Source organism: Lutjanus erythropterus, chromosome 3, assembly GCF_056507025.1.
Source record: "Lutjanus erythropterus isolate fLutEry1 chromosome 3, fLutEry1.hap2, whole genome shotgun sequence".
Lineage (NCBI taxonomy): Eukaryota > Metazoa > Chordata > Actinopteri > Lutjaniformes > Lutjanidae > Lutjanus > Lutjanus erythropterus.
In genome coordinates this window covers 35,825,518-35,887,193 of record NC_139319.1, presented here as the reverse complement: position 1 = coordinate 35,887,193, position 61,676 = coordinate 35,825,518, and the positions used below count along the sequence as shown (strand labels likewise).

The following is a 61,676-nucleotide window of genomic DNA, read 5'->3' as shown; positions in this document are numbered from 1 at the left end:
ATTATAATCCATGTTTATTAATTATTGTGTTAATTCAGATCAAAATCTAAAAATATTCTTCACAAATGTTGGCTGCTATTAAAGAGAGATATTTATATTGATTTCGTTTTATCCTAGAAACACTGTAGTCATATATGTTTATTTCTTTCACAGTTTCAAGAACACATTTTTTATTAGTTTGACATTTTGGGAAATACACTAATTTGCCTTTTTGCTGAGAGTTAGACAAGAAGATCAATACCACTTTCACATCTGTACTGTAATTATGAGTCTGGAGCAGGTTGATGGTTAGCTTAGCCTAGCACAACAACTGGAAATGGGGAAACGACTAGCTGGCTAGTTTAGCTCTGTCCACAGGTTTAAGTTTAGGCTTAGATTAGCTTAGCATAAAAATGAATAAATGGGTAAGGACACTGAAAAACAGCTAGCTAGCTTGACTCTGTCCTCAGGTTAAAAAATATGCCTGTGCCTAAGATGTATTTTTTTTTAAACAGTGGACAGAGTGAAAGCTGGAAACAGTTTTAACTGTTAAAACGGTTTTAACAGTGAAAACAGACGTTTGACATGACATGATGTTTAAAAAAAACAACTTGGCTCTGTCCACAGGTTTAATAAAATCTGCCTGTGCAACGGCTTTATGTTTTTTTAATCTTTGGACAGAGTTAAAGCTGGAAGCAAACAAGCTGGAAACAAGGGGGAGACAGCCAGCTAGCTTGGCTCTGCCTACCCTGTACTTTTTTAGTCTTTATGCTAAGATAAGCTAAGCTAAGCTAATGTCCCCGAGCTCCTGCTCCATATTTAGCGTGCATATGTGTGTGGTATCAATCTTCTCTTGGCAAGAAAGCTAATAAGTGTAAATGTTGAACTATTCTTTGAAGTCTTTTTTGTTTCTGTTTTTTTTTTTTTGCTTTAATATCTTCTTGCCCTTGTTGTTTTACCTCATAAAGACAGGAATGAGTTTTAAGATACTGTACATGTGCTTGAAATTTTTCCTACATAAGTCTTAGTGTAGAATTATTTTGTTTCATATCTATAGGGGCGTAGATTTTAACTTTTTAACTCTGAAATTACTTTGATTTCACCTTCAGGCCTGTTCATTAACATTATATGTACTGTATTCTGGCAATGTTCTTGTCACCTTACAGGCAACATCAGTGTCCTGAAGCTGAATGCCTTTCTTTTAATATTCAGATGCTGTTTGTAACCACTGGTGGTCGCTGTTTCTACATGTAACAGCCTCTGAAAACAGCACACATGGACAAACAGCCCCTTCCATCTGTTCAGCCACGAGGGGCGTCTCGGTTGTATAACCAGACACAGAGTGCGTCTGCATTGTTTGCAGCTGTGTTCGCTGTTGTTTATTGTTTACTTGAACGTGCTCCTATGCAGCAGGCCCCGCTCTGCTCTGCAGGGACAATCACTCCAGAGATAAAGTAATGAATGATGATCAGATTGTAAGATTGTGCTTGTGACATTCATTCTCTACTTTGCTTTACAAGCCGGTGGATCTCAGTGCCTGACAGGAGAGCAAGAAGCTAAAGTCCTGGGTTATTTCAATTTTCTGTTATACACCACTTACACACACACACACTTACACACTCACACACTCACACACACACACACCTTTTTCTCTCACACACTCCATCCTCTGCTGAACACAGATTATCATCCTTCCATTATGTGAATACTTTGCAGGCCTGTGTTTCACTGGTCTTCTGTCCATCCCAATGCTGCTACTGTACCCATATGCTGTCCATAATGCTTCTTCTACCTGAAGACAACATTCCCATTGCCTCCACCAGCTGGTGGTTTAATAAAAAAGTGAATGATTAACAGACAGTCGGTGGCTCAATGTACTCAATCTGCTGCTTCTGTGTGTTTTCTTATGAGGTTTGTTGGTCTGCTGTAGCAATAAAAACAATATGAGTTTCTTCTGAATAATATACGATGACCCTTTTTACTGACACTCACACCAGAGTAGTTTAAATATAGCAATTAAATTTAGAATTAAATTTATTTGTAACTTCTGAATCAAGAAATGATTAATTCAAAATTGACTTCATAAGCAGTAAAGTTCATCCTTACTCATTTCAAAACATTCAGGAGTTTTGTCGTTTTATAGTTTAATAATTTTTTTTATTCATTTTCATTTTTAATTTTTGTTTTCAGTTTCAGTTCGTTTCCAGGGTGGGTTTGTTTGTTTCAGTTTAGTTTTAGTTGTTGTTTTATTGATAATATGGGGGTATTTGTCATTGGCGAGATTTAAGCTCAGAGTAGGTATTACAATACAAACAACACAATTTTCATGGACGTTTAGTGAGGCCTTAAAATGTAGAGGGGGACTATATTTTGGGGGGAACATTAACAGAGTAGACATCTATCAGTATCACTTGTGATGGATGTTTCCTGAGAGTAATGAGAGTATCAGAGGATTCACTCCAAACCCTGACTTTTTAATCTCACACCAGCGCTGCTGACTTTAACTGACGGCTCTTTGTAGCAGGTAAATAAAACTGCACGTGTGCCATGTGAACAATACAAATTAATAAACATATTTCGACATGCTACTGAGTAGAATCAGCTCAGGAAACAGTGTATATATGACCATCCTTCATGACTGACCTGAGATCAGTCTAATGAGCATCACCACCCATCTTGAAGCTCTGGATCGGCTCCCAGGTGGACTTTTCTCAATTATATGAGATGTCATAATAACCTTCTTGTTCTCAATTGTCATTGAGGGGAAAGATATTACTCATTTTGAATGTATGTAACAAATTCTGCACTGTTGTTAAACTTTTTACTCTGTTATCATATTCATTAAAACTGACTTGAGACAGATGCCATCAGTAAACGGAGCAGAGTCACTGACAGCTGATTGAACAGATCACTGAACACTTGTGCACTGAAACACAGCAGCCCTGCTGAAGTTGTTCAGTCTCGTTCTCCAGTCAGGTTGATTTCCTGAGATCTGGAGACGAGGGTTTAAATATGGAACACAGTATCCAGAGAGCCGTCCCTGGGAGCCGGTGACCCAGGAGGGGAGGACCGAGGCGGCTTTGGGGCACAGCCCAGAGACTCAGGGTCCTGGGGGGAACCCAAAGATGACCTGATCAAATTTTCCTGTCACTGCAGCCACCTGAGGAGGCGTCTTCGGGCTGCGGAGCCATGGCAGCTACCTGTTGTTGTTGTTGTTGTTGTTGTGTATAATGCATGACATGATAAAAGTCTGGGTGTAGTGATCAGTTTGGATTAACTGATAGATTATGTGTGGATAAAGGATGTGTGAGCATGTTAAACATTCATCACTGTTTGTATGACAGCGGTGAATGTTTAGTTCTCCTGAGCAGGTCAGTGTTTGGAGCAGAGAGCACAACATGTGGCAGAGACTGGCTGACAGAAAGTGTTTTATGATATAATTAGAGTAGTAAATTATATCATAATATTAGAATATCTTTTTTAGTAATAGACCTTTTTAGGTTTTAACCCTCTATGGTACAAATTCTAATGCTGCTGGGTAAACATTAGGGTGTCTTACCTTAAGGCAACACTATATTAAGCAGTGAAAAAGAGAGTTATTGTTTAAAATTTATGTGAATCTATGAAAAGATGTTTGGATCAGTTTGAGTAGTCATCATTCATTACTTCCATCCCCGCTGACCATTTTATAAGATAACCAGGCTGCACTGATTGCCGGCTAAATATTTCATCATGGTTTGTAGAAGGTCGCCCGCTGTGTTTTTTAAGGTGCAGCTGGAGTTCATCCAATTTACAATTACAATTTACTGTTTGAGGATTTTAAAGGTCAGTCCCCTGCATGAATACTTGAATACACTCTGCTATGAGCCCACTTTTCATAAATGTGAAGCACCAGACCAGCAGCACGCAAAAAATTAGAGCAATAATAAGGGCCTTCATTTTCAGGCAAGTCCAGATGATCCAGATCAAAGTTAAAACAAAACAAAACAAAACAAAAAAATCCATGAAAACTGAAGAATCCAACAAAAAACAGCACTTTTCAGCATTTCAGTCATAAACATTTGAAACTCAGTTTAGTATCTCAGTTAGTGTCAGTTCATAAGTTAGCACTAAAACTCAATCTATCTGTGTTCTGTCACAAAACTATTTAGAAGTGAAAAAAAGACTGTCAAAATATTCCAAAGGACACATAAAGACATTCCCAGTATCCCCATTGTCCGTCTCATAAGGGGTCCTTCACTAAGAAAAAATGAGAACCTCTGTTCTAAGTTAACTGTCACACATTCTCATTCTGCCAATTCATTCCTGTAAATTCCTGGACTTTTAAATAGCTTTAAGGTTGGAAATATGATCTTACTCCACTTTGTGGATTTGGCTGCAGAGCATGAATTTGTCATTTCAGTCCTTGAAGTTATTGACCATCAGTCATTACACAAGGCTTAGGACAATGAAAACATTCACCTCTGCAAGTGTCCCCAACCACAAGTTTTTCATTTGGTCAAGTGTACCATGTTAGATAATGCAGGAGTTGCCTCCTTACTTGAGTTTATATTGTTTTAATGTTTATATCGTGTGTGTGTGTGTGTGTGTGTGTGTGTGTAAGTACCCCAGAAAGACAGCTGATTACTGAGTCTCATTCCTTTGACATCAAACAAACAAAGTTTTGGGCTGATAAAGCATCCTGAGATACAACCACCATCACACACTTCTAGTTTCTGAATCTGAACATTGTTTTACTATTTTGGAAAGTATCACAGGAGGTGAAATCCCATGAAACAGCCCAGAGTGACAGTGAATTGTACATTAGTCAGTTAAAAAGAAGCAGGAGATTTTTAGTTAACTCATTTTATCTTTGCCATTATTTTTTGTGATTATTACCATTGTGATTAACACTTTTGTTCACAGAGGCCTCCGAAATTAACAAAATATTAAAGTTCCTTGTTGTAGCTTTAAAAAATCAATAATTTATATACAAAATATCCACTTAAGAATGATTTTATTGCTCTTCCATAGCTTATGATCACAAACTGTGTCCATAGAAACCATGGATATAAGTACATTATACAAAGATGGTACCTTTTCTCTTTTCTGTCCAATCAAAGTTGCTCGCCTGGCACATACACCGAAAAAGTTTTCTAGCTTCTGTGGTTTTACTACCTGGATATATGACCCACTGACTATGTGCAATAGTGTTTCCCCCCTTTGCCCCCACCCACAAGTTCCTTCTCATCCCACAGACTTTACATTGTGATGACACTTTTATATCACTTTTCCTGGCTGCTGTTGTGTCAACACTTTTACAGATGTTTCTTTTATAATTGTGACTTATGGGGAAAATGATTTTTGGGTCTCTCAGCTGTGCTGCCAATTTGTGACAATGCCCTGACTAGAGTTCTGCAATATAAAGATATTATATCAGTATCATGATGTGACACTAGATATCATCTTAGATTTTGGATCATTATATTGTAATATGACATAAATGTTGTCTTTTGTTGTAATTTTCTGATCTGATCAGACTGTGGACACAGATTTGATCTTATCCATTTCTCCCATTTTCCAGAAAAAGTGTATATAGAGATATAAATTGTACATCGTGGCCAAAATTATAAAGATATTATTGATAAGCCATATCCCAGCCCTAGCACTATCTAGGTTATAATACATATATAACACTTCTGTGATAGAAACCATTTGTTATTCAGAAATAAGAGACCTCAGAATGCAGTCATTAACCAATCAGAATCAAGTTTTTAACAAAGCTGTATAATAAACAGTAATAAGATATAAACAACAAAACAACGTGAAAATTATGAAAAACTATCTTTATTCTACATTTTTTTTGTAATTTACCTCAATGTACAGTCTGTAGGGTAATTTCTGGAAACAAACAAACAAAACACTGTTTGGGAGAACATGAACTGTATGCATAAAAACAAAAGATTACTATAGTTTAGAAAAGGAAAGGTGACTGTTTTGGCACCTGTTGTTAATGTAGATGCACCGTGGGCATCACAACAATGAATGACAATTTTCTAAAGCACTGTCACCTGCTCTCCAGGCTTTAGTTAGTTCAAAGTCTGAGAGACAGACTTCTGTGGTACTGTATAAAAGTTAACACAAGAAGTTTTGAAAAAAAAAAAAAGATAAGAAAAGGAAATGTAAATGTCTATTTACAGTTCTGTAAACCAGGACCATTTAAAAACACTAGCTTAGAAAAATAAAAATAACCCCATGGTGTTGATTACATGGAACATCTTTGTTACCGTACTTAACATGCTGCTCACATTTCCCTTCGTTGCAAGTTTTTCTTTTTTTTTTTACAAGTTTGCGGTTGTTTTTTTTTTTTGTCCCTGTGTAAACTTCAATGACAAATGTCAAAAAAAGCTTTTTCTAAAATGATGCAGTCCAAATAGAAGTAAAACCAATGCTACCAGAACCACCTTGGCAGAACAGATATGCTTATTTTCACATGCATATGCAAATTATGCAAAGAAAAGACAGTCGACTATTTCCTATTAGCAATGCAGCTGCCTCATGTAGCATATCCAGTTATTCTAGTTCAAGAAACAAAATCAAAACTGAGAATACAAATATTGCATTTGTAAAAAAAAAAAAAAAAAAGAGCAAAGAATGAAAGATAACAAACAGCTGTAATATGTTTCTTAATGTCCCACAAGGTTTCATCCAATGAATCATCTCAGAGTTGCAGTTAAACACATTCACCTTTCTCCACACCACATCAAGCCAAACCAAAAGTTATGGAAAAAGTAGACGGCATGTTCCTTCCCTTTTGTGGCCTAAATCAACAGGCCGATCCAACACTTACAGGACTGATCCGACATGTCAAAAAGACTAAATATAAAAGGTGAGGAAAGTTAACATACGGATACACTAAATGTTAAAAAAGGAAAGAAAAAAAAAAGGTCAAGTCACCATGTTTGAAATTCAGGCAGCTCTGTTGGTGCTGTCACTCTGTCAGCACTGATAGATTTGGACACACGTGTTAAACATCACGTGCGTTAAAGATCCACTTCTCCACATCCACGTCTCACCGTGGGCGGCGGGGTCTTACAACAACACACTGTTCTGACAACATTTGAACAGTTTTTGTTCTTTCACACAAGAGACATCTGAGCTTCTCTGTGCTCTTCTCATTAGTCTGAAGTGGGCGGGGCTACCTTTTATCAGGATAAAGAATCATTTGAATCAAAATCAATCAAGACAGTCGGTGCACTGTTTGGTCACTAGTCAAGTTTCCAGCCAAATTTTGCAAAAATTTTAAACTAATTTCCAAACAATTGTCAAATACAAATGAATGCATGTTTCCATCCGCTACTGTTTGAAGAATATTAGGAATTGGTTCATTGCGATTTACAGCTTTTGGTGCTAACTCTCCAGTGCCATTCAACAACTGCTGAATAAGACAGTGAAACAAAGTAATATCATTAAAAAAAGCACCATTCAAATCTCAAATGGGGAAACATGATGCCAATATTTGCCATTTATGTTTGTTTCATGTATTAGTTTGAGGAGGATTACAGTGTCTTCATCACTCCACACAGATCTGATGGTTTTGTCTTCCCTTCAGTGGATATTTAAATCACATGCTACATTTACATCATGACTAATCTGCAGTGTCCGTTTCCACATTTCAACATTTTTTCAAAGTGCTGGCATTCTTACTTTTTTTTTTTAAAGCAAATTGGAAATTCACATAAAAACAGGTGTATGGAAACGCACTTACTGTCAATCAAATCAAACCAGAAACACACAGTCGTGATGAAGCAGATTAAAGGCTCACTAATGCTAAACATTAGATATGAAGCTCTGCGTTCATTTCGTCCATACTTCTGAAAGCTTACAAGTACGGACAAAACAGAGCAGTACCACCGGGAGTCATGGGGGCAGCGCATCAGTGAAGCCAACAGTTAACAAACACGACCACAAGTTTGTGTTCGTTTGACTCCTCTTCTTTGGGGTAACTTTTGTCTCGGAGTGGCGCCCTCTAGTGAACGTACTGCTTGACATCAATGCCAACATAATGGATACACTGAAGTATGCAGTGATGGTTATATCTGAATTTGAAACAGACGAATCTATTTTTGTACAAAAAGAACATAAAGGAGTCTTGACTTAACAGGTTTCCTCTCAACTGTCATGTAATGTTAATGTTCTAAAGAAATACTTTGATTTAAAGTCAAGTTTTCAGGGGCTTCAAGTTCAACAAGCTTGTTTTTTGTTGACTTGTAACTGTTCAAAGCAAATGCAAAGTCGAGCGCTAAAACTCAGAGGTCTTCATCCAGTTCTGAACTAGTGATCACAGCTAGAACCAACACTATGACACGGTCATTTCACAGTGTTCAATGGCCAGACAGAAGAATACTGTACACACTCAACCACACGCTCTCTGTCAACACGGCTCCCCCAGGGGATGACGCCAACAATTCAGGGTCAGAGTATTAAAAAAAAAGAAAACGCCCAACAAAGCCCCAAAACCAAGGAGATAAACAAAACTAAGCAGACCTACTGAACTGAGATGAACACTACATCCTAAAAAAAGCCTTATTTCCTTGCGTTCTGAGGGCACTTTCAAGCTTCTATTACACGCTTGACAAAGATCACTTCACACATCTCTAAGTAGCTTGAACTGATCATCTGATTGTATTGTACAACCTCCCTACCAAAATAAAAGCCTCTGAAATAGCTGACTGAAACAGTCATCTTCCTAAACAACCAAGCGGAGAAAATACTGCATGTTAGCTGCTCGTGGCGTTAAACCATTCACCTGACTGCTATTTACAGAAACAGGTTGTCATAGAGTCTATTGGCATAAAATATGTATACAGTGCTCTGTCCTCATTGTTGCTTGGTAACAAAATGTCGGTTCAAGATCCACTCGTGTACTGCAACACGTTCTCTCAGCCAAACCTCAAACAAAAAACAATGCATCTGGTTATTGATTGGTTTAACGCCAGCTTGTGCTTCAGTGCTCCTGTGCTTCAGTTTAGTACAACAGACTCTCACTTAGCTTACCGTCACTCAGGATGCTGCCGTCTGAGTGAGGCTACTTTAGCAGATACACACGCAGAAACACACACACACGCACTCACTCACATACAAGTTAGACCGGAGTACTCTTCCATTAACAACAAGAAAACGGACAAAATGAAACTAAACAGGTGAAAAACTGAATGTTGTTCCCATGTTAATACAGTATGTGCATCCTCTTTCGAAAAGTGTTTTTCATTTGATTATAATTTGCATACTGTGTCAGCGAGGCTAACCTGTCAGGGTTAAAACTGCAGTTCACTTGTTGACCAAATCTGACGGATTTTAGTGTAAATGCCACTACATCTATTTCATCCACCAGCAGGTCTTAAAAGTCAGCTTATAAAACACACACAATCTGTTTGTCTGACGGGAAAAATAATGAAGAAATCAAATTAAATCAATTAAAAACCATTAAGTATTTTTTTTAATAATGAAGCTAGGAAACATTGGGTTTCAGAGGACCAAGCATGCATACAGTCTTCTGACAGTCATATGATCTGTCTTGCTACTGGTCCTTTTTACTTTCCTCAGAAGTCTCCAGTGTGTGTGTGTGTGTGTGTGTGTGTGTTTGTGTGCATACAGTATTGATACAGACACACACACACACACTGGAGATGCTTTTCCTCCCTGCCTCACTCTGAGAGAGATAACTACCTGACTCTACTGGGAAACATGAGAAGGCAGGAACAGAAAAACAGGAACGTGGCTTTTCTCTTTATGTCAAACTTATTACTCCTCCTCCTCCTCCTCCTCCTCCTCTTCCTCCTCCTCCTCTTCCTCCTCCTCCTCCTCCTCCTCTTCCTCCTCCTCTTCATCATCATCCTCATCATGGCAGTGAGTGATCTCCTGGGGTGTCTGGGGGAACAGGTTAGGAGGTTTGATCTCGCTGAAGGAGCGTGTCAGTTGGTTGCGCTTGCACTCCAGGTCCTTGCAGTCGCTGCAGTGGGTGCGGTTGCGCGTGGCCAGCGGCGACTCCGTGTCGATGTCCACATGGGTGTGTTCAACCGTTGACTCATGGGGCATCTGCAGAGGAGGAAGCATAAAATGTGAGAAAGCTAACTGGAAGAGTCTGCTCTTTATTTAACCAGCTGATTTCTGCACACGGCTTTTGTAAGGGTGTTTTACAGAATCTGAAAATACATCTGTGTAAACTTCAGAGATAATAAAGAGAAAGCCTCATTGTTTCATGGAAGTTAACATCACTCTGCTGCAGTAACAGGTTGAACTTCATCAAAACCAATAACATAAATATCCAACATTGACTTCTAAGCCTCCAAAAAATCTAATTTTCCTGTTACATTTGAAGGGTTCATTTGCAAAAACAGAAATTTCTGTTTTTATTTATTTTCCTAAATCATGTTTTTGGTTGACTCCACAGAATATTAATCAAACAGGTGTTGGGATGTTTTAATAAGAGATGTCAGATTTTTTTAAATTTTCATAAATCTGTTTTTTTTTAAATTCTGCACTCAGGGGAATATCAATCAAACTGGTGTTGGTTTATTTCATTTAACAATTGTGTTAATCTGCAGCTGAACCAGAGATATTCTACACCTCCTCCTTCCTTGTCAAAACCAGCTACCTACATTACCCACAAAGCACCACAACAATGAACAGTACTGTGTATTTCAGTACCCATACTACCATAACATTTAACACGCCAGAAAAAGATTTAGTGTGTCCCAATTATGTGTTTTGGCTCTCTTCCCTCTCAAGATAACTAATAATACAATACTCCCCGACTCCCTTAAAAAAGCACAAAATCTGAGTGTTGAACAATTTATTACAGTCTATAACAAGTTCTTAAATATTCTGGCTTCTTGCAAATTCTGCAGATGTTATATATATTAAGTTATTTCTTTCTTTGTGTAACATTCATTTCCATTTGAACCAGCGTGTTGGCTACTACTGTTGGGCAGTCTGTTAAAAACAACAACGCATTAGGTCTTTACAAACTAAAAGTGAAATTGTTATTCTTAATCATCATCATCAGGTGGTCTTATAAATTCTGCATTCAATTCAATACAGTAAGTTCATTGGTTCTCTGTAATAAATGATCAGAATTTAGGTGTTTGAACACATTATATCAATTGAAGTCTGAACTCAACTGAAATCTCCAACTTTACACAGAAACATTAACATTTGGAGAGAGTCCCCAGACTTACTTAAAAAATGGCCAAATTTTGTGGGTTAATTTAAGCATCAATTTAGGAGAAACATTATTAACTTTGTGAAGCACCGTGACAAATCCTTCATATTTAGGCCTTTTTTGTAAACTTGGCATATTTTCCATGTTAAATTATCGCTTACAACAACATATTTGGTCTTTGAGAATGGCAATTATGTAGCTACATGTTTATGCGCATATAGAGCAGGGAGGAGATCCAATCACAAGTGGTCACTCGAGATGCGTTGTAATGCTGGGTGTGAACATACGTACTTAGAGATGTCCACTTGATGTCCACGTGTGATCGGATCACCCAAGAGAAACAGGCTCAAACTGAAGTTTCTGTATGTACTGTCTTAAGACTTTCAGAAGTTTTAGGGTGTATGTACAGTTCACATTCAGATACTCACCAGTACGTGCGACGCCCTGAAGAGGTAGCTGAAGGGGTAGTACAGGAGGTTGATGAAAGAGGCTGCATACAAGTCGGCGTAACGCATCACTTGAGAGGCAAACAAGGTCTGTCTGGAGCCACTACGGAAAAGGCTACCCATCATGCCGTAGCACATGTCCATGTCGTGTGTCACTTTCTAAAAGGCAAATATGAGAAGAGAGGACACTTCAAAAACATGTCAAAAAAAGATGATTTACCCACTTCTAAAAGGATTTATTACCCAAGAAAGTATAGTATTGTTATCAGGGACCTTGGAGTGGTTGTTAATGTACACAACTGACAATTACCTCATCAGGAACTGAGAGGACAACGAGTTAGTGGATTACTGTTAATGATTACACTGTAGTAGATACATACTATAAACACGTGCGTGGATAACTGTCATCCCTGGCAGCCAGTATTACAAACATGAGGACTTGTCTCTTGCTGTCATAGAAAAGGAGGTGATTGAGGCCATACCTTGACTCTTCTCTGAATAGTGCTGATGTCTGGCCTCTCATTGCTGCTGCTGTCCAGATGTCTGAGGAGGGACAGGGAAGACAGATGATGAGGACAAGAGTGAGTGTGGGGGAGGGGAGGACACTGATGTCAGTCTGCTAAAAGGTAATGTGTCATAGAGGTGGTTGCAACATTGAGAGCGTGCCAGGCTATAAATAACATCAGTGATATCAGGTGGCGTGCAAGAGCTGACCCTTTAGACTTTACCCTGCTGACCCTGTTTGTTCTTTCTCAAAGATACGCTCACATGCATGCAAACAGACACCATTACTGCAGAGAGCAAAGAGCAGCAGGACTGCTGGGAGAGATGACGATGAGCAGGGAGGTGGGATGTGCTAAAGGGAGGGGAAAAAGAAGCCAAAGGTCATAACTTACTTGTAGAGTTCTGCCAAGAAAATGTCCAGGCCCTGCAGCTCCTCGAATAACACTGGAAAACATGAGAAGAGGGTGAATCTCTGGCTCATCGCTGCTCGTGTGCACATTGTTACAAGATTTATGGTGTATTTACAGTGTAGCGTTAGTTAGAGTGAGAGTGTGACTGTGCAGTCAGTGTTTTCACTTTGCATCTACTGGTTACATTATGTTTACTTCGCTTATGTACCACTCGTGTCTTTTACTAAAACGTCCAGGTGTGATGCTGCAGCTGCTCTTCTAGGTCAGGTCTCTGTGGAGACTGTTTTCTAATGTGAACAGGACTGCAGCACTTGAAAAATGCAACTATATTCATAAAAGTGCACATACAATCAAAGTAGGGGCAGCCTGGCAACAAAAAGCAGCTGTTAAGATACACCAAATACAAACTAACAAAGAAATGCAATCTGTGAATTTATAATATGCCAGGACTGAGGAAAAAAGACCCACCCCTTGGGAAAGCTGGTCAGTCTGCATCTGAGTCAAACTCTTGTTTCTACATGTCTCTGTGTGTAGGTCTGTGTTTCTGTGTTTGTCTACAGACTCACAGCTCTTGTCCGTCCACACATGCAGCTCCTGGGCCAGCTCGGGTATGACCAAGAACGTCCTCCAGCCTTGACGTTTCTTGGACTTGAGGATATCTCCAAAGATATGGTCCCCAATGTAGACAATGTCCTTCCCCTTGGCCCCCAGCAGGTCACACACAATATCAGAGGAACCTAAAAGGAGAATGATGCAACATTAAAATATCTCTATCTATCTCTATCTAACTCTACACAACTAAACACTGATCAAAGAATGAATGCCTGAAGGAAACTAGAGTCTCACCTCCAGAGTAGACTATACCATGCTGCAGAGGTCCTGTGTAGGTTCCTATTTTTAGACGTCCTGTCGTCTGAAATGAAGAAAACATAACATCAGATTGGTAATAGGAACCATGGCACAAGGCATTCTCATGGAAATGAATGAAGCTATATGCTGGAACACATTTTTACATGCAGAGAAAATGCGCATTCTATCTGAAAACAGCTATAACTCCAATTATTTACAAGTTCATGCCATATGCAGTTACTTTTCAACATGTACTCTTGTCCTTAAAAATACAATCCACCTCAAAATATCTTCCGTCAGGCATACATTTTTTGAGGCAAAACATCTTTTTGACATTTCACAAGAAAAGCTGAATCAGAGTGGTCCTCAAAATCTATTTGTCCTATTTATGTCTAACTATACAGCTGTTATTAACAGTGTTCCCACTACAGAAACCTGCCAAGGGTCTAGGAACCTTTGGTGGATCAAAGTCTGTATATATATATATTTTCAGGGACATTACTTTAACCCCAGAAAGGTCCCTGTTCAGTGGGTAGTACTTTCCAAAAGTAGGGCTTACAGCACTTCTGATTGGCTGAGCATTCTCAGCATTTGATTTCAGCCACCATCTCACAATGGGCTAAAGGAACCTTTTAGTTCCTTTAAAATTAGTTCCTGGGACTGAAAATCTGGGTACTTTAGGTGAAAGCTAATGTGTCTTTGACTGACTCCCTTAAAAAAGCACAAATCTGAGTGTGAGCAACGTATTACGGTTAATAACAAATTCTTAAATAATCTGGCTTCTGTCAAGACAAACAAATGTGAAATCCATTCTTGAATCTGGGCTTTTCAAGAAGAAGTGTCAGGTGTGTGTAACTAACATAAATAGCCCCACATCATTAGAAAAAATGCCTGTGCAAAATGTAAAAAAAAGAATCAGTATATCATAAAAGGTATCAAAATGTGAAATAATGTGACAAATGTGAATGTTTCAGCCCTTTACACATGTAATAATTAGATCCTTTTATATGTACGTAGATATCTGACAGCAGCCCAAGCAACAGCTCACATGCCACTGGGCTGCAACATGTCTGGATATGTCAGCGTTCATATGAAGTGCAGTTATTAGAAAGATGTCTCTGTCGCAGCTGTGTGTTCTGCGTCTGCTCACCGTGTCGACTTGTCTGAGCACTGTACCCTCTCCGAAGAACAGCGGCTTCCTGGCGTCCACCAGGATCAGATCAAAGTAGGACTGCCAGGGCCGGTGGGAGGTACCAGCCTGCGGTGGATAAAAACAGATACAAACACACACACACACACGCACACACAAGCAATAAAGTCACATGTGCACATATGAACATAAACTGTGTCTTTCACCTTCATTTGCATATTCAAAGCATTTCAAAGTGTGATCAAATGGAAGGCAAAGAAAATGTAGAATTCACCTTCGGGCCATGGGGGAAGTCGAACAGGTAGGTCATGATTTTCTGTGAGAACACACGGACTGACAGTCAATCCAAATGCAGCAGTGTTTAGAGTTCAAACAGACTAGTAGAAATTCTAAGCAATAGATCTCAAGACTAATTCCTCATCATCTGTCTCATTACTGTAATTTTTTATGCCCCATCACAGGGTGTCCACATGTATCAGCAAGTTCAATGTAAGACTTTTTAACACCACTGTTTACAAGGTTCCTACACATTCCAGACTCAAATTTCCAGACTTCTCTGTAGATTTTTCATGCTTGCTTGTTATTTGGGATTGTCAAGCCAGCCTGTGGAAAACTTGCATTTATCTACTGTGGCCATCGTGTCCTGCACATAAAGTTGGATAACATTCTACAAACAGCTCTGCCCGAGGAGGAAATTAACTACCTGGTGCAACCTATACTTATATTATTCTCTCTAAATTAACTGAATACATATTTTTTTTGCCTCTTTTACAATTTAGAATGCAAAACGATAGGATAATAGTTATTTTCACAGTCTCTGTGCAAGTTTTTTTTTATTCAGTGTGAATGAAAACAACAATGAATGCAGCCATAAAGATATGGTTTCCTTACAGAGAAAAGATAATATGTTTACTTGTCTTTTTTAACTACATCACAGAAAAGCTGATAAACAGGGCTTGCCACAGAAAATGTGGCAAATTCTAATTCCACTATTCCTCACATGTTAATTTGCGCATTTTAATGAGTTTACCTCCTGTAAAGGAGAATTGGGCCTCTTGTGTGTTTTAGCCCACACCGTCTGTAAATAGCTATTAATATTTAAAATCACATCTGACTGGTCAGAACTTTTGTGATGACATAAATTTGCATAATTGGTCAATTGCAAAAAATACAAAAGCATGGATATTTTAAACTACCAAGTTACAGTATGAGGCTGAGGCATAGCCTACATCTTCCTCATAGGACAGGCCAGTTATTTTGGTGCTCACCAGGGGACAAATACAAATAGCAAAAACCTGAAGGACTGTAACAGAGGGATTTATATTCTACTCTTTATGTTTATTTCACCAAAAATTAAATGAAAAGGCATTTTGCACTTGGAGTAAATTTTACACCACACTTACAGCATTTATTAAATAAATACGTAAGACTTTTCCAAATAGAATTTAAGAGTATTTAATCCTTTGAAAAGCCTTTTATTTGTAAATGTGAATATAAGACCTTTTTATGGACCCGCTGTTTTCCCCTAAGAAGTAAATCCCCTACCACAACTACATGTTTTCACTCACATCAGTGTATTTGTAGTCACTGTTGGTAGCCAAGAAAACCTTGGCAACTTCATTCATTCGGCTGAGAAGAAGAGGCAGCTTCCCCTGGTGGGAACAGAGAAGAAGCAAAGAGAGAAAAAGACTGAAACTCTAAACATCTTTACAAACCAGTGTCTAAAACAAAAATGTGTGACATTGTGTGTGTGTTCCCGAACACAGTACACTTGCAGGGCTCTTGATGAATACAAACTACTTACATCTTTCACTACATACTTCTCCAGGTTCTCCACTGTCTTTTCCTTCAGAGTACCCTGCAATGTGAGAGGCGGGAGTCAGACTAAACATTGAGAAAACGTACACGATGCACAGATATCGCCTCCTTAAATTAGCAGCATGAATACCAGTCATTTCACTCAGTAGCAGCTTTGTAACAGTCATCAGTGACAACCCACACATAACACGTGAGGACTCATGGCCTTTAGCTGTGGGTTATACAGGATGTGTAAGTGGGAAGATCAGGACAACAGCAGTGACACCAAAGCAAGATTTTTTATTACTAACAAAACTCTATGAACATAACTTTCCACACATTGCAAAAAAAATGTCCATTTCCAGTTCACGTTCATGTAGTCACCAGGACATCCCGAACCCTGTATTCCTTGATTCTACAGGCCTGACAACAACTTACAGTATGTCACCACAGATGTTTTAAATGGCTATGCTTGTTGCAATGCTGTTTTGAGTAACAAGGATATTAATATCCCCAGAGGGCCGACTATTTATGGTTTTGATGACTCCCTGGCATTTGGTCTGTTGCCACCATCCGGTTAGATTTCCCCACTACAATTTGTCTTAATATTGGCTGAATTTCTACCAAATGTGATGTGGCAATTAAAGGTCACATCCTAGCATGTTTTTACACCTGACCTATTTGGTTTGGTTTAACTGAATTCTGTTGTGTTTTCCCAAAAAACTGAGTTTGTTTATACTTGTTGTATGCCAGTTTATTCTGACACAGCGCACATTCAACCTTATTTTTATTTTATAGATCAAAATACTGCAAAACGCACTGGTTTTACAAGCTGTCATCTGCCCCACTTTGCTGATTACAACATTCGAGCCATACGGGTTTTAGTGAGGGGAGAGGGGGCTGCAGCCTCAGCCAGTTGTGGGCAGCTGCATAACATCTTCAAGGCAACAGCTAACCGGTACTGCACACTAATAGATTATTAATACATAGTGAACTGACTAGCATTTCAGGCACTGACTAGTGTGGGTGGCAACGTCTTTAGTCAGCTACTTGGGCACATCCCAACATAACACAAACAAAGGTAAAGGTAAAGGTCAACTGTATTGTGGCATATTGTGACAGCCACTGTGCAGCACCGGGGACCAACTACAGTTCTAAACCAGCACCTTGGTAATTAAAGGCCAACTGACCTAACATACATGTTTTTGATGGTGGGTGAAATTGGAGCAGCCAGAGGAAACCCACGCAGCCACGTGATTGAGACAGCAGTAGTCGACAGCAGCAGATGAATAGCATAGCAGGGTATTAATAAATCCTGACAGTGTGATTTTTATATACTTTCAAAAATACTATTAAACTAATGCAGAGGTGCTGCCATGAGGAGATTTACTGTAGTGTGCAGCACGTGCCACCAGAGGTCAGTCTCTCTACCGGTGAACAAGACAGAACAGCTAAACGGAACATGATAGCATCTGGGAGATACAAGTTACAGGACTAAGAAGCAAGAAGAAAAATGCCTCTGCTTCCTCTGGGTTTCCTACGGTAATAATGGTGAGTCACGAAACACTTCAAGCTCCTGATTGGTCAGCAGCATATAGTAGTGACTGTGTAATTTCAGTTGTGGGAGTGCGAGAGAGTGAGTGGCAGAGAGTGACGCTGGATGCGCAATGAGTGGCCTGGCAGTAAATGTACAGTTTAGGTTTCAGTTTGTCAGTGAATAAAAGCTGCAGCTTCTCAAGACCAAAGCAAAGCTCTTGAGTGTGTCGTTTCCCAACTGCAAGAATAGCACCACTATGAAAATCAGCTCTTACTACGCTGAGGCAGTAATATCTGCAGTGAAGCAGAATTGAGTTGAGCCGTTTTACACATGTTTTACACAAATATCGTCATATTATTGTATACCAAGATAAAATTTCAGGAAGGTACGAAGGTGTGAAAAAATAGATACCACCTAAGGCTATTAGCTTCCTACACTAGTGCTCCTGGGGCGTGCCAACTGACATATACTGTGGGCAATACTTTAATATGGACAAGTACCTCATATGATGTAAAACCCCACTTCAAAAACCTGAACTATCCCTTTAATGTTGGCAGCTTGTACAAAAATATCAAAATCTGAAGGCCAGATTTCCATCAGCACTGAGCAAGTTCATATCCAAACAGAAATATTACAGACTGTGCTGATACTGAGTAGAACCCAGCCATGAAAGTGAAATACACCTGATGTTATTATAATAACTGACATACTGAGATTAAAATTACAACCATGAAATGTGTCTTACCTTGAAGTGGACCCAGTCGACGGCGTCACGGACATCCTGGAACATGCTCTTATAGGACATGAAGAGGTCACCATTTTTGAAGCCAGTTTCACAGCTGTGGGAGGGGAGCAGAGACACACACGTACACAGCCGTCGGACAGGCCACATCTTTACAGAAGGTTTTCAAAAACATGACATTTGTTTTTTTTTTGTTTGCTTTTAAATGGGATAGCCTTCCCTTGTTGGAGGGGTCCCCAGCCAAACAGGAAAGCATTCTCCCCCTAAAAGACCAACAACCAGGTTTCAGAGGACAAAGGACATGCAGCCATTCCAGATTACATTCTCAACAAATTTACAGGCCATTGTATCTCCTTACAGTAACATTTTAAAGATTATCTTAAAGTTATATCAAGATTTCATTCTCTGTAAATAGTTAGTTTTCATTCCTATCTCATTCTGATAAGAATCCATGCTTTTCTACAATTAGTAGAGGAGATTAATTAATCATTGTTATCGGGGTAAAAAGGGTTTTTTGAATGAACTCCCCTTTGATTTAAATTTTAAAACCGTTATCTTAAATTAGCAGTTGACACCTGAACCCTCCCATGCTGCAGGGCTTGCTCTTAACCCAGTTTGGCTTGCAACTGTCTTTGCGTCACCATGCGGTGCCCAGAAACTTGTTGCATGACAAATAGTGTTAATAACAGCCTCTCACCTTGTGTATCTGTCACAGTTGGAAAAAAAATCCACAAGGCAGGCAAAGAGGTAGGTCTCTGTGAAGGAAAACAGAAAGACAGGTTGGTGATGAGACAACTTGATCAGACTTGCCTGCATGGAAAGGTTTCTGCATTAATGTCACATAAAATAACATGAAACATTTAATCAGGATAAAGCTCTTCATTTAAAGCTACTACAAGGATTTTTACCTGCTTATGAAACAGTCTTAATTTATTAGTGATGCCTCTATATGACCTACATAAGCATTTTTGGTGTATATTTTGTGGTTATTATGGTGAAAAAAAAACTACTGCTTTTGTCCACAGGGGGCTCTAAAATCAACAAAATATGAATCTTCTTGTTGTAGCTTTAATGTTACACAGTCCCATGGTATCCTCCTCCATATTCTTACCTGGCAGGTTGAAGAGTGTGTTAAGGATATAAAAGCGCTCTGTATCATCCCTCTGGATGAACTTGTTTGGGTACCGTTCACGAATTTCTGGGCTGGTAAAAAAGAAAAAAAAAAAACAACAACAAACCCCCCCCCCCCAACAATAATAAGTCTTTTTTTTTCTTTGCCCGCAGCTGTCCAAAGTGCTAATTTGAAAAACAATATCATGTAATGTCCATGCATGATAGGGGGGAGAAAGTTGGAAACACTCACCCTCGGAGGAAGTTGAATCCATGGACACAGACAAGGATATTTCCATAGGCGTCAACTTTCAATAGGTTTCCATACATGGTGTCAAACACAAGGCCCCTGAAAGTAGGATGAAATAAATGCTCATATAAGTCTATAGCACAGAATTAAACTAACATCTGGCATTTTAAGTGTGCTCATTTGTGTTATTACAGTTATTATCAGGACAGATTGAGAGGGACTACAATGATGAGATGAGCCAATAGAAGCAGCAGCTGGTCATTACCCTGACGGCCATCATCACCATCATCATGTCTATCTGTGACTGTTCTGACCTGGTTGGAAAGGAAGGGTCATAGACAAAGCTGAGCAGCTCCTGGGGGTAACCGATGGACACCAGCCGCTCCACTGTGAGCTCAAAACCGAGTGACTCGTACTCTGGTGACTTGTACACTAGAAATTAAACACACACGTACACACAGTTTATATTAAATTTTGCCACAACAGAGTACAATACACATGGCACCACAATGAAGTCCGTTTAATCTCCCACAACTGTGCAATCCTGGGTTAATAAGTCTGGTATGTTAATGTTTGTTCATTATCTAACTTTTATTAACTATGAACAATTAGTTGACTGACAGAAAAAAATTAAATGACAATAATTCTTTTAATTTTTTTGTCATTTGTACACTTGTTATGTGGGTGTATGTAAAAATAAAAAATCATAAAAAAAAGAAGTTGAGAAAATACACAGTTTGAAGATCTCTGATGGTTGAAAGATTTTTGTGGAAGATAACTCCACCTGCCTCAGCAGTTATGAACCTGGCATGTGGCTGACAGGAGGGCTTGTTGAGCATGTGGCATACATGAAACATTTCTATAAAACAAGGAGGTATGTATACAGTGGAGGAACCTGACCTGTGGGTGAAGCTGTTTGTTTACACAGCAAACAACATCTCATTAGAGGTGACATACAGTCATTCATTACACAACAAGTAAATGTGACTTTTCTTACGCTATCTCGTCCATTCGAGAGTCTGTGGTGTTGTCTTAGTATTTTGATAACAACATGTTCTCACTCTACTGTAAACCCCCACCCTCACATACACTTGGTGCCCTTATCTCTTGCTATCAACAAGAGCCTCAATGTTCTGCACGCAAATCCACAAAGAAACAGGATCAGGCGTGAGAGTGAAAAATCACTCAACTTTCAGCAGCAGCTCTAATGAGCCCTGCCGGGACCAGCGAGCCTCCACCCTGTCACCGCCAGAGCCACATATTTATCCCTAAACCCGGGCAGGAGAGGGCTCCGAAAATAAAAACACAGATTGATGCTGGGCTAAGAAAAGGCTGGCAGAGGATTACAATGCTATCTGACACTGAGAGAAGAATATGTCAGATGTTATAAATACGAAATGGAGAATGCGCTTGTGTTATTGCCTACACTCCCAGTGGGGCAGTGCGAGGCCCCTGGAGGGGAAGAAATATTGGCTGATGATGCTTGGATAGAGGACAGTTAGTGGGGGAACAGCACTGCAGGACAAACAGGAAAACATCTGTGTCCTACACTACAAAATGTGTGTCTAATGCTGGGTTATACGCACAGAAGCATAATGAGTGTGTACTGAGTTACAGGAAAATCTGGGGTTCAGTGAAGCTTTTGTCCTTTTGTTGACAACCCTACTCTGTGAGCTTGAGCCTGTTTCTGCATTATAATCACGTAACGTCTTGTAGTTCACCCCCCACTGCGGTCTCCCAGCAAACTGAGGGTTTGGGCCCTCTGCCCAGAACAGTAGCGTACACCAACTAAAATGCCTTTCCTCCTCCTTCTTCTTCTCCTCCTCCCTCGCTTGACACCCTCTGTCACCTTTGCTATCATCACTCTCTCTGTCTTTAGTTCACTGGGGGGTGTTTTCACGTGTTGACCTTGGGACACTGTCATGTTACTCTCACAGCTTAGGATAAATAAAATCACATCATATCTAGATGTGAGTCAGGCTAATCACTTGGAAAGAGGAACTTGTTTTGTTACTTAATGATTAGACAAGACTACTGTCAGGCTTAATTGAGTTTAGACACTAACTACTGTACTACAACCACTCAGCTGAATAGTACTGAATATAATTTAGGCGAAAAACAATTATAGCACCTGAAAGCTTGGTTTCAAGTCTTAAGTATTTTTCTATGACATTAAATGTTGGCAAATATTTCTAAATGTGCAGCAGTCAAAATTAAATGTGTAAAAAAAAATTGCTATATATTGCTTAGGGAGGAGTTATTTTCTTCTGTTTCACAACCTGCCAATATTCTGACAACTCAGGCAGAAATCAGGCTCACGGTTGTGTTTATAGTCTCGTTCAACAACTTTCTTGTCTGACGTAACTTTTGTTTTCCCAAAAGTTATAGCAACTACCTAGCAATGGATAGCAGGAAACGCACTATTACCTTGAATAAATTATGGATTTCTCTGCATTTAATTCATGACATTTTAATGTGAAAATGTTATATATCATAGCTTTAAACAGACAAAAAACAAACTACAAACATCAGAGAAAAAGTATGTTATAGAAAGAGTATTTTTTAGAACATTGAATGGTAATGACAAGATAAGCCAAAAAAAAAAAAAAAATTTGAGAGCAAAAACCTCTTTAGCTACTGGTATAAAGAGTTTAAAGGTATAATAACATTTCTCCATTCAAATATCTGAAAACAACTAAACCTATGTTATATAATTTGTTGAGTTGTGTACTTACAATATCAACTGATCTTATGATCTCTCTTAAGCAAACACCAAAGGTCAGGTTTGAGGAAAAAAAATCTTTAGTTGTCATCAGATTTTGATTCAAATGTTGCTAAATCTGATTGGTGCAGAGGAAAACGTGACATATAGAATTACACATAATTATACAAAATATAGGACTTACAGGGACACTTAATTACAGGGGTTACACAAACAGACACACACAAACATGGACTGACACTCTGCACACCACAGACTGGATGTCTTGTAACTTAAGAAGAGGTTACTTATTTAAAGCTCATATTGCTGCAGGAACAAAGCTCTTGCTAAAATGAGCCTTTCTGCACGTGGGTAGTGTGTACCTGCTTCAAGGAGGACGGTGGTTAAGAACTGGCAGTGACATCACCTTTTTCCATCTGACCCTTCAACCAGTGAGAAGAACACAGACAAAAACACAAGTACAGAAAACCTCTCACGTAACATAAACAAAGCTGTTCTAATTTCAACATGCCGAATTCAACTCTGACCATAATCAAAACATTTTGTTAGCTGTTTTTTGTTTTTTTGTTTTTTTTTTTCTTCAGAAGTGATTTTAATGGCATTATAACTAGTTTACTTCTGAACAACATGAACAACAAGCCCGCCATAAAAAATTCCTCATCAACATATGACACCCATGGCCTACATTGCTATATATCTTTTTCAAGAGTAATTCTAGATGCCTCTCACTGTTTCACATGTTTGAAGGCTTGAGCAGCAGCCTGTGAAGTGATTTGTAGATCTGCTGACAGCCACACTGGAAGCTACAGTTGTGGAAAGCTGCATATTTGAGTAAATGGGACATCAGAGAAAATGTTATCAACAGATGTTGTTGAGAACCGGAAGTTGTGTTATTGTTACTTGCAGAGTCCTTGACTCTTTTGCATTTTTGCTTTATGGGGGTCCCTGCTCCCCTGCTGTAAGCCCCTTCTCACATTTCTCACGCTGTCAGTATGCACATGTTCTCTCTGTCTCTCACACACACATACACACACAGATTAGAGCTGGGGCGAGAGGTGGCTTTAGCTTCAGGGATCTGTTACTTTGCATCTCCGATGAGACTGTTGGCAGTTAATTATATTCCTGCTGCTCCAATTGCTGAGGTGTGTGGTGTCTCTCCACAGTTTACAGACCAGGTCACCTCAGGCCTAAATGTAATCTACACCCTAAAACACAAGGTAAACAACCTGCTCCAGATCATACAAAGTGTCCCACACAGATCTGAACCATGTCACAGCAATATTAAAAGCCAACACCATAACTGTCTTAATTTATCTGTGGCCACTAATATTCAAATGTAGGCCTTTGTCACAGATTTGTGACACTATGAAGCATACTGTGGAAAAATGAAAAAACTTACGCAGAGCCTCGGGGGTCTACATTCCAGCCAAAAGTCTGCTGGAAAACTAGGACAAAACTGTGTGTATCTCCCATTGCAATCTGGGCCTGAATGTGTGTTTGAGCAACATTTTCTGCAGGCTACTATGTGCTCCAAAAGGGAGCACAAAGAACAGATGAGGCAATGTTGTCTCATACAATGTTGATTTAGTTTACAAAGCCTTACAGAATACTACAAATCTGTGATGTGTATGCACACACTATTATAGCACTTGAGATTGAAAACCCTAACCTTTGGTCTTTATATTTTTGGATGATGAATTAGGATCAATAATTTTATTAGAAGTGTATCACAACACCATGAAACAGAGGGCCATGTTATATCTGCCTTCCAATACAGATATCAAGCTTCACCTCTTGCACTTGATAAATTGACAAATTGCTCAAACTGTCAATATTGTTTGACACACAACCACTGACTTATGGTTTTGTTAAACTGCTTGACCTGTGTATCACGACTGAACAACGTGATCTGAACTAGGCGGAGCACAGTTGTAAAAAGGTGATGTTGAGTTTATTTCAGAGTTTATTTTTTACAACTTCTGGGTAGAATACCAGTGTGTCCTGTAGGCCTACACACAATTTAATGGCAGCGACATGTTGCATGTTCTTTTATAATATTATTTAATCTAAAATACATGTTTTATGCTTTCACTAATTTGGAGACATTTACCTGTTAGGCCACACACTAAAGAAAATGACCACTTGAATTTACCCAAAACTAGGAGTCCAAGCATGATGAGATGTCACTGCTGGACACAGCAAAAAGGTCAGAAAGGTCAGACCACCACGTTTAACTGCATTTCATTACACATTACAGATACAGCTGAAAATGACAACAGGAAGAAATAAAATGCAGAGAAGAAGAATAGATAGATCTGCTGATTGTATGGAACTCGGCAATTCAAATCAACATCACGTAATTTCTCCACCCAGTTAGCATGACATCACTTTTCTCTGACTTTAATGTTATTGTTGCTTATTCAGTCATGAATATTTATGGTTAGAGAAGAATACATAAAGATTGAAACCAAGTTGTCAGGGCCATTAAAGGTTTATAAATTTTTTTGGCTAGTTTAGTTTTTGACTGTCCAACTCCAATTATGAGTGTAAACTAAATTTAAGGGGTTGTGGACACAACAAGACAATTGAGGACATCATCTTGGAGTTTGGGGAACACTAATCAACATTTTTCAGCATTTTCTGACATTTTATAGATGAAACAAGTATTGATTCATCAAGAAAATAATCAACCAAACAATCAACTATCAAAGTAATCTTTAGCTGCCTCCCACAAAGGGATAGATACCACAGTATAGGGAAAAATCTAGTTTTGATCTTAATGTTTTTTTTTAAATACTGCTGAAAAATACGAGATGATGCTCTCGCACTGCGCTTCATCATGCCTCTTTCATGACCACTTACCAAATAAAACAAAAAAAAACCCTAATATGGTGTGTATTTTTGGTTAGTTAGTTAGTTAAACTATTACATGCTGAGTATGAGCACCAGCAGAGTGTAAAGCATCAGTATTGAACCAACAATCCAATATGGGCTTCCATTAGTATTGATTGACAGCGGTTATTGAACTGTTGACAGGAGCTACATTTGAGGTATTAATTCATCTGTTTTGTTTGGGCACATTGCCATACTTTGTAGAATCTCTGTCAACATTTAATAATGGCACTATTATTCAGAAGGAATACCTGTTTTTAAAGCACATATAACAGTTTATGCACTTGTGACCTGCATTCAACACCCCCTGAAAACCAAATACTGCAGTCTGCCAGGGTGCTGTGGTTAAGCAGTAGGCATTCTGTGACACCACCAACTCCCTGGAGTTGATGAAGTACGTCTGTATTCAAAACCCGAACACCTTCCAAAGATACATGATAGCCACGCTTCTAGCAAACATTAACACTTGGTTATGAGCTCCCATAAAGAGAGTCATGTCAACAGCTGAGCGTCCATAAAATGTCCAGCACTCTGAACAGGGATCGGGGTACAGAGCCAGACGGGGACTACGAGTGATCCCCCTTCTCAAGAGAGCCATCACTGTTGAACTCGACAAACAAACGTGACCCGCTTTTCAAAGTCAGGGAGGATTTATTTATAGAGCCGGAGAGACCAAAAAGTGGAGCTGAGTCACAGAACAAAGTGGCATGAAAAATCAGGATATTTTTGGCCCAGTTACTGGTCAGTAGGAAAAAGAACTTCTCAATACAATCAACTTTGTTGGGAGCTATGCTTAATGTTTTGTTATCCAAGTGTGCTCAATGTGACCTAAATAATTTTTAGTGGACAAGAAGCTGCGATTAGGGTGAATGTAAGATAATACAGATTTGAAAAGAGGGAATACTGCAGACTTTAACATCTACACACTAGGCCAAATGAGACAAGCAGGAATTTTGTTTTTCAGATTCAAAAGGAGACAAAGCAGAAAATACATTCAGTACTCCCTCAAAATCAAGATATACCCTGGGATTAACAAAATATTCTTTCTTCTTTTTTTGATCAATATATCTAGTTTGATTGACTTCCATGGATACGTTACTGTAATTTAATACATTTACTGTATTTGTGAACTTTTTTGACAGTCTGGATTTGTCAAGTGTCACTTGCTCATTTGGGCCAATCTAAACTATTAATATGACAACACAAAGGACAATCCTTGTAAACTGAAGATCTGCTATGCAACCATTTAGCCAACTTCGACTGCATACAGAACATTTTAAAGTACCAATAGTAGCGCTAACAATTATTTTAATTACCAATCAATCAATCAATCAATTGTCTTTTCCTTTTAAAAAAACATCTGTTTGGGCTACTAAATGTTAGAAATAATGTCAAATATCTGTCAAAATGTTTGCCAGAGCCCAAAGTGTAAAACTGAAGGTCAGAAAAACCAAAGACATTTGATTAACAAAAACTAAGTGATAAAAGCATTTCAATCTAGACATGTTAAGACTGTAAACAGAAAATAATTGTTCAATTAAACAATTTAATAAACTGTTTTGTTTCAGCACAAGTGGGGATCAGTTAAGTGATTGTGTATTCAACTTACCTGCTAAAGTGTAATCCATATCAAAGCCAAAACACTTAATCTTCTCCATTGCCAAGCTTCTGTTGACAAACACTCTAAAGAAGACAAAATTAAGTATGTTTTAGTTGCAATGCAATATTCACCAATGAGATTAGTGTTTCTTTAACTGACTTAAGGGAAGACACTATTCTATGGAAAAACTATTCATTTGCTCTGTTTCACTAACTGAATAGACCCTCTATAACCCAGACTGTGGACGATAGAGTGTCTATTCAGTAACCAGAAAACTGTACAAAACCACTACTACAACTCAGAATGAAGTCAATTACACTTAAGTAACTGAATTAAGCAACTTGATGATCCAATATTGTTACTGTATGGAATTTTCTCTCTGTGTGTGGACATACTGTGAACACACTGTGGACATTGGGATATGTTAAAAGTGGAATTTGAATTTGTAATTATTACTGTTAACATTTAGTGCTTTTATCAAAAATACAAAGTCTAGTCTAGTCTTTCTGCTACTGACAAAAACAGTGGCATTCAGTGCCTGGCTTGACTGCACTGTGTCACAACCAGCTGAACCCCTGCAGCAGGCTATATTGCGATTGTGATAAAATTTAGAAGAATTGTTCAGCCCCAGTTAGCTTAAAGGAAACACCCACCATATTTACTGAAAATCAACTGCACTATTATGACTCTTAGTTGACTTGTTAACTTGCTTAATAGGTCAGTCTCTCCATGGAATTACTTATTTGTGTACTTGTTGACTACTTATTTGTGTAGTAGTCACACCAGCTGTAAGGCCTAGCCCTAGACAATATATGACAATACTGAATACTGAATATAACAAGACACAACTGTACTTCAACATTTTGAGAGACAAAATATTTTTTTGCATTTTACATTTTAACATACTGTGGTGGCCATCTTCTAAATAAACTGTTTCAATGAATCATGTATCAGAAACCACAAACTCTAACTAAATTACGCAATTGTCAAAAATGGGGGCGGGTTAAAAGGAAGTTAACAAAACTGTAAATCAGACGAAACCCTACAGTTCTTAGCATGACAGTCTTCCAGGAGACAGCTCTACTGTGCTGACTCACAAATCAGTCCGTAGACTGGGGTTCCACGACAGCCACAGTGATAGACAGTGTTTACATAGCCTGGCTGACACCACTTCAACAGAAAAAGCAGTCACACACACTGCTAGCTTAACTCTGACTGCTGGCACACAGTTACACAGCTTATCTCCAACATCTGTGACTGAACTCAGTGTGTAGCCATGTTCCTGGATATTTCGACACCAAGTCAATATTTAGTCACTCTAGAAATAAGATGTAATTCAGCCAAAGGGAAACCAGAAATGTCACACTGAAATAAAAAGTAGGTTACATCTTTCTTAGCTAGCACATTAATCTGATACACCAGCTCAAAACTGACTCTGCAAGGCATTTTATCTTGATATTAAACTGTGACAATGACTGTTTAGTCTTCAGTAATCTCTGAGTTGTGAAATACCTGGCGGCAGATCCATAGTGAACAAGTTCCCATTTAGATCTTAGTCCAGCAGACGACTGGCGATGCATTCTGCGTGAAATTAAACCTCAGTTTGACTCCCCGGTGGTCTGACCTGCTCCGGCAACACAGGGCAGCTCTGGCCCACAAACAATGCCCCCCCCCCCACCCCTCCTCTCTCTCTCTGCTTTCTTGCCATTCAGAAATTTTCTGACTTGTTGCAAAAATGATTGTGGCTATTCCGCGTCATTCTCTGTTGTTGTGTGTGTGCTGTCAGTTAGGGTTGTTGTTGTGCAGCATGATGTTTGTGGGCCCTCAAAGACATCCAGAACAATCACAAGTCAGGTAGAATCAAGCAAGCTCCCGGCCCCCGAGCGACAGCTGCTTACCATACTGAGAACGGGTTCAATGTAAACACAGGATGAGTTGACTTCTTTTTTTAGAAGTATCTTGCAGGGGAATCTGAATTGTATTATACATGGATGCAAACAGGCAGCTGAAAACCTGACTGTAATTTTTCACAAATTATAGTTAATTTAAATAAAAATGTAACTGTTCTCTATTTGAAAAATATGTTCGAGTTTCTCAAATTCAACTGACCCTGACAAGTCAAAAACCTCAAAAAAAAAAATGCTCAAATTGATTACATTAATTGCTCAAATTGATAATGTTATTTCTGGCTCAGACTTGATCAGCAATCAAGCCTGAACCACAACAATGTTATGTTCTGCGAGTTGTAAGATCCATGAAAAACAAGTTCAGATGAACGACTTTAAACCCTAAACACCCGAGTTGCTCTCTGAATTCATGAACTCGGGGGGGAGGATGCAAATAGCAAAATTTAAATATTAAAATATTTTAATGCTATCATTTCAGAGGTATCTAAATTTCAACATAAAGTATTCAGTAATGATCATCAGTGTTTTTTTGCAATTCTAGTACTCAGTTATTTAGTTACATTTAAAAATTAGAAGTCTGTTACTGTTATAATTTTACCATAATTCCACCACTGCAAGAACTACCCCTGGATCAAAACCTAATACTCCAACACATCAAATGTGCCATTAAAGAGGATTTTTAGCCTTGGAAGTCTCATCAGTGGAGGTGACTATCTGACACACGAGTTAAAAAATTTGTCCTGCATTATAAAAGATTAACTACAGAGAACTTTGTTTGGGTGAGTTGAAATGATTTGAAAAGCCTGAGCACTTTTAGCGTTTGTATGTAGGCATGTGTTTTGCGAAGCTAATTAGCTGCATGTTGAAACGTGATGTTGACACATGATGTACTGTAGGCTATAAGAGCCCATGTTTTATTGTTTTCATAGAGGCAGCTGTGTAATATGCCTCTGCCCAGTTTACTGTCAGATGGTGAGGACAATAAAAATGGCCCAGGAAATCACAAAACAGTTTATTGTTTTTGGTAATGCAAAATTACTCTAACGAGTTACTTTTCTCAGTAAGTAATGTAATGAGTTTCTATTTTAATGTCAGTAATCTTGTGATGTAACAAGTTACTTTTAAAAGTAATGCTACCCATCGCTGCTGATTATAAAAATTCAACTCACAGTGGAAACCTCTTTTTGGTGATTACGTCTGTCCAGGTCAAATTGATCACTATTCGCCAATGATTATAACTGAATAATGTTTTAACTTTAACGCTCTGTGGAGCATTATGTAAGTGGAATTCAACCACAGGTGCTTTCCCAGTGTGACTCTGTTTTCTGTCTACATCATAAGCAGACAGTTTTGCTTTTTGAGTAGACTACATAAAGTACCCTGAGAAACACCATTTTCATTACTGCATCTTATTGGCTTGTTTTCTGCAGAAGCTTCAAGGAGGTGACATTTTTCATTGCAAGAAAATGCCTTTCTTTTTCCCATAATGATTTCAGTGTACGTGCAGCAGCAGCCTCATGTAGCCAGCCAGAAACAGATGGATTACTGTAAGGCAAAGTATCATGGGATTAAAAGAAAATTGAATTACCATAGTTTAAAAAATCCATATGTTGTCATGTATGAAAAGACCCAAAATGAATAGACTACTTGATTGCTATGAGGCAGCGGTTCCCAAACTTTTGCTGGCATGCCCCCTTTCAGAAGCTGTTAAGAGTTCCCACCTCCCCACCCCATAAAAATCATCAATCATTAGCAATAATTGATGAAGAAACTGATAAAAAAAAAAAGGACTCAAGTTGAATTTTAGTTAAATAAAGGCAAGCGTGATTGCATCAGTAAACTCTTGTTTGTTTATTTTCCCTACATAAATCATATTCATTTAAGTTTGATTCACTTTATATTTCTACCTTGGTCATCCCTGCCCCCTGCAGTGGATAAGAATGATTCCGTTTAAAGCTTTTTGATCTGATAAGCGGATGATCACTGTAACTGTGATCGATGTAGATTTCCACTGTTTTATGGCCTTATTCTACCTCCATAGTAGACTCTATATTACTTTACTGTCAGTATTTCTCAGCATTGAGCCAGCAGAAGCCTTTTCCAGGGAGTGCAGTATAAGACAGTCATGAATGAAGCCTTCTAAGGACACACTGACAATGGGTGAGGCAGGGTGGAGGTGACTTGATTACCTCAGTCAGCCTTGACTTTGGTCCTGCTGACAACACTATTGCCTCAAACAGCCTACATGGGACACACCACACCTACAGAGGAATCTCTGAACAACTTTTACTCCATCTGAACACAGCTGTGTAACAATCTGCCAGATGTTTTTCTGCTGCTGTCTAATCTCACAAAGACAGTGATTGGACTCCCTGTGATAGAACCTTTATCTGTGCTGGGCAGCGTCGGCAGCCCTCTGCCATGTGATACACAGACAGCTCACTATCGGGCTGCATTGTTTCAGCTAAGCTCTTACTTTGAAGCAATGGTCTTTGTCTGTACTGAGAGATAAACAAAAGGTCACTGTCGATGGCCAATTACATTTGAAAGAGAAATGACTGAACAGATCAAGCAGCCTGGGTGAATTTAATTAAACAAAACTACTGTCATAAATAAAATGTTTTAGTGAGCTCAATACCATCTTTGTTATTTTTCTATCTTTGCACAAGTGATTGTGTGTGTGTGTGTGTGTGTGTGTGTGTGTGTGTGTGTGTGTGTGTGTGTGTCTGGTGAAGGTGAAGGGATGGGGGAGGTGAAGGGACTGGGTGACTTACAGTATGTCAGCACACACAGAGCTAACAGATGAGTGACAGTTTCATGAAACCCTGTGAGCACTGCAGGTTGCATAATAGTGTGAAAGAACAGCAGCGCACAGTGGACACACTCCTCTTGGGCTGAGTTAAACATTGAACAGCAACACACGTTTTATTACTCTGACAAGGAATAAACTCTTCATTACATCTGCTTTTCAGCCAGTATGACTACATGGCATTTCCAGTCAACAGATACACAAACAAAGATGTCTGTCTATGGTAAGACTCGCCTAATGTGCTCATTAATAAGACTACTAAGATGTCAAAACACTGCCTTTAGCCCAACTAGGGCTAAACAATTCACTGAAATTTTACTGTGATAGCAATATGGCCTTCCGTAATTTTCAAATAGCAGGAGCCACAATATTTGTTAAAGGGGCAATATGTAACGATTGCATGTCCAAAAGTGATTCCTAAAGTCTGAATAGCTAGTTGGAGCCATCAACAGTATATTCAGTAAGTTGAAATCCCTTTAAATATACAGTCTATGGTTGAAGTGAGGTATTTCCCCCTGCCCCCTTCTCCCCAGAGCTACTGAAGCTCAGGCAGGCTGCAGAAGCACTGCAGGAGTGCAAGACTCAGTAAGACCCAACACTGCCATTTGACAACAACAAGATGAGTCCTACACTCTAACTTGATAGGCTGATAATAACTGTCAATTGTCTGTGAATGTAATGTTAAGTCTGTTGTCCTGAAGACAGAAGCCCACTGCTCTGAAAATATACACTCTGGAGTTTGAATTCAGTGGCTGCCTGACTTACTGCCTTAACATATTGCTCAGTTTAACTGTAATAAAAATCTACTCCTTATAAAAGATTATTAATGATTTCTTACTGCTCATAAACAGACATTTACTAATTCAGCAAACTTTCAGCATTAATCTGAATTTTAACAAGTGTGAACAATAACACAAGTTAAGGACCAGAATAGAAATTTCAAAGGACGACGCTGCATCTGTAGTGTTGTTGTTGCTATGGGAAGTGAGTATTTCAATTTATCATGTTTCCTTAATCTCTGATGACATGTCATGATCATTTTATGACTCAGAACAGTAAATATGTCACGAATTTCTCATTCAAAGGTGAAAAGTGTGTCAGAATAGTAATATCATTTTTTTAATATCATTATCGTTGTGCTGCAGTGATGTCCTAGCCTTCATATATTCTTAAGAAAACATCTTTGTTTGGTACAGACCTCCACAAAAATCACACTACAACATTTTAATATGTTTTTCAATGAAAATGAGGATAGTGGTGTAAAAAATTATCATTCCCATATTGCATACTGCAATATCAAAATAATCTCAAATAGATTTTATTTCAAAATCATCCATAAAGCCAACAACAAGGTCAGGATTCACATACTCACACCCGTTACCTCAACAGCCTGGTGACATTTTGCCATGAGACAGGGAGGAATTTTGCATAACAGCCAGAAAACCACACCCATGACATGATTCCACTTGACACCTAAGCCGCCTGCCAAGAAAACCTGATTTATGTATCAATTCAACCTCTAACACCTGTGAAGTGGCCTAATAATGGTTCTGGCCTACATTAGGACAGACATGTGAGATGTAAGACTGCATAAAAAATGATAAACATAACTGCACAGTAATAGAAACCCTTAATAATTAATGATTATCGAGAGCCTGGCCTTTAGAACAGTCTAAGTAGTGTTCTATAATGTTGGGTCGCTGTTGTACAAGCCAAGCTATCTGTGGGTCAGTGACACTAAAAGAAGTGACACAATGACTAAAAACTGTCAAAGGTTCATCTGAAAATATTTTGGTCTTAATAGCAGTTTCACAGCTAAGTAATAACTTTCTGAATTTCTATGATGATTCACTCTGCATCTGAAAAGAACAGTGAGCACCTTTGTTTGGCAATCCACAGCAAACCTTAGCCAGCCCTAGTTCATGGATTGAATATTTCTATAAAGCAGTGACACCTTAAAATTTGAATTTGACCTGCTGATTGAATAGTTATGTAGCATACTTTTTGGCCTTTATTTCTCAGTTCTACCGAGGGAATTTCTTATTTCTCTAACTGCTCAGTGATAGTTAGATCTGAGATTGGGGAAGCCATGCCAAACAGTAGACCTGACCGCAGTCAGCCATTACTGACCACAGTTTTTCAATGTTTCTTGATGTTTAGTGATATTTCTCAATTAACTAACAGCATGAATAAAGACAGCTATTTAAAAAGAAACAACTTTTTCTTCAGGGTTCGCATTTAATGACCTTACACCTGGTAATGTGTTTTAAAGTGTAGGCCTTAGCCTTAACTTAGTTTTTTTGTTGAGGCTGTGTTGCAAAGTGGTTAATTTACATGGAAGTTGACCTTTCTGAAGTATGAGCCACTTTAATGAACTGAATTTGTAATTGTTCATTTCTAAAAGTTGATGTCTTAGTGTTTCTGTTATTTTGCCCACCTCTGTAATCACATTTCACTGTAATTTATGGTCATGACAGAACAGAAGGATAAATTCTTCTGTCTGGGTGCTTAATTTATGTCCTAAAATGTTCAGGTATCCCATCTGAATGTAGTTTCAGACAATAAGAAATGGACAGAGCATCCACACGTTTCTTACCTGTGGTATGGCTCTCTCCTGTATTTTTTCATTGCCAGGCCGTCCATGTTAGCAGGTAAGTCTGCATAGTTCTGCAGTCGGTCACTCCATGAAGTCGTCATCTTTAAAGCCTTATGGTGTCTGGGGAGAAGAAAAGCAACACAAACAGACAGGCTCAATTTTAAAGTGCAAAGTCCAACACAATCCAATGCTACCCCTTACAAAGACTTTTATTGAGAGATGTTCCAATATATTTTTTTTCTTTCACAATACTGATTCTGATACCTGAACTTTGCTTATCAGCCAATAAGAGTACTGACCCGATAACAGTGTTTTTAAAACATATACATATATTATTATTATTTTTTAGCAGCTGTATACTGCTGACCCTGTATGGATGTGATATGATTATTATCATTGTTGTATGGCCTGACTCAGGTTAAACCCTTCGTAAAACATTAACAAATACATAGAAAGAATGAATGGCATAAAACATAACTTCAACATCCTGTTGGGGGAAAATGGCATACAGGATGCTAATGGGAAGTAGCAAGGTCCTGTTTTGGGGGTTAATAAATTGCGTAGTATCAGATCATGCACTCGCATACTCGCCGTTACCCATAGCAGCATTTTAGGCTGAATCAGAGGAACTGATACCAGTACTGAAACAACACGATATTCACTTAATATTAGTAATTTAATTTCCGTGCTTTATTTCAGATTAAAAAACAAAACAAAACAAAACAAAACAGTAAAACTGAGTTAAAACAGTGTGGTTGAATAATGTTGTTTAATTCAAGGTCACTTTTAATTACAGTAGTGATATTTTGTACTTAATGTTTTTTTTTATTGTTTTTTAAGAAGTTACACCTCTCATCTCAAGTCAAAGAACAAGACCAAGAGCAAGACTGAATCTAAAGACCCATGAAACTATTTAAGACGGGATCATGCCATTGGACTATATTTACAGAAATAATGTATGATTAAATCCTTGTTTCGTTAATGCATCAGGTCACAGCTTTTAACAAAGAAGAGAGGCCAAAGAAGAAAAGCAACAATCTGTGGAAAGTCTCAAAAAAATCTGCCTCAGTGGACTGTAAAGCTAGACTTGGCCTTGTCTTTTTAATGGCCACTGTTGTAAGATTTTGCCTTCCCATACTAACACTCTGTCATTCTCCTACTGTCACTGGAGAGGCTGGACTGCAGGGAGGAAAGCCAGAGGTCAGTTTTCTTGTTCTTGGTGCCAGCACAAATGCAAATGAGACTTGCATGTCAAGGCAGAGGAGAACTGTCAACAAGGCCACCAACACTGCATTAGGGTGTCAAAACATCATCTTTAATGTTGACTGTACAGCTTTACAACAGAGTAAACAAAAGTTATTTGTTTAAAATAAACATGTTTGTTTGTTTGTTTTACTTTATTTAGGTTTACTTTCTTTACTTAACCTACCTTATAGAATGTATCTATCTTTTTTACATACTGATTTTCTTCAAGATTTTCCTTTGACTCTTGTTAGAAATAACACATCATATTTTATCCTATTATATTTTCAGTCATTTTAATGTAATTTTTAATGCATTTTTTGTCTCCACCACACATAACTGCTTGCAAGTGTGGACTCTGAACTTGTCCACACCTAATCCTGTATACTACTGCAACCATCAGTCTAATTTTTGTGCACATTCTTAACTGAATGTAAGGACCTCTGTGATTCACAATTCTTGAAAAACCTTTATTTATGGGTTCATGCCGGCGACTGCCACGGCCTGAGGCATTATGTTTTAGAGTCATCCCCTTCTGGTGAACACAGTATGTCAAGAAAGCCTTGAGGGAATTTCTTCAAACTTGGCACAAATAACCATTTGGACTCAAGTAGAGCTCGACCCAATTTCTGAGACCAAGAACAATAGCGATACTGATTTTAGAGGGGACAAATCCACTGAGGAATAGGAATTTTCAAGCTGGAATGAAAATAGACCTACATAAATAAATGAAAAAAAAGAAAAGAAATTAAGATATTGTCAAACAATTGTATGTAAAGAATAAATAAAAAATAAACAGATAAACACAAGAATTGTCAATCGTTGAATATTTTAATACTGTCAGCCAATTAAGGACAGGTTGTAAAAGAAGAAGCATAGTGTCCCAGCATTTACACCTTGTCCTAATGAATGCGTGTGCTAAATCGAAATCACCTGAAGCATCATTTTTTTTTATTATTATTATTATTATTAATATTATTAATATTACTAATATCATCACAAATTATTTAAACATATATGCAGGTACCCATATATCTGTGACAGGTCTGGCTCTAGACTCAAGGATGAACTGATTAGATTTGGGTGGTCATAGGTCACTGTGACCTCATATTCATCCCATTCTTCTGAACATGATATCTCAGCAATTACTTGCTTAGACTTTGGTTAATTTATGACAAAACTTCACACTAATGTCTAATAGAATACAAGCAAAGCTGGGGAGTAACTGGTTACATGTAATCAAATTACAAAACTGAAACGTTGCAATTACTGGGAAAAAAAATATGTAGTTACAGTCACGAATGACAATGGTTATTACAAAGGGGTTACGTTTGACTTCTTCTTGTTTTTAGCTGATGTCTTTGTGACACCTTGGTCCACTTGGTGAGAGCCTGGTCCTCTCTGTGAACCTGGTTCAAGGTGAGAACCTGGTCCTCTGGGGTCTGAGGGGAGCTCTGGCTTAGAAAGATTCATAACAAAGCAATAAGCGAACCTGCACTGTGACACAAGGCTAAACAGAAGTTGTAACAGGCTTTGTTGCCGCGGGTCAATCTGGTCGACGTTCATCTCAACACGTAACGTCAACTGTCATTTATGTTTAAGCATTAGCTTAAGTTCCTCTGTATAAATGTAAAAGACTTTTCAACGAAACCAACGGTGGGAGGTTAGCTTTAGCTCCTGTAAAAGTGTCTTAACAAGCTAACAGCACAGAAAAGCCTTGTTCGCAGGGTACCAAACAACGTCTTGTTATTTGCTCAACAGTAAAAGCTAGTTAGCTAACAGTGGGCTCAAACAGCCTCTGTCCTGCTCTTTTTTATCTGACATTGATGAGAAGGACAGCCGCAGAGCTAACGCGTTAGCCTGGCTTTGCTGCAAAAAACAAAAAGTATCGGGGCAGACAGATTTATCTGCGTTTAGCCGTGACTGCAGCCGTTACTCACCTCTGAGTTCCTGAATAAAACAACTGCACCGTCAGTTAGTGTGAGCATGCGCCTTGAGCTGCGCGAAAGTCGCAGAAGTCGCTGGCGGTGTATTTTCTTACAGAAAGCAGCAGTCAAAGCGGTGATGTGTTCACTGCACAGCCAGGCAGCAGATGAGTGTCTGTGCTCTGACTGCTCTCTGCTATCTCTCTGTGTACTGCTGCCAGCTGTTGTTATGAGACATTCAGGGGGCGGCGTTTCATCCTGTCTATCAAAAGGAGGCGGGGCTATCTGTCGTCGTGGCACAGACACGTGATCCCACCACGGTCCTCTTACGTCTGTTATCAGTCGACTAACATCAAGGTGCGGAGACACCTACATGAACTGCATCCAGTTGTGATGTTGCAATAAGTTTGCCTTCAGTGTGCTTATGTTGTATATTCAAGCTGGAATATTACCACATTACTAACATTCATGTTTTCAACTGAAAATATTTAGCTAAATACATTAAGTACAACCTATAGATTCATGTAAACATAATCCCTTTCAGTCATCACTTGCAACACGCTAGAAGTGTGGTGCAGTCTGTATCTGCAGACATCCGGCCCTCTGTCTGTATTTCCTTATTTTCTTTGTCAGTATTTTGCAGTGCTCAGGACGCTTTACCAACCCTGAACGTTGGTATTTGACGTCCTGAGACTGAGACTCATCAATCAGCTATCTTTCTGGTGTGTTTTTACAACAGCTCTGACAAATCCTGCTGATTCTACCTTCCAACAACAAAAGCTGCAGCTGCACAAACAAAATAAACATTAGTTGTTTGTTTATTAATTGCATGCATTCACAACTGTTAAGATACAGATACATCTGAAAATACTTGTACTCTGCAATGGATATATACGGAAGCGTGTTCCTGCCTGAAATAGAAAAAGTGAACAGTAATATGTTTTAACAAGAAAGTTTATTGTTACAAGATGTTTTTCACATTATAACAAGATATTTTCATGTTATTACAACATACAAACTTATCACATTATAACAATATATTGTATCTTGCCAGAGGCCTCATGTGAAAAGTTTCTTGTTATAACGTCAGAACATGTTTTAAAACAATATAAATGATCTGTAAGTTATATGAACTATCGTTATAATGTGATAATTTTTATCATAATCACGTGATGCTGAAATTATATAAGATTTTGTGTTGTAACTTGAAATCTTTTATGTTTTAACAAGAAAAATAGTGTATGGTTATAACAAGACAAGTTTCTTTTTAAGTTTCTTGTGAAGTGTATATGTTGTAATAATGTACTATTAAAAATATTGGTCACGGCAGAAATAATGTCCTTAATCGACAGCAGTTATATCTCAATTGACACCACACACCTAATGGTGCAAACATAAGACATATTGAGCTGTATTTTGTATCAAATTTCACAAAACCTATAAATGTTTGTTATAAAACAGTATTAGACCCTTTGTCAGGTCCTTATTAGACTTTATTAGAGGGTATTAGGGACCCATTACAACAGATTTGTACTGTAAACTAAAGTGAAATCACATCCTCTGCTACTTCCACATTTAACACAAACATGTGAACCAATCTGTTTGTTTGTTTACTGTCTAATAGAGAACATATTATTTCTAGCTTTTGTATAATTTAATACAAAGTACAGCTTATTAGTGTACTGTAAAATAAAGTGCAACAAAAATATCTTACATAAAAAACATCTTGTCATAAAAAACCTTTCATCTTTTCAAGTTATAACGTGATACTGATCCATTAGACCATCCTAGTTTATCTACTTAAAACACAGTTATGTGGTTTATTCTAGTCATCCCAAGCAGCAGTGCAGCAGCATCCTAAATACAGAGGTGGGTAAACTGTATTTCCCCTCACTGATTGATACAGCTGATCTGAAAATAGATGAGTAAACTCCTAGCTTCACTTCAAAGAGGTGCATGAGCTGAGTTTACTTGGTTTCACCCCCACCATGCCCCTGGTCTCAACCTAAGGGTCAGACCCCTCCAAAGGGTCACATAGTAAATCTGAGGGGTCATGAGATGGCTACTGGAACAGGAGAGAAGAAAAACTAAGTTCTGCTGCATACATTTGTATTCATTTGCTATTTTAACAAAATATTGTAGGGCTTTATCTCTTTGGGCCTCAGACCATTATTTAAATTGAAAATGTGAGAAATTTGGAGTAAAAATGTCTCTTTGGTGAAACTACTAACAACCCACAGACATCTGAAACATGAGGCCTGAACTACACACTGTTTTGTTGGTTGGAAAGTATTGCTTTTATCTTTAACAATGTATGATGTTTATAAGTGTAATGTTTTGTTTTCTATGTATATTTTTAATCTAAGAAGTAACTGCTAAACATAGCTGCCAGATAATGCAGTAAAAATACAATATTAATCTGAGAGATAATTGAGTAGATGTATAAGTAGCTAAAATGGAAATACTCAAGTAAAGTACAAGTACCTCAAAATTTTACTCGTGAACTATTGCATGCATAATTCCAAGACAGTTAGCTTCAATAGATTTTTGAGTAACTAAGACTCTTAGGTTTTGAAATAAACTGAACAAATTTTGCATTTTGCTGACCTATAATCTTTTGTTGAGGTAATTTACTTTTCTTCTTTTGATAATCTTGAATCTTTGAGTTTTAGAAACTTGTATTTCAAAATCTGTATTTCAAAAATTATTCACTGTGAGCGATGACCCAGATTTGTCATTATTTGGGTGCTTGAAAATTAAATGGCTGCAACTGAAAACAAACAAACAAAAAACTTTGACTTTAATGAGTTTACTCAACAAATGTTTGAAATATATTTTTCTAGAACTCAAAGATTCAACTTTCTCTAGAGGAGAAAAGTAAATTACCTCCACAAAACATTATTAATTGGTAAAAACTTTTACAAAACTTAGAGCAATATGTAGCAATTTTACATGCAGCAATGAGTGCAGCAGTCAAAATAGTAAGTTGAAGCAAAACTCAAAAATCTTTTGAAGTAAGTTGCCTTAACATTTTGAATTTTCTAAGCATTTTTTTCATTTTTATACTGTTTATAGTGATTTGAACAATAGCATGTTGTTTGGTGTGACCTTGAGGTTAAAGTGGTGACTTAAATCTTTTATTTACAACTATTCATATCTATATTCTGTTAACAGTATACTGTCATTGTCCTGCCACACTGTTTTAGCATCAAGCAGAATCTTATCTTTCTCAAAGTAGACTGTAAGTCTGCTTACCAGAATAACAGCCTTAAATCTTAAAATCTACCCTAATCTATGGAAATCTAAGTATACTCAGTCACAGTAACTGAACAAAATACAAAAAGTACATATTTTACTTTCATCCATTTCACTTCAGACAATAGTTCCCATGTTTTTCATTTCATGGGAACCAAAAAAACAAAAAAACAGCTAATTTGATCAGATTTAACACAGACCAACAACTGAGGAAGATCATACTGTTCTTGTCCACAGCATAATGCCAAAAATGCATTACTCCAGATAATTTTGTGTATATCAAACCTTTCTATTGACATTGTCAGAACTCTGTGCCTCCCCTGCCCTAAACTGGTTTACTTTGGCTTGCAGGATGTTATTTTATTCACACATACTTTATCATTGCAGACTTCACAACAATGTTTGATATCAGCACAATTTACAAAAAAAAAGAGGCAAAAAACCTCTGTAGGGCATCTCAGTGGCTCAGGTTTAAATACTTTGCATAATTATGATGTGTGTCTTTCACATTGCAGCTCCACAAGCAAACAATGTCAGCAATGACCCCTCATGGCACCAACCAATCAGGGCTGATACTTGTGTTAATCTGGACTATTGAAGCCCCATGGCATTGCATATACTCTAGTGTCCTTTGATAACAATGGCTTGTTTTGGCCCTTTGCGTTCTTGTTGGGGAAATCACCTATTTATGTACCAGTTCATTCATCATCTGTTCACCTGAACATCCACCACCCGGTAAGCTGCATTCACTATTATAGTCTAGTACCTGAACAACAAGTACCAAATCATGTTAACCTATATCAGAATTAAATATTCATGTGTGTTTGCAGTGCTACAGTTTGACAAGAGAGGGCAGCAAAGGCCTGTCAGTAGGATGCTGTTTTCAGGAGATGCTGAACACAACTAAATCCTCACCAAACAAAAAACTTTAACTAACATATTTATGTTTAAATTAACTTTAAATATAAATTAAGATCAAACTCAAACTTTTTTTGAAGATTCACCTCTAAAGTGCAAGCTCAAGGCCAACAACTAGACAATAGGACATAAGAAGTAGTTTGTTGCTTACACCTGTACGAAAACGTTTATATATTTTAATAGCTACTCTGTTGGTGCAGTAATCCAAAAATAAAAGTGAAACTCTCATTCTCTCTTTATTCATCTATTTCAGCCTCATTTTAACTTGAGAAGAAGGGGTACAAAATCAAAATCAGCTCATTTTAATCTTGTAAAATCATAATGATTTGTGTAAAAGTTTGTTGGACATTTGAGGAATTACAGTACAATGTTCATATGACAGGTTAGACTTTTAAATCACAAGTTTAAAGTTCACATCATTAGAAAAAAACTGCAGCTGTAGAGGAGATTTTGTTGACAGTCGCTGCAATGGTTTAGAGAACAGTAATACTGTAACTTATCAGCTACTGTTGCAACTATAGAAAAAGTTTTGCAGTAAAGTGCACCATCATCCTGCTTCAAAATCCATATTGTGCACTTGATGTGAATTTGGATTTGGGGTGGAGGAATCACAGTTAGAGGTCAGCTCAATGTCAAAAGCTAAGGATTTGTTTCTGAAAGAACATTTCAATACCATTTCGTTAGTTTAAAGTCTGCAACAAGCGATGAAATATTGACGCATCAGCACTGCGCCAAAAAGGACAGTTCCATCTGCTCCACACAAAGAACAGTGCCAGCTGTGCACATCTGGAGTGATGTCAGAAATATTGTAGACTAATTATAAGCAAAGAAAAATTAACCCCAGCACAATATTCCGCATTGATTCTGACATACACCGGTCGACCTGCTGCATGTGGAACGAAAGAGACCGACTGTTGCCATCGGGCATTAATTAGTGATTGGGTTGGTCCTCCTATATAAAGGAGACGCGCCCACCGCTCCGCTCTGTCTCCATTCAAGCCAAGATGAGCTACGGATCTGAAGTCTTCTCCTCCTCCTCCTACCGGAAGATTTTCGGGGATTCTCCCCGCTATGCGTCCTCTCCGTCGCGGTCTGCGGGGAGCTTGTCCTCCCGGGGAGGGTACCGCTCCTCTTCTCTGTCCCGGAGCAACATCTCATCCCTGGGCTCGTACAACAGGAAGCCGGGCCGCTCCTTCTCGTCCATGCCGCTGGAGACCTTCGACCTGACACAGAGCAGCGTCCTCAACAATGAGTTTAAAATCATCCGCACCAATGAGAAGGAGCAGATGCAGGGTCTCAATGACCGCTTTGCGATGTTCATCGAGAAAGTGCGCAACTTAGAGCAGTACAACAAAGTGCTGGAGACGGAGTTGACTGCGCTGCGCCAGCGGCAGACCGAGCCGTCCCGCCTAGCCGAGCTGTACCAGCAGGAGATCCGCGAACTGCGCTCACAGCTGGAGGAGCTGAACGGGGAGAAGTCCCAGCTCCTGATCGAGAGGGACAGCATCGAAGACGACCTGCAGAAGCTCAGGGGGAAATACGAAGAGGAGTTCCGCGCCCGGGAGGAGGCGGAGGCCACCCTCAAGGCTTTCAAGAAGGATGTGGACGATGCCACCATGGTGCGCCTGGACCTGGAGAAGAAGGTGGAGTCCCTGCTGGACGAGATCAGCTTCCTCAGGAAGGTGCACGAGGAGGAGGTGACCGAGCTGATGGACATGATCCAGGCCGCCCAGGTGTCCGTGGAGATGGAGGTGTCCAAGCCGGACCTCACCTCCGCCCTCAAGGAGATCCGCGGCCAGTACGAGTCCATGGCGTCCAAGAACCTGCAGTCCGCCGAGGAGTGGTACAAGACCAAGTTCGCTGACCTGTCCGAGCAGGCCAACCGGAGCAACGAGGCCATCCGGGCCAGCAGGGAGGAGGCGAACGAGTTCAGGAGGCAGCTGCAATCCAAGACCATCGAGATCGAGAGTCTGAGGGGGACCAACGAGTCTCTGGAGAAGCAGCTCCGGGAGATGGAGGACAGGCACAATGTGGAGATTGGAAACTACCACGTAAGCACATTTTATGACATGTTAACCGTTTATCTGTCAGGGTACAGGCGAACAGAAAATCATGATCTCATTGAAGTTTATTTCAAATGAAATAAATCCACACTACAGTGGGTTATTTTTCTTAAAAAGTGACTATGGGAGTAATAATCACACCAGGATCAGCTGCTGTGTGTCGTGCTCTGTCCGTGGTGCTGAAACTCAGTCAGTCCCCCCGGGACAGGAGCTCAGCAGCTGTATCTGACAACGCCCACTGAGCGCCTAGGTGCCCTCACTGAGTAAATTCATACAAGTGCTGTTTTTCATTCAGTTCTCCCAACTGAGAGTGTGTTTTTAGGACAAACATTACAACAACAAGTTGCTCATAAATGACTCTAATCTCCAGCTTCACACTGTAAAGGTTAACAACAGGATAGGCAGGGGTCTTTATTTGGACACTGCAATTATTCCTCTGCAAGCAACGTGGCCAGAGACTATTATTTCAAAATTATTTCTCCTTTTAAATCTTGAACGATGGCCTGTTTTTTTTTTTTTTTTTTACATGTTCTTTAGGACAACATGGCTGAGCTGGAGAATGAGCTGAGGACCACTAAGAGCGAGATGGCCCGTCACCTGAGGGAGTACCAGGACCTGCTCAATGTCAAGATGGCACTGGATATTGAAATTGCAGCTTACAGGTAGACTCTCCTGTCAGACCACTGGCACATGATCAGTTATGATAACCTCTACAATATGAAAGTGAAAGAGCAGAATTTAATAACACTAACACTGCGGATTTTTTAGTGGGGAAAATTTCACTCTCTGTGTTGTCTAGTTGCTTTTCTTGTCAGGTACTAGGGGTGTCACAGTTTCAGTATTAAATAGAAAATCCATCAATCTTTCAGTTTCAATAATGGAAATCAAAGTCAGAATCAGCAATTCTCTCAGTATTTCACTGAAAAAAAAATTCAAGGCAACTGTTAGTATGTCCACTATTTTTTCATCAAAGTTTCATTAAACTCAAATTCTTAAAATTTGAAATAAACTAAAACAGGTGTTACAAACCTATAATCTTTTGTTGAAATAATTTACTTTTCCTCTTGAGATACACTTGAATCTTGATTTCTGTATTTTGAAAAGTGTTTACTGTGAGCTATGAACCAAGTTTTTCATTATTTGGGTTCATGAAAATGAAATGGTTTCAATTGAAAACATTACATTATTAATCATTACTCACTTTCACTTTACTGAATTTACCAAATGAGTTTTGGAATAGAAAACTTTGTTTCTAAAACTCAAAACATCTTTAAAATTTTTAAAATAAGAAAGAAAGAAAGAAAGACAGAAAGAAAGAAAGAAGGAAAAGTAAATAATCTCAACAAAAGATTATAGGCTGGGAAACTTTTCTTTTAGTTTATTTTAAAAGTTTGAGTTTGATTCACAAAGCAAAATTTTAAAGTAAAGACAGTTACTTTTAAATTTTGAGTTTTCTTAACTTTTTCAGTGTCTTCTCTCCCTGTTCACACCTACTTCCTGCATTGTGCGAGTCTCTGGAGAAAAAAAACAACACTTCAGAGAAGACACAATTCAGTTTCCCAGCAGTTAGATCACACTTGAGACCATATAGTTTGTCTTTTAGAAGGAAATTTTAAAAATGTAAATGACAGTTCTTAGGCCATAAAACCAACGATTTGTCAATCTTTACAAATCGAGACTTGATTGTCTAACAGTGACTTTTAAAGAAAAGGGTTAAATCAAAAACTTGAATCAAATCATGGCCTCAAACTTGAAAGTCATTTCGAACTGTGGGTTTGAAGAATTTACCCCTTCAAAGTCTCTCCCCATGTTGCCCCGTATATAGCTGAGCAAAACTGGAGTCTCAGCCAACTTTCTCTTTCACTTGTAAAAGTTAGATATAGGGTCACATCTTAAATTAGCTAGTGAGCTAATGTTACCAAAGCGCTAGCTAACTAGCTAGCTAATGATTGATGTAGATTAGATCAAGTGACATTAGAGCCAGAAAAGGGGCGGTAATTAAAAAGAGTCACTTGTGACACCCCTGTCTATTCCCTTTTATCTTTATCCCCCTCTTCCTCTCTGCAGGAAACTACTGGAAGGCGAGGAGACCCGCATCGGGACAGGGATCACCTACCCTGGTCCCACCATGAGCGCCGGCACTGGGCAAGGCTACAACTACCAGTCCCGTGTCTACACCAGCTCCGGCAGGGGCTCCAAGAAGGAGGGCAAGGATGAGGAGCAGCAGAACAAGTCTGGTGCCAAGGTCTCCCAGCGTGAAATTTATGAGGAGACGGTGGTCACCACCAAGAAGATGGAGAAGCAGCAAGATGCCAACGATATCCCTACCAATCAGAAAAACTAAGAGCCTACTGTAAGCCTGTTATTGACCCCTGATGCTTCCCTCTTACCCCACAACCCAAACCTCTCTTCATTTCCCATCCTAAAACAAACCCAGAGCCTTTACACTGAAGCACTAGTGGAGATCTGAGATGCCTTCTTATTATAAGTATAGTCAGATTGTCAGGTTTGTATCTGAACTATTGTGTGTTGGATGTCCACAAGTGTGTAAAGTGCAGGATCTGGATGTTTGTTTTTTATGTGGGTTCCTCGTCCCCTTTGTCCCCCACATGTGTTCCCCCAAAGGAAATCCATTGTAACTCTACTGTAACCATCACAAAACCACAATACATCTGTTCTATCTCTGTTTCACAATTCAACATCAGACAACAACAAGCACTTAGGTAGCATCTCTTACAGGAGTACAGTCTTTCAACTGGTCTTTCACACTTACATCAATATGTGATGCTGGAACACAGTAGATGATAATAACTCTGGTCATTCACTATACTACCACAAGCTGTGAGATACTCTCTACACATTCCAATGGGAGCATGTGTGTGTGCGAGTGTTACTGTTAAAGAACAAAAACACATCAGCTGTTGTCAGTTACTCTTTCTGCATCCACTTGAACATACAAATAAAATTATTCTTGATATAATAATGACAGTTTAGTGAGGAAGCACACGGTCTGCAGGTATAGCAAACCAGCCAAAATAAATAATAATATATGACAATGTCTTGCTGAGCCATTATTTACTAAAAATGGAACTAAAATCTCCTCTTGCACAAATGTTTTCAATCACAGTCGGTGAATCAGTGGTCCAATCTGCTCTGCATGACAGCAATACAGAAGAGGATGAACATCCTCAGTCCTGCTTTTTAACTTCCAGGAGAAGTTTCACTCCCAAAAGTGTATTACTGTAGCTATTTAAACGAGATTTGAAGCCAACAAGGAAACAAATATATTAATCGAGGATAATTTGCATGGTGTATGTAGATGTCATGCTTGCATGGAATCCATCAACTCATTCCACACGGTTAGGTTGTTTGGAGTTAAAAGGTCGGCCACCAACCGACCGATGCTGAGCATCATCACGCACAACACTCATTATTAACTGTACTAGACGTGCGCTTGTTAGCCTGTAGGCTAGATATGAAGACTACTGTTCTTTCTGTAGGATGTGACGTAGGTAGGCTACAGATCTCTGCTGCTGATGCTATGAGGACGAGGAGGAAAGATCCTCTTTAAGGCACTTAAATAGGATTGTCAAATTGGTAATTATGAGCAGTTTGCACAATGTGTAGTGAAGGATACAGGGAAAAGGGAAGCAAAGATGCCCCAAAGCTGTGGTTCTCGACCTTTTTGAATTGTGCCCCTTGCCCCCGAATAATCAGGTTGGTGATCGCAACCCCCGCACCCCAACTCCAGTCTGATTCTGAAAACAAAATTGATTTGAACATTGTAGCTGAGTCTCAAACAAGTTGATAGGTCACTGCCCTGGTTCTGGTGGCTCAAACATGTCTGTACAAGTCCAATAAAGCTGCCAGACTAAGTGTCCATTTTTCAGGTCATAGTGGTATTTAACACTGAGACAGCAAAGCGGACATGCCCCCAGTGTTCAGACCAGAGAAAACTGATTTTGAGACCTAATTTCATATTATATTTATATTATATACCCAGTGATTATTTTAATCGTTCAAATTGACTGGATGGTTAGTAATACGTTTCTGTGGTGACTCAGAACACGTATTGATTATTGCTTTACACGGACTCTATTAATGAGGTGACTGTTATATTTTTTGAGACCAGCTGTATTTTTCTTTGAGCACTTGAACCTTATGCAGAATGTCGTCGAGCTGCTTCCTGGCTCTATATTCCATGCTGCTTGCTCAGATATTTTATTTTTCTCTCCACAACCAATTGGGCGACCCCCAGAAATTACCTTGCAACCCATTTGGCGGTCCCAACCCCAAGGTTGCGAACCACTGCTCTAAATGAGGCAAAATGTAGCTAATATGATGAGAAAAAGGAAGTGAATTTTCTCCAGTCAATTAGAGACAGAATTGTAAATGACACTTTAGCACAAATGAACATGATTCTGTGTGATCCATTCATTTAACACCATTTCCCATGTGCCATCCATGATGCGTTTGAGCCCCAGAATCCATACCATTATCACCCAGCCAGAGGGAAAAACCATCAACGCTCAGAATACATCACAGATTCAGTCAGAAGCTGACAGATTTAACCACGACATGTTTGAAACAACTTGACCTCGCTCTTTATAACTGTGGCCATGACTGGATAAAATGTCTGTTGTAGTTCAACCTCACCACTAGAAATCCTTCAGTATGAGAGACTTATTGCTCGTTTTTTCTGCTTGTGCACTGCCAACTTTAACACACCTATCTTATTCTGCTGATACTGCTGCTGCTGGTCCTGGCGATCCATGCCCTGACAAACTGCACTCACAAAGAAAACAAAAAAACCTATTGATTGTACGGCAGACTGTTCTGGATTGGGTCCCTGCTGTTTTACTTGACGCTTGTAATAGGTATCTTTGTACTGTAGCGAGTGTGTTTGTATCTATACACAGTGGCCTATCATGATGAATTTTTGACAGGCAGCAAATCTTAAAGTAAGGCAATTTGTCTCAGACGTGCAAGAACTTATGAATATAAGCAGCATTTATACAGCTACAACGATGGATGAGTGGTTCATAGGTGCAACTGTCAAGCCTTTATCGTTACACTGTAAACCAAAATAGTTTTCATTGGTGTCTGAAGACGAAATGTCAACACTACTTCTACAGCACTGCCAAACTTTTCTAAGTGCACACGCAAACACCACTTCATGGAGAAAAAAAAACATCTAGTATTTTCTGAAAACAGTACAGAACGTCACCAATCCAAAACTAACAATCAAGATTTAGCCATAGAACAAATACTGTAGGACGTAAAATGCCTTAAAACACCAGCAGCTTTTATTCTGGCCATGTGTGTGATGTGTATGATTCTGTTCAGTGGGGTGTTTAATCATTTATTATCTCTTTATTAGCGTTTATTAGAGCTACCATGACTACAGAAGCATAGGAATTGAATGTAGTTGAAATGCTAGTCTCTTTCCTGTTATTACTACTTATGTATTGCTGTATGACACCATATCAATAAAGACTTGACATTACTGAGGCTGCATATGGGTTCATTGTGTTTATTTGTATGTGACACACTTTCTAGACAAGGATACCCCATGTTGTAGAAAAGATATGATTTTGTAGTCATATGTCACTGATTGGCATCCCATTAATGGTGTTAACAATGATAACGTACATGGACTCAAACTATACTTGTTTAATTGGTGATAAATGAGGATTAATGACAGTGGTGGAAGTAACTAAGTACATTTACTTAAGTTCAGCACTTGAATACACTTTTGAGCTATTTGTACTTAACTTTTTCTCCACTGCATTTTTTTTTTATGTTTATAGTTACTATTTGTTTTGCAGCAGTAGATTAATAATGCAAAACACAAACTCAACAATCTGATGTATTCTTCTTCTTCTTCTTAATATTATTATTATTATCAAGATAATCGAAAGTATATAAATTAAATAATAATAATAATAATAATAATAATAATAATAATAATAATAATAAAACCATTTACAATAAAGCAATAAAAATATATGCATATTGGATGATTTTTATTGTTCATACTTTAAATATATTTTGATCCTAAAATAAATTTATATTTACTTTAATAAAACTTGTATATAAACTTGTAATTTAGTGTTTGTACTGTGTTAATGCTACATTTTCTTAAGCAAAAGATCTGACTATTTCCGCCACCACTGAGTAACGATGACAAGTCAGTGTGATTCATAATAGGATAAATGAGAGAATATTGAATGATTTTACTTTTACTTTAGCACACTGCTATATAAATATAAATCAATTGTATTGTAATATAAATATTTTCAAATCATGTTTTAAGGCCAGAGGAAAATTACTGTGATGCTTCAATTGATCTGTAAGAGTAGAGTCTGCTTTGGACAAATACAGGCAGGAAAGAAAAGTCACCTTGACCTCTGTGTTGGGGATATCTTTTGCTTCTCAGGGCCACAGTGCAGATGTGCTTCAAACAGATATGATGGATTACCTGCTGCTATGCTGTAGGTTGATCTTTGCACCCCTGCTCCACATACTCACATGCGCACAGTCCCAGACCTTGAGACCTCGGGCCTCACGGATTGTCTCTGATTAGCTCATCTCTCCTCGCCCACCAACTGGGTGGGACAACCTCAGTGGCGGCTGGGTGTGCGTGTGGTGACGCAGGTTGCAGTTCTTCAAAGATTTATACCCCTGCAATGCTGCTGAGTAGAAGGTGTGGTAGGAGCCATCCAGTGAAATGCCACTGTAAAAGCCCTGTTATGAAACAGCCCTCCCTTTTTTGGCTTCAAACTTAAAGAGTGCTTCAACTTTCTGTTTTAAGTCTCACCATAGCCACCCTTCTTGCACCCCCTTCATAACCATAAAAAACACTCGAGAGTATTACAAGGCTATAAAAACATATGAAAAACTGCACCGACTGACTGCATATAAAATTTTGCCTCCTATAGGAAACTCTGGGATTAATTTCAAATTTATAGCTGCTTTAAAGCCATCAGTGGGTGTTCAGCTTTCAGTCTCCATGCAATCAGCATAGGTTGCAGTCAGTTGATTTCTCAAGTGTGTCATTTTATGATTATTGCACACAGGCTTATCTTAAAACATTTGCAGTGTTGTGTAAAAGCTTTGTTTTTAGACTATAATAGAGCAAAGAACACAGATCCTATCAGTTCATAGACACAGAACACATAACACATTTTTCTTTATTGATTTCTCATATCTCATTATATTGTATATAACATCCAGTTTCCTCCTTTTTTATTTTGTCTTAGGTGCCTCTTTAAGGTTGGAAAAATATCTAATTTCATACTATTTAACACTATCATATGTGCATATATTTATATATGTATATACTTGTGATTATTGATTATTATCGATTATTGCTATATTGCTATTGCTAAATGCTTGGGGCATGTCAAACACCACTATGACCAGAAAACCACCTGAAACATGGACATGGTCCAGACATGTTTAAGCCACCAGAGCCAGAGCACAGGATGGCATTTTTTTTCTTTCTTGTTAGGTCGTTGGAACTGAAGGGAGGTACGTCACTGAGCCATGTTTTAGGTCTAATTCAGAACTACATAGTTCTCCGTGTTTTCACATGTTTTTAGCAGCTATGTTGTAACATATATATAATATGTTTTGAAGAAAAATGTCCTTTTCCCTTTACACAGACATTTATCTGTTATTTTTTCAGCTTTATTGCTGAATCATGTATCACCTATGAATAAAACAAACTCGTAAGCACTGGAAAAGGAAGCGTGAGGTTTGAATTAAGGAGCAGCCGACTTGAGACGATCAAAATTGCAGTTGGCATCTTTCAAACATGGAGTCAGATCAGCTGGGCACACCGCTGCAGACCACCCCAGGAGGGGAGGAGGAGAGTGGGGACAAGAGCCATGATACAGCTGCTACAGTTATGCTACAGTTGGACGAAGCGAGAAGGACTTTGTGTTTTTACATTGATAATGTTTTGTGCTCAGTAATCGTTGATGGACAGTGTTTCCCAAATGTCAAACTTGAAATGTGAAGATGTCGACCATATTATTGTCCCTGTCTTGCTGCTGTTCTTTACATTCAGTCTGATGCAAATTCAAAAAATGTCCTACGGAATTATTTCCTGGGTGTATATGTGTATATAAATAGCTGTACATACTGTATCATTTTATTTTTTCTCATATTTTATCATATTCCTTTCTGAATTTAACTAATTATTTATATATATATGTTGTATTTAACACCCAACCCAGTGGCTATATCATTCTGTCAAATGGACATTTTTTAGACATCTCATGCATCTTTTTACATGCACTTTCCTCAAATGTAGGCTGATATATCTGAATATTGTGAAATTTTACAAATTAAAATCGATACGCAATATAAGAGAGTTGAGAGGTTAATAAATATATGTGTGTTCAGTCCTCACTGACGGTAGCAATCTTTCCTTTTCATGTTGCCTCCTTCAGGATAAAGGAGACTGCGTTGAGGGAGAAACGTGTTTTATGTTCTGTCTGGTAATAAGTGTCTGTGTGGGGCTGTGATGTGGTGGAAATGAGAATCAGGTGGTGGAGTGAGGGGGCCGTGGCAGTAAATTTCAGTTTGTCGGCGTCTCTGGGATCAAAGCCATTCCTCTTCACTGGACAGACGCGTCGGCTCTGCAGACACATTAAAATGTGAATGGGTGTGACCTTACAGATGAAGACCCAGATCACAATGGGGGGAAAAAAGACAATGCTGAATCAGGGAGATAGTCACATTTCTTTTTAATCTTCATTTAAGCTTCTTCAGGTCTTAAAGTGCGTTCAGACAGAACGAGAGGGTAAATTTAGACACAGCATGTAAAATCAATAGAGAGATGTGAAACTGAGGTCAAGCATCCGAGTGAGCTGGAAATATTTTAACTTGATAGAAAAATTTCGCCCGTCCCCAAGCTTTTTGATTGTCTTTTTAATGTAGAGAAGAAAAAGAAGATAGAATAAAATTACAATTATTTATTTTTTTTCCTGCCTGAGTTTCTGGTGAGTTCAGTCAGAGGCTGATGCAAAGGCATAATGACAAGATGGGGCTGTCGGGAATATCAACATGTTTCTCAGACATATAAAATTCTGAATAAAAACCCAGGCCTATGATTACAATTATAACATTTTAACTTACCATTCACCAAAAAATGAACTTCCATAGCCCCCACCATTTCTGAAATTGACAGCAAACATGCCACAACTTGTGAACTTGTGAGTTTTCGGAAACTTTCCACCAGCGAAGTCAAGTACAAGTTTGTCCAGAATGCTGTGGACATTGTTCAGGTGCTTACATAGACATTTACCATGTTTTGTCTCACTCACTATCACCTAACCTAGTGAATTCAACACTGATTTTTCTGTGTGTGTGTGTGTCAGTCTATCAATGTCTCATTGTTAGGTTGCATTATCAAGGCTGTTGCTAGCCTTTAAATCACAGGCAAGCTGTTCTTTAAGACAGAACCTCTCAGTATGTTAACAGTTAGCTGTCATACCAAAGAGAAAGTCTACACTATGTCAATACACACACGTGCATCATGCATCACTTAAACAGTCCCTGTTTGTGGGTTTGAAGATATGGTCACCCTATGAAGACTAGAAGAGATGAGCGCTCATTTGAACATGACCCCATTTGAAGGCAGCAGTTTTTCACATGTAGTTATTGCTAGCAAGCAAACTCACCAACAATACTATCAAAAATAAACTGGGGTTTTGTTTAGAGGTAAGTTTTGCTTGTTAAACCAGTGTCTTGCTTCTATTCTACATGTGAAGATACAACATGTTGGCTACTGAATGACTAACTGCTATTCTAAACTAGGTTAAATAAGTCACTGAGGCTGCACAGAGATCAAATTAATATTGAACAAGCCACTTTCCCAAAATATCAGAATATTCCTGTCATCATAGACAGAAAGGCAGACATTTTTTCAATGCATTGTTAAATCATTTAGATCATTTGACTCAGTGACAAATGGCTATGCATATTTTACTCTTTGTACCTGTAAACAAAGTGTTAATTTGTGAGTTGCTGCTGCTGTTGCCTTGGAATCTGTTGCTAGCATGCTGCTCTGCTTCATCAGCCTTGGGGAATTACCGCTGCGAGAGAGACAGAGTTCGCTTTCGTCCGGACGAGCAGACAAAGAGGTCTGATTAGAGGGACATAAACGGATACAGGAGCCAGTCAGCAAATAAAATAACAACAAACATTAAGAAGACTACATGTAGACTGGATGAATATAAAACCTGTGGAAGCAACAACAAAAAATAATGTTGACAAGCAACTCACTATTCTGTTTGGGGGGAAAACACTTCAGGGAATATTTAGTATTAAATTTCCCATGAAATCTGTTCCCTTGCTTTGCAGAAAGTGCTGAATCATTTTGATGTAGGCCCTGTGTGTGTGTGACGTGACGTTCTCTCTGAACCAACCCGTCACTGGGCGCTTTTTTTCCCCCTCTATGCTAATAATAGCAGAGACAGAGCCAACAGAGCCAGACAGGCAGACAGACAGACTGAAGGAAAATGTTGAACAAAGGGGAGGGTCGCAGTCCTCTTCCTAACCTCAGTCTAAGCTTCTGTGAGGATGGATGGAGCAGTATTGAGGGTATTCAACCTGAGAAAGACAATTGCATTAGCTGGACAGTCCATCTCTCTAATCAGACAATGGAGTGGTCATGGCCAATGTTGTTCTTGAAATATTTCTAATATTGTAGAGAATTTGATTTAGGTGTAAAGATCTGATTTGTAGAGCGAAGGTTAACTGACTTAGTTTAGCCTAGATTGCCATCCATGGATTACTTTTTACTGTTTTTTTTTTTTCATGTGATTATCATTTAAAGGACCACTTTGTAGGATTTAGTAGCCTTAAGCCATAAGCTTGCAAACTGCAAACACCTCGTCTCACCCTCCACTCCACTGGACTTTTAAACTTAATGTGAAACTTGGTCAACATTCAATTTTTCATTGCACTTTTCTATTTTAGCAGATAAATGAAAGGTTTCTAAATTGATGCATGCAATGTTTTACTACAGGTTGCACAGTTGTATTTTGCACAGACTGATGTGTCTGAATAAAACATTTGCATCTCTCAGGGAAAAGCAATGGAAAAGGAGAACTCAGCTAGGTACAAAGCTATATGTATTCACACGCATTATGCATGAGCTATATACCAAGAAAAACATGATTAAATCTGTAACCACATATGAATACAACCATACAATGCAACATTCAGCTAAAAAGGCTTTAAAACTATTTTGTCACAGCAGTTTGCAATATTTAGACCTTCCAAAAATTTCATGCAAGTTTTTAGATAAAATCCTGTCAGTTATCTATACTGATATGGCTAAACAGCTTTCACCTCAGTCCAAGACAACCTACAGACTATTTAAAACAAACCAAACCAGAACCATTTGGTGTGAAATCACGTCCTTTCCTCGGGGAGTGAGGGATTTATCACTTCCAGTGATTAAACAGAAAAAGTCTTATGAAATGTTAAAAGGCAGGTATTTTTAGGTTTCAGCTGGCTGCATCAAAAGCTGAAGAAGGAGGAAGCAATGGGAAAAGAGTACTCACTTGTCAGTAGGTACAAAGCTACATGCGTTATGCAATAATTACACACCAAAACACAAGAGTACCTCCGTGACTACCACATGTGATGAATGCAAAGACTACAAAGAGACAAACTATTTTAAAAATGGTTTTGTCAGAACAGTTTGTATTATTGAAACCTTCCTAAACTTTCATTCAGATTTGCTTTTTGTTGTCTTTAGATAAAATACTGGCAGGTATCTGTGCTGATATTGCTAAGTAGACTGAACTACAACAGTGTTTTACTTCACAACTAGCCAACAGCAGACTATATTTAAAACCCATTGCACTGGGACTATTTGTGGTGAAATCTCATTGATTCATCAGGTGTGTAAAAGTGTGTGATTTATCACTTCCCCCAGTGATTAAACAGATCATAAAAACCCACTGTTATACCAGAAAACGTCTCATGAAAGGTTGAAAGGAAGATATTTTTAGGTTTCAGCTGGCTGCATAAAAAGCTGGAGAAGGAGGAAGTGATGGGAAAGGAGTACCCACTCGTCGGTAAAGCTACATACACATGCATTATTGCAATAATTATACACCAAAACACCAGAGTACCCCTGTAACTACCACATATGATGAATGGAAAGACTGTAAAAAGACTATTTTAAAAACTATTTTGTTATAGAAGTTTGCAGTATTCAAACCTTCACAAACTTTCATGCAGTTTTTAAGATAAAGTCCTGTTAGGTAAATGCTGATATTGCTAAATAGAGACCGGAAAATGTCTGATGAAGTGTTGAAAGGTACGTATTTTTAGGTTTCTGCCGACTGCATCAAAAGCTGGAGAAGGAGGAAGGTACGTTTAGAAAGTGATATGTGCATGATAAGCAGCAGAGCTGAAGCTTTGTAGACTGCTGTTGATGCTGCACTGGATGCACTGGAGGCAAAAAAGTGTCACAGTGGAGATAAATCTGGTAAAAATGCACATGCCTTTCAGATATTTCAAACCACTTGGGAATATTTTGGCAGAAATATGAGTTTTTGTTCACCTGCTTCTTGAGGCACTCTGTCAAAATTCAGTCTGCAGATAGAATGGAAATGTGTTGATACAGCTCTAATTTTCAGGAAACATTAGCTGCCTAAAATGCCAAAAAGTCTTCCCCTATTATAACTAATTACTGAAAAAATATGTTTGGTACACTTTATTTGAAGGAGTGTGCATAAGATTGCCATTACACTGTCATAACCATGTTATTGATGCCCATTATGAACATGAAAGGGCCTTTCTGAGTGTTTATGGTTGTTGTCATTGAGTGTCATTCAGTTAGTTATGTCATTTTTGATGCAAAGTTAAGATTGTTTGAGATGTCATTACTATAAAAGCTTGACACTGATGAAGACAAAAATGTCTTTGTTATGACAACTTGACATTATCAAACATAAAGAAAGTATTTAGCTTTATGTTTTAACATATTTTGTCATTTGTGGTTGGTTTGACAGTGGCCATTATGTGACAATTATAAGTGCGCCATGAATATTTTCTTTGACCCAAAGTAAATAGGTGTATTTTGGACTTGTTATAAAGATGTCATTCAGTTTTATTACACTGTCCATTGGTTTTGTAACAGTGTCATGAGTAATTTTCTGGACTAAAGCTGCACCATTTGGGCTTGTCATGAAGATGTCATTAAATGTTGTAAGACCAGTTTGACAGTACAGTGTAGAGAGTTCATTACCAAGGTAATTTGCTCACAGAGTTACTTGATGGACAGATAGCAGGTAGCTATTTTACTTGTAGCTAAAGTAGGCTAACTGCTGTCTGCTGTTATCTGCAGCTGCCATTTGCTAGTTAGATCAGTTCACAGCCTATTTAATTACAGGGAATACAGTACCAAGGTGCTTTTCTTGCTTGGTGTGGCTCCTGGTACCCAGGGTTAAGTCAGCTAATTAGGCACCTAGCTCCACAGTGAACTGAGCTAACTAGCTAATGCTAGCTGCAGATAGCAGCAGACAGCGGTTAGATTACTTTAGCAACAAATAAACTAGCTAATCACTATCGATCCATCAAGTAACTCTGTCAGCTAAATCTCCTACTGTAACTCTCCTACTATACTTTGTCATCAAACTGGCCTTGACATTGTTATGACAAGTCCAAAATGCAAAGAAAATATTCACAAAACACTTTAAATGTGCTCAAAACCAACCATGTGTGACAGTATAATTTCATGTTAAAACATTAAGACAAACAGTTTCTTTAGGTTTGATAATGTCAAGGTGTCATAACAATGACATTATGGCCTGGATTAATGCCAGGTTGTCATAACAGACATCTCAGACAATGTCAGCTTTGCATTAAAAATGGCATAACTGATCAAATGACATTTAATGACAACAACCATAAACATTCAAAAAGACCCCATCGTGTTCATGACAGGTATTATAACATGGTTATGGCAGTATAATGACAGATTCATGTACACTGCACACTTCACACTAACTTAAGTGTTAAACACATTTTTCAGTAATTAGTTAGTTGAAGACTTTACAGCATTTTAAGCCGCTGTTTCCTGAAAATTAGGGCTGTATCAACAAAGATTCCCAATGCATCTGCAGACTGAATTTTGACACAATGTCTCAAGAAGAAGTCTAGAGACATATTTTGGCAGAAACGTGTCTCATGTTTCTGCCAAAACATTCCCAAATCCATCAACAGTGTAATGACAATCTTATGCACAGCCCTTCAAATAAAGTGCTACTATATTTTTTTCTTCAGTCCATGTTACTTATCTGTACCAGTTACTGTCTGTCAAACTTTTGTAGCGATACAGTCACTGACTTGAAGCAGAAGTGCTGCTCCCTATTCAGATGGGACTCGTTATTTTGGAGGAGGCCAGCGGGGGGTTCAGGAGAGCAGCAAAACAAGTTCAACCAACAGGGATATGTCCTTAAAGTAACATTGAGCTGCAGTGTGCAACCGCGGACAGTATTATCAGATGCAATTTGGAATCACACTCCCATTAGGACGTCCATTTGGATGATGACATTCTGGTTTATAAGTCTATAAAAGGCAATGCACTCATAAAACTCCAACCAATTTCCCAGATATATTTTATAATGGCAGTGTCAGTTCCAAATTGTTTTTGCTCATCAGTTATTTCCATCTTTATTACCTCAAGTCATGTTAAGAGCTCTCTTGATGCAGAAGTGGATAACACAGGTGCACACACGGTCTGACTTTCTTTTAGACAAATGGCATATCCAAAGATCACAGTGTACTGTCGTGCTCTGAAATGTTCTTTCAGCTCCTTTGGGGGGTGAGAGGTGTGTGCTGCCGCTGCCTAATCCATAATAGAGCAGCTGAGCCCATCCAGCGCTTTCGATTCAACATCCATTCTGCGGACTATGACAAAGCATTTTGAGAGTGAGAGAACAAAAGAAAATTGAAAGCATAAAGACGTAACAAAGTTGAGCTCAACCTGATGAAAAGAATGATCGTAACAGTATCATGAGGGATGAAAACCCAGAAGTGCAGTGAGAGTAGTGAATGTGTCAAATGGAATAATTAACGATCAGGAGCTCAAAGCTAAAAAAAAAGAGAGTGATGCCTCTGATCTGGTTTAAATGATTCTGTTTCAGCAATCAGTGTTAAGAATTCCCTTTTTTACTCATGTTAGAGCTCTAATGTAGCCTGATCAGTTGAACATTACACGAAAGACGAGCTTTTTGTCATGATTTTACTCAGGGCATCTGGTTTCTTTGTTCTTATTGCTCAGTGGTAAATTATTAAAATGACCTCATCGCAGTGTTACTGCTGGAGAGGTGGTGATAATTACTAGGGATGCACCCAAATCCAAATCCATTCAGGAAAGCACAACTAATGTGCTATACATATATATATATATATATATGTATATATATATATATATATATATATATATATATATATATATACATATATATATGTATATATTTCTTCTACCTGAAGTTGCTTGCCGCTATTTGGGAAAATATAATTTCCAAAATGTAATGCAGTGACATTTAGAGTACTTTTTTCTTGTATCCAAGTACATATTTACAAATACTTAATTTTAATATTATAGTATCATTAATTACATGTAACATATATTAATACTGTGAATTACAATTAGATTAACACATCAAGAAACATGAATGCAGCGTCATTGCGATTTAAGATTATTCCCTTCAACTGAAGGACATTTTTTAAATATCTGTAAAGTGTTTCAATTTCTAATGCAAAACAGAATCTTTCGATTTATAAAACTTTTTTCGCCTCTTTCTCATTGCTCAGAAAATGTGATTCATCAGAGCAGGCCACCTCCTTCCATTGATCTGTGGTCCAGTTCTGATGCTCACGTGTCCATTGTTGGTGCTCTCGGTGGTGCACAGAGGTCAGCATGAACACCCTGACTGGTCTGCAGCCCTGTGTGTTCTGACACCTTTCTATCAGAACCAGCATGAACTTCTTCAGCAATTTTAGCAACAGCAGCTCGTCTGTTGGATCGGACCACACAGGCCAGCCTTCGTTCCCCACGTGCATCAGTGAGCTTTGGCCACCTATGACCCTGTCACTGGTTCACCACTGTTCCTTCCTTGAACCACTTTTGATAGACACTGACCACTGCAGACCGGAAACACCCAACAAGAACTGCAGTTTTGGAGATGCTCTGACCCAGCTGTCTAGCCATCATAATTTGGCCCTTGTCAAACTCGCTCAAATCCTTAAGCTGGAAATATACTTGCTTTTAATTACGCGTTTGCACACTCACCCCTACGCACCCCTACACTTCATGGCTTCCTCGTGTATCCTGCGTCCATTTGGAGTGATGGTTGTGCACGTCCTTAGAAATTAATGCTACGCATACTTGTATGCAAACGCATGGTTAAACAGCAAGTATGTCTCCGGCCTTACGCTTGCCCATTTTCCCTGCTTCTAACACATCAACTTTGAGGACAAAATGTTCACTTGCTGCCTAATTATATTCCACTCACTAACAGGCGCCATGATGAAGAGATAATCAGTGTTATTCACTTCACCTGTCAGTGGTCATAATGTTATACCTGATTGGTGTATATTTCAATAATTATGAGCCAAGATTAAATCGACTTTAAGCTTTTAAGGCACAACAGTTGTACTACCAGTGAATATCAAGTTAAAAAATACAACATTTGCCTAATATAACATGACTTTTGTTATAAACCACACCAACATCGGGTCTTCAAAACCATCCACCTATTTCCAGTGATATTATCAGGTAAATCACTGATTAAATATTGTATTTTATCATAAGTTTTTGCCTCACATAATCAGGCCACATCACTGTGACCATTAATTTCCTTTGCTGCTGAACAGGTGTGAGAGGTCAGACAGAGTGATTGTGTGATCATTAACACTACAGAATATCTTATTAAGGCCATTAATAATAAAGCAACATCATCTTCTCAATATAAAAGCTACCATCACCTTTAATGTGCTTGTAATGAGGTTCAGGATTTACGTCTTTTGCCTCTCAACTGAATTTCACAGTTGTGGGAGTTTGTCATAGTTATGACATGTTTTTGGAACGCAGATTAATCTGGAAATGATTCTATCTTCTTAACGAAAGGAACAAATAGTAGTAAGTATTTCTGCAAAAGTTAGTCATTACAGTATGAATGAATTCTGCCACTAGAGGCCTCATTCATATTAAAACAAAAGCAAAAGACAATTTATTGATTTTATGAATTAACACAGGATCATGGGAATTGTTGTCTTCACTGTTAAAAAATTTGATACCAGATGGGTGTGGTTTTGCAGGATGTAGCAGTTGATGCTTCTGCGAGTTCTGTTACCACCTCAGCCTGTGCTCTTAGTGCACATATACAATATAGGTCACTTTATTTAATGCATGTCAAATATGAAGGCATACAGATTACTGTTCATGTTTTCATATAATTTGTAGATTTGGTCTCACACCCATAGAAATTGATATTCCATCTTGTATGCCTACTTGGGCTAAAAGGTACTAACTTACTTTGATATCAGAATACAGATCCCACAGTGTGAGTAGATTTTTGATGTTGGTGATGACTCAGTCTCTTTAAATGTCAGTATATTTTAGCACTATTAAGTTGTACATATTTCCAGTTATAATGGTCAAAATCTCAAGTCAGGTAACAGTCATCTGAAAATTTGAAGGGAAGTCTAGTCTAGCCTGTCTGACCCAAGC

The 61,676-nt window shown here is 38.5% G+C and overlaps 2 protein-coding genes across 2 annotated transcripts; one reads left to right on the top strand and one right to left on the bottom strand.

The window, feature by feature from the left end:
- Positions 1–5,785: 5,785 nt before the first annotated feature.
- On the bottom strand, positions 5,786–37,882 carry nt5c2b (5'-nucleotidase, cytosolic IIb). The gene is made up of 18 exons (XM_084715958.1): positions 37,686–37,882; positions 34,504–34,623; positions 27,201–27,274; positions 20,292–20,409; positions 19,981–20,076; positions 19,729–19,820; positions 19,315–19,372; positions 18,621–18,714; positions 16,346–16,399; positions 16,110–16,193; positions 14,816–14,857; positions 14,542–14,649; positions 13,389–13,455; positions 13,109–13,279; positions 12,525–12,576; positions 12,111–12,171; positions 11,611–11,787; positions 5,786–10,056 (listed from the first exon to the last, which is right to left on the bottom strand). The coding sequence occupies exons 2-18, from the start codon at positions 34,602–34,604 to the stop codon at positions 9,763–9,765; spliced, it is 1,743 nt and encodes a 580-aa protein (XP_084572084.1). The 5' UTR covers positions 34,605–34,623; positions 37,686–37,882; the 3' UTR covers positions 5,786–9,762.
- A 4,823-nt stretch (positions 37,883–42,705) lies between these two features.
- inab (internexin neuronal intermediate filament protein, alpha b) lies at positions 42,706–49,423 on the top strand. The gene is made up of 3 exons (XM_084715957.1): positions 42,706–43,894; positions 44,444–44,568; positions 45,974–49,423. Exons 1-3 carry the CDS (start codon positions 42,848–42,850, stop codon positions 46,248–46,250), a joined length of 1,449 nt encoding a protein of 482 aa, XP_084572083.1. The 5' UTR covers positions 42,706–42,847; the 3' UTR covers positions 46,251–49,423.
- The last annotated feature ends 12,253 nt before the right edge of the window (positions 49,424–61,676 follow it).

Coding starts and splice junctions, on each gene's coding strand:
- nt5c2b (XM_084715958.1), bottom strand. CDS start 34,604: ATGACGACTTCATGGAGTGACCGACTGCAGAACTATGCAGACTTACCT. Junction 19,373..19,728: donor CACACTCTTCAACCTGCCAG/GTAAGAATATGG, acceptor TTTCCTTCACAG/AGACCTACCTCTTTGCCTGC. Junction 16,194..16,345: donor AGAAGTATGTAGTGAAAGAT/GTAAGTAGTTTG, acceptor TGTTCCCACCAG/GGGAAGCTGCCTCTTCTTCT.
- inab (XM_084715957.1), top strand. CDS start 42,848: ATGAGCTACGGATCTGAAGTCTTCTCCTCCTCCTCCTACCGGAAGATT. Junction 43,895..44,443: donor TGGAGATTGGAAACTACCAC/GTAAGCACATTT, acceptor CATGTTCTTTAG/GACAACATGGCTGAGCTGGA. Junction 44,569..45,973: donor ATTGAAATTGCAGCTTACAG/GTAGACTCTCCT, acceptor TCCTCTCTGCAG/GAAACTACTGGAAGGCGAGG.